This window comes from Tamandua tetradactyla, chromosome 2 (assembly GCF_023851605.1).
Source record: "Tamandua tetradactyla isolate mTamTet1 chromosome 2, mTamTet1.pri, whole genome shotgun sequence".
NCBI classification, from domain to species: domain Eukaryota; kingdom Metazoa; phylum Chordata; class Mammalia; order Pilosa; family Myrmecophagidae; genus Tamandua; species Tamandua tetradactyla.
The window spans coordinates 201,024,226-201,096,314 of NC_135328.1; the positions used below are offsets into that span (position 1 = coordinate 201,024,226).

A 72,089-nucleotide genomic window follows, 5' to 3' on the forward strand; every position below is an offset into this window, starting at 1 on the left:
TCCAGAAGCAGCCTGGAATGCCGCTCAGCACATTAGCTGTCAAGTTAACTGGCTCCCGATCACAAGTTCACGGCTCTGGGCTCGTTCTTTCTTTCGGGGAGGCAGAGGAGCAGCGCGTCTGGTGGCCAGAGCGGGAAGGAGGGAGGCTGGGGGCCCCAAGCAGTAAAACATCTCAAATGACTCCTCTTCCTTAAAGAGTCTTCAGTGATTCATTAGCATGGAGAAGAGGGTAATTAGTTGGCTAATTATGAAGAGGCAGAAAAAAAAAATCAAACTATCCGGTTACATAAAGGCAGTTCCTTGGAGAGCCCAGCCAGGGACACACAGAACCGTGTCCTCCCCAAGACCTTTCCAGCTATTGTTCTTGCTGCAGAGACGTGGGTTTTCTCGCCTGTGTGATAAAGGCCCTATCTGTTCTGGTGTGCACACCATTTGTCACCCTCAACAACTGCGCCAGGAATATTCGACCTGGGGGTGGGAGTGGGGGGGGAGCGGGCTGCAGAAACGGCTATTACATGAATCGGCATTCCTTTCCACCCACAGGCTTGAAAACTTCCTGGTTATAATTAGAACCATTTCGAAGTGTCCTGACACTTACAGGGGGGCTGCCTGGAGCTTGGGCTGAGCTGCTGAGGACAGAACCAGAAAGCCCGGTTCTAATCCCGGGCTCCACCACTGTGACCGTTAACTTGGGGTAACCGAGAGTCGTCCGGTTTCAAGTTCTTCGGCCGAGAAAGAAAGAACTGCCCCTCCCCCTGCCGGCCCCCCCTCCCCCCATAGCGTCCGGAGTCTCTACTTTCCTTTCTGCTGGGGGGGGGGGGGGGGGGGCGGGGGGCGGGGAGTTGTCAGGGCAGGGGACCGAAAGCTCTAGCCTGAATCCATAAAACGTTTGGATTATGATATATCTTCACATAAAAATGATACCTTTTTTGGAACGAAGGGACTTTAGAAGTCATTTAACTGTAACTCTTGGGGAGCCGCCCAAAACCACACACCTGGGCCCCACCCCAGAACGATTGAGTCAGGCTCCCCACCCCCATGGGTATTTTGAAAAAGGCTCTCAGGCCTTTCTTTCGTTGGTTCGTTCGTTTTGTTTTGTTAGATGAAGCTTTTATTTTGCGGTAAGTGTAGGAAAATGCGGTGGTAAGAAATGATAGAGAGGCCACCTCCCCCACCCTTACTACTTTTTCTCCAATGGGAGCATCCTACAAAACGGCAGTGTCTCAAGCGCGACATTGCGTGATACAGTCAGGGTGGGACTGTCCCCCTCAGCACAAGGATGCCCCCTGCGGCCCTTTTACAACCTCACCTACTTTCCTCTCACCCCTACCCCATCCTTAGCCCCTGACAACCACGGCTCTGTTGGCCATTTCTCTGGCTCTGTCATTTCAAGGAAGTTATATCAATGGAATCGCATGTTATATAACCTTTTGGGACTGCCTGTTTCACTCAGTATCATTTTCTGGAGACTGATCTACGCTGTTCCTTTTTATTGCTGAGTAGCATTCCATGGTATGGGTGCCTCATGATTTGCTTGACCATTGTGGTGGCTTAGAACCCCATACCCCAGAAAAACGTGTTCTTAAACTGTTGTTGTGAACCCTTGTAAATAGACTTTTGGATGAGGTTACTTCAGGGAAGGTGTGACCCGGCTGACTCAGGGTGGGTCTTAATCTTATTCCTTTTTTTTTTAATTCCCTGAGAAAGAGTTTATTTCTAGGCACGAAGCAGAAGAACAGATGCCCCGTTGGCCCCAAAATCTGTGTCCCCAAGTCTGGGCAGGGGGGTGGGTGGTCAAGGTTTTAATGATTTTTGAAGTCCTATAGGGAAAGCCAGAGGAAGCAACCAGTAACTAAAAGTCAGTGGAACTCAGAAGAGAAGTAGAAAAGCTGGAAGAGATTGCCCTGGGCACTGCCAGGTGACAGGAAAGCCAAGGGCCAAGGAAAACCAGCAGCTAGCCCTGGAATGCAGCCATCTTCCAGGAGGAGGCATCACCTTGATGATACCTTGATTTTGGACTTCTCTGAGCCTCAAAACTGTGACACAATAAATTGCTATTGTCTAAGCGAATGCACTGCATGATATTTGCTGTGGCAGCTGGGAAACTAAAGCAATTTTTAGTACCAGGAGTGGGGTGCTGCTATCACAAATACCAAAAAATACTAAAATATTTAAAAACCAAAATGCCAAAAAATCTGTTGAAGGATGTCTGGATTGCTTCTAGTTTTTTACTTTACCAATAAAGTTGCTGTAAGCCTTTGTGTACAGGTTTGGTGTGTAAACATAAGTTTTCATTTCTCTGGAATAAATGCCCAGGAGTATAATTGCTGGGTCATATGATAGTTCCATGTATAGTTTTTTTTAAGAACTGCAGACTGCTTCCTAAAGTGACCCAGAGTCACCCAGAGTGACTGTTTTACACTCCCACCAGTAATATATGAGAGATCCAGTTTTTCCTCACTCTCATGAGCATTTGGTGTTTTTTGTTTTACCCATCTGATAGAGGTGTGGTGTTATCTCATTTCCCTAAAGGCTAAAGATATTGAACATCTTTTCATGTGCTTAGTTACCAGGTGTCTATTCTCCATGAACCCCCAGGTGGTTTGGATGGGAAGTGATGGTCACACATGAGGCCTGGTACACTGCCCCACCACCCTGGGGCTGAGTTCTTGTTCAAGCTCCTTCTACAGTAAGGAGCAAGCTTTCTACCTCTGATAGTCCTGCTTGTCAGACAGACATTTCCTGTTTAGGTAAAATTGATGCCTTCGGATTGTACCTTTTGCTGAGTAACACAGGTCTTTATCTGCAATGTCTGTAGTTACTTAAACAATGTAATGTAATGGGTGTATCCAGCAAGGTGCTCTTGGCTGCTGCTGGTATCTGTAGGCATGGAGGAGGGGCCCTGTGAACTGGTTTCCAGGCCTCTGAGGAGGGGGAACTGGCTGACTAGTGCTAGAATCTGGAGATGGGGTGGGAGAAATGAAGCTGTTTTGCAACTGTTGGAAAATCTGCAAACTGAATTCATCTGTTGATATAGGAAAGAAGTGCTACTGCCAGGGTGAAGGAGTATAGCTAGGGTGACCCTCACAGGAATAAATTCAATTCCCAACTCCCATCTTGTGATCACTCCCCTATTACTCAGGGTCCAGTAAGAAGTTGGAAACCACATTATTAGCAATTACCAAGAGATGGAAACAGCCAAAATGTCCATCAACAGACAGTTGGCTAAACAAACTGTGACATTTACATAAGATGGAATATCATGCAGCTGTAAGACAGAATAAAGTTATGAAGTATGTAACAACATGAATGGACCTTAAGGACATTATGCTGAGTGTGATTAGCCAGAAACGAAAGGAAAAATACTGTATGGTCTCACTGATATGAACTGACATTAGTGAATAAGCTTGGAATATTTCCTTGGTAACAGAGACCATGATGAGATAGAAATAGGGTAAGATATTGGGTAATTGGAACTGAAGGGATACAGATTGTGCAACAGGACTGAATATAAAAACTCAGAAATGGACAGCACAATATTACCTAACTGTAATACAATTATGTTAAAACTCTGAATGACGCTGTATATGAGAATGATAGAGGGAGGAGGGCTGGGGCATAAATGAAATCACAAAGAAAGATAGATGATAAAGATTGAGATGGTGTAATCTAAGAATGCCTAAAGTGTATAATGATAGTGACTAAATGTACAAATTTAAAAAATGTTTTTGCATGAGGAAGAACAAAAGAATGTCATTACTGCAGTGTGCTGAAAATAGACGGTAATTAATATTTAAAAATTTCAACTAATGTGTGAGACTAAAGCAAAAAACGTTTATTTAGTACAAATCTATACTTTGACTAGTGCATCTCCTAATATAACTTATGTAGATAGTTGATTGAACATCTTAAGTACATGGAACTTTGTATAGGACATGAGATTTTGTTGGTTTGTCCAGGTGATGCCCTGACGAATCCCAGAGTGATTTGATCAGTGAGTGGAAAAGTATTTGCAAATTCCCCTTCAGGGAATGGTGAGAATGGGGGAAAACTCAACTTTCCCAAGTTGAATTCTTGATATTCTCACAAGCAGCGTGGACAACCAAAGCTATAGGCTGAGCCCCCAGTCTTGGGGTTTGTTCATATGAAACTTAACCCCACAGGGGATAGGTCAAGCCTACTTAAAATTAAGCCTAAGAGTCAGCCCCAAGAGAACCTCTTTTGTTGCTCAGATGTGGCCTCTCTCTCCAGCCAACACAGCAATCAGACTCACCACCCTCCCGCTGTCTACGTGGGACATGACTACCAGGGGTATGGACCTTCCTGGCAGCATGGGACAGAAATCCCAGAATGAGCTGAGATTCAGCATCAAGGGATTGGGAAAAACTCTAGAATGAGCTGAGACCCAGCATCAAGGGATTGAGAAAACCTTCTTGACCAAAAGGGGGAAGAGTGAAATGAGACAAAGTGTCAATGGCTGAGAGATTCCAAACAGAGTCGAGAGGTTATCCTGGAGGTTATTCTTATGCATTAAGTAGATATCACCTTGTTATCCAAGATGTAATGGAGAGGCTGGAGGGAACTGCCTGAAAATGTAGAGCTGTGTTCCAGTAGCCATGTTTCTTGATGATGATTGTATAATGATATAGCTTTCACAATGTGACTGTGTGATTGTGAAAACCTTGTGTCTGATGCTCCTTTTATCTATCTTGTCAACAGATGAGAGAAACATATGGAATAAAAATAAATAATAGGGGAAACAACAGCAACAACAAAAACTTAGTTGAGGCAGTGGCAGAAATGCATGCAGCAGAGGTGTGGCACATAATAAGTGCTCAGTAAACTCATACGTATATGCACACAGAGAGACTGATATACCATCCTTTGTATAAATGCTAGCATTTTTTAGCAGAGAGTGAATGTAGGTATTTTTCTGAATGCATGTGTATATCTATGTTTATTTCTTCTAATATCTTGGACCTATTAAAAAGGACTAATTCAAATTAAAGGACATGCAACAGAACACTGATTTTTGAATACTGAGGATTTTTTAAGACCCCTTTTTCAGTATTCTCCAGGAGAAATAATAAAGAAAGAGTAAACCTCAGAGAAAGGGAAGGAAGAAGAAAGGAGAAATGTTATTAAAATCAATGTATGCTCGATTTCTAAAACATAAGCCAGCTCTGTGTATTTTTTAATAAATAAAGTGGTTCTCACACCTTTCTAAAAAAAAAAAGAAGCTGGAAACCACACCAGTTATTTTTTAACGCAATTTTATTGAGATATTTTATATATTCACATACTATATAATCATCCAAAGAGTGCAATCAATAGTTCATAGTATCATCATGTGGCTGTGCATTTATCATCACAATCTATTTTTTAATACTCCAAAACAAAAGAATAAAAAATAAAAGTAAAAGTGAAAAAAAACATCCAGAACATCCCACAGCCCCTATTATTTATTTTATTTTTTGTCTTTATTTTGTTACTCATCTGTCCATACACTGGATAAAGGGAGTGTCAGTCACAAGGTTTTCACAATCATACAGTCATACTGTAAAAGCTGTATAGTTATACAATCATCTTTTAAAATCAAGCCTTCACGGAATTGGATTACAGTCGAACAGTTTCAAGTATTTCCTTCCAGAAAATTCAAAAACAGCAAAAACTGAAAAAGGGTATCTATACACTGCATGAGAATAACCTCCAGAATGACCTCTTGACTCTATTTGAAATCTCTCTGCCAAATGAAACTTTATTTTGTCTTATTTCTCTCTTCCCTCTTTTGGTCAAGAAGACCCTCTCAATCCAACAATGCCAGGGCCTGGCTCATCCTGGAAGTATTCTACATAGCTAGGGAGATTTACACCCCTGGGAATCATGTCCCACGTAGGCAGGGGAAGGTGGTGAGTTCACCTGTGGAGTTGGCTCAGAGAGAGAGGTCACGTCTGAGCAACAAAGGGCTCTCTGGGGGTGACTCTTGGGCATTATCATAAGTAGGTTCAGCTTCTCCTTTGCAGAAATAAGTTTCCTTAGGACAAGCCCCAGGATGAAGCGCCTGGCCTATCAAATTGGTCATATTGCTTGTGAGAATATCCACACCAATTATTTTAACAGATAGATTTAAATATCAAGAATTGTTAACTAGGTGTAAAGTTGTTAACTACGTAGCTGAAAGGATGACAAAAAAACTTTAAGATTTCACAGATAGCACCCTTAAAGCTGGAGAAGAAATTGCAATTATTACAACTTAGAGATTTAAAAGAAGGGCCATTTAGAGCTGAAGCTCAGACCTCTGAGGAGAGGGCACCACCAGCTGGAGCTGGAGCCTCTGAGCTCAGAGGAGGGGCCCATGGGCCTGGGACCCAGAGGGAGAAGGAGGTACAGTGAAACTGGTGCTGGTATCTCTGGTGTCTCAGAATGGGATGCGATGAAGCTGGTCCTGTAACTGTTAGGAAAACTGCAAAGTGGATTCAACTGCTGCTACAGGAAGGAACTGCTGCTGCGGGGGTGAAGAAGCATTGCCCGGTGACCCTCACAGGAACTGGGGGCCAACAGGAAGCAGCAGGCGCCTTCTTCCTTCTCCAGCCTTTCCCCTGATGGCCAGAGTCAAGCGTGGAGTCGGCTGGCGAAGCAGAAGCGCGGTGTGCAGAGTCTGAGCTCCGACCTCCCAGAGTGGAGCGAGGAAGGGCAAATCTTGAGGTGAGAGACAAAACCTCAGTGACTGGCATTGTAGCCAAGCATCCCCGCTCTGGAATCAGGTCTGGATGGAAATCCTGCCTCTTGCCAGCCATGTGGCTTTGGGCAGGTCACTTCCCCCTTCTCAGGCTTGGTTGCCGCAGAGGTAAAATGGAAATAATGATAATAACGCCCACGCTGAAGGACTGGTCATGGGAATTAAATGAGAATGTATGTAAAGCAGCTAACCTGTGCCTGGTACGTGAGTATTTAATAAATTCAACTTCGTAAGTCACATACTCATAATTAGTGTTTAAATGGGTGGTCCTGGGGCATCTGTTATAGCAGAAGGCAGTGGCTGAGAGGCCTGTGATAGAAGCTGTAATCCCCATTCCGCTTGCATGAGTCTCTCTGGGCCTGTTTCTTCAGCATGGAAGAGAGAGGTTAGAACATATGGACTCCAAGGCCTCTTTTTGGTGGATCAGACATGGTCCCTGCAACCCTGTGAACACAAGCTGTGTTTGTAGCAAACCTTAATTTGGATGGGTGGGGGTGGGACGGTAAAGGGCTCAGAACCGATTCAGTGCTCTGGGGACCAGTGGAGAAACAGCTGCAGAGAAAAGTTCAAGTGCCGATAAAAAAGAGAAAGGGAGGGAGGAAGGAAGAGACCCCTCTCCCTTTAGGAATCCTGGCAGAGCCCACTCCTCCACTGAATGGGGGAACAGCGGGTCCAGCTCAGTGGGTCACAAACTTGGCTGAGCTTCCTCATCACCTGGAGAGGTTGGAAGACCATAAATTCCTGGGCTCCATCCCAGAGTGGGATCTGGGGTCCTGCCTCCTTAACAAATGCCCCAGGGAGTATTTCTGAAGGTTGTTTTCCAGATCAGGTTTTGGGAACCTTGATACAATTTGGTAAAAGGCATCCCTGGCCATCAGAAACAAAGCCCCCTCCTGGCTGGGGTAGGGTGGGAGGGTAGATAACTGAGACCTCACATTGCCCTAATCACACTCACATTAATAAGAAAAGCCAATGTTTATGAAGCACCAGCTGCATGCCAGGAATTGGTTATTATCTCTACATCTCTATGTGATGAGTATGTATAGATATAGTTACTCCCCCCCAAGAGCCCTATGAGGGCTATTGTCATCCCCATTTTACAGATGAGGTGATTGAGGGTTAGGTGAGTGGCAGGGCTGCTTGCACCTGGGCTCCGAGGTGCTTTGAGGCTCACAGTCAGGGCCCCGCGCCCGGAGGCAGCAGAGGGCTCCAGGGGCTCCAGCAAGACGCAGTTACAAGCGCGGAGTGGGGAAAGGCTGCACAGAGGAGGTCGTCTTGGCTAGTTCCTGAATACGCTGCGATGACAGCCGCTTGCCACCGCCTTCTTCCCCTGTCCCTGCGACCTCTGCTTTGCCCATGTGAGGCTCGTGGCGGCCAGGGCCAGACGGCACCTTTGGATCCAGAGGAGCAAGTGCCCTTTGGGCAGTGGTCACTCTGCCCTCGGTCCGTGGGGAGAGCCGGGATCCCAGGGCTCTGCCCCAGGATGAGATAATTGTCACTCAGACCCCATCTGGGCTTGAGACGTGAGAAGAGGAAATGGGCTGACTCTGCCGCAGGCATGGTTTAGGGTTACACACGAGGGGCTTTCCGGGGTGGGTTTCAGAGAAAGAGAGAGGCCGGTCCATAGCAAATGCTGGCGCTCCAGACCCAGCTTGGCCCACATTCAAGCCAGTGCTCTGTGCTCTTGGACAAGTTACTCAACCCCTCTGGTCTTCATTCATCCTCCTGGTACACAGGGATGTGTGCAGCTCAACCGAGACCAGAAATGTGAAGCATTGAATGTGGGCATAGCAGATAAGAAATGCCTAATAAATGTCTGCTTTATTATTATTTAAAGAGCTTTAAGGGCACATTAAATACTCACTTCTCATTATTTTCAGCCTCAAATATTGGACTGTGGGCCAGACTGTGGGACATTAGTGATGATTTCTTCTTTTGTCCTACAAATGCTTATGGAGTGTCCACGGCTCAGTGTGCAGCCCTGGCGATACAGCTGGGACAAGGTGGCCACAGTCTCTGCCCACGTGCCCTGGGCTGGGCAGGGAGCTTACAGCATGTTCTCCAGGAACTTGGCCACAGAAGCACATACCTTTTGGCAGTGGGGGTGATAAATCACTTCCCAGGACTGAGCCCAGACCTCCGGGAAGGATAGGAGTTAGTGAAGCAGGATCAGGGGTGGGAATAGGAGGAGGGACCGGTGATCTAGGCTGCAGTTGCAAAGGCCCAGAAAGGAGAGGAAAAGTGTGGCTCATCCCCCAAACTGAAGGCAGTTGCATGTGGCTGCCTCTACAGAGAAGGAGCAGGGCATGAGGGGAGTAGAGGCTGGACAGATGGACCTGCTGGACTGGAAGTCCTCATCCTCGAGTCGTATGAACCTGCTGGGGACGGAGAGAAGCAGCCTGGTTGAAAAGCTCCATAGTTGCTTCTTCTCCATCAGCTCTTGGATATAAACAAGTCCATACCCGTTTCCCTGCTTCCTTTGCGTGTGCTTCAGTAATTCTTTGTGCTTTACCACTATTTTCTCTGGAGAGCTTCTCTGTTCAAATTATCCTTGGCACCCTTTGCTCTGTCCATTCCCCATTATTTAATTTAAAACCATTCATCTAATTAACATCTATTGGGGATGGTTTTGGTGTGGTTTTGTCTGGAAGGACCGGACTGCATCGGGCGACATGTTGAATTTTCTTCCAGCTCCAAGACTCCACGATGGGGCTCCCACATTTATTTTGGCCTGAGAATGTTTCAAGGAGGACATCAGAGACTGGGAATTTGGGAGCTTCTGGTGTCTCTGGTGCCGACCATTTCTGGCAATGGGACTGAGTCCTCTGCCTCGGCCATTTCTCCATCTGGAAGGGACCAGCCCTGGGTGCCTACCTGTCATAGGGAGCCATTAAGGGGGTGGGGGCAATGCATTTGTGCTGTGTTTGGTATTTAATTTTCCAGCTCCCTTCCTCAGACTCTGGAGCTCCTTTCCTTCTTTGCCCTTCTCTTTTTTTTCTCTACTCTCCTTTTGCATTTTTTGCGTTTCTCCACATCAGTAAGGAGAGGTGGCAGGAATCAGCACATTCTCCCTCTTTGTCTGGCTCTTTTGTTCTAGTCTCTCATCATGACTTTATTCTATTTGATCTTCTCTGGGACTTCACTAGGAGCCTGGGTTTCCAAAATCACCCTAAAGGCTGAACTCTGCTAGATTGTTTAATGAAAAGGGCCTAAAATGTAGAATCAGAGAGATATGTTTGCCTCTAGGACCCACCATGAATCTGTGTGTCTTTGGGAAACTGTTTTTCCTCTCTAAGCCCTAGATTCCTTATCTGTACAATGGAATGTAATAGTAATAATAATGCCTGGCAGTCATTGTACTCACTCTCTACCAGGCACTGTGAAAGCCTTCTACATATTGATCTTAATAAATTCTTACAACAAACCTGCTAGTATTATCATTCCCATTTTAAAGATACAAAAACTGAGGCTTTGAGATTATATAATTCACCCCTAGCCATAGAGTGGCAGAACCAGAATTTGACCAGGTCAACAAATACCAAAGCCCATATGATATTCAGCCCTGGGGTTGTTGTGAGCTTGAAGAAGGCACAAGTGGCTGAATGTGGCTTGACAGCTGTACAGTTAAATATCAATGAAAAGGATTTGGAAGACCGGAAGAAACAATCCCGAGTCATGAGTCTCTAGCATAGCAGTACTTGTGTCTCACAGCAGAGTACAGGGTGAGTTAACACAATATGGATGAAAGACCAGAAGATGGAAGAAGGGTAGTCTCAACGGTTGTACCCTGTGGATGTTTTGCTGAAAGCACTTTGGTCTTCCAGACTTTGACAGCAGGGATGTTCTCTGCAAGCTAATGCAAAGGTTGGATTTATTCCATTTCAGGGTTAGGCTAATGGCCATTAGTGAAAACATTCTGGGAATCAGATACTTGTACTTGTTCTTTTTAGGGCCTTGGGAAAGGGAAGGTAAGGAATAAAGATTCCATGGAAAACATTATTCCTGGTAGCTCACAATTCCCCAGGCTGTGGAGAGCCTGCCTGTAGATCAAGAAGGCAAGCGGATGTGACTTGAAGATACCCAGAAAGAAGCTCCATTGAGTAAAATGGATGATTGAAACCAAGTCATTTTTCTGACCACAATTCTCTTCAGGCCCATTGTGGTTCTTTCTTAAGACCCACCAATGCCTGGAGTCTTTTCCAGGTGGCATGCTCTGGGGCCAACCCAGAAGGGCTGGAGCTGCCTCTGGTTCCAGAGCTCTTCCTCCACAGAAGAGGAGCCATATGGAATCTCCCAGAAGGTGTTTGCTGGGAAGGAAGGAGAGAGAGAAAGCCCCTGAAGTTAATTAGCTTACTTAGAGGGAACAAGAAGTTCATCTTCTGGATGGATGAAGGATGGGGACCATAACAGGGGCTCTGGGCTGTGTGATCTTGAATAACCCTCTATTTCTCCTTGTCTCTAAAGACAGAATGATGGCCCTGGTCCTTGAGCTCCGTTTACCCCAACGGGATCTCTTAGGAGACAACCCATCTGATCTCTGATGGGGAAACTGGCCTGGGCTTGCTTTTGAGAAGCTCCATTTTGGGGACCCATTCACTATATCCAATACACTTAGTGAGATCCAATTGTCTTTCAAATGCCTATAACTGCAAATAATGTGTAAAGATCAGGGTGAGCGCCAAGCAATCAGGAGCCAGGAACCTGGTTGAGGGCTGGTCCAGGGGCCAAAACAGAAAAAAAAAAAAAAAAAAAGAGAGGGTGTGTGTGGGGTAGGAGTACTTGGCAAAAGCTTTTTAGAGGAGCTGAGAATAAGATCAGGAAGGATGGGCAGGAGCCAGTAGTATCTCAAACAACAACAACAACACATTCCTTTTAAAACTTCCAAAGTAAATATCACCTCTAGTATATACCCTGAATCAAGAGCACAGAAATATGCTCATTGAAATGGAGGTGTCCATTTGGTGCATCCCCTGGGGCTCAGGACTGGCAGCCACGGATCCTGTTCCCCAAGACCCTAGGGAAAGAAAGGGACTCGGTCACAGAGTCGACCCTGGAGCACTTTGCCTGCAGCTCAGAACCATCCCGGGGAGCTTTACAAAGGTGTAGATTCTGAGCTCCTGTGCAGACCTGTGGACTCAGTCTCAGGGGATGGGGCCCTGAAATCAGCAGCCAGGTGATTCTGATGCGGGGGCAGGGAGTCTGCATTTGGGGATTTCCTTTCTGGGCCGTTCAGTCCACATGAAGCATTTGGCCTGAATTTTCCATATTTCCCTACCAGCTTCTGCATCCTGGTGTGGCTCTTTGATTTGGCTCTTGGATGACAGGGTAGTTGCAGGAAACCCGGGTGACCCCACTCCCCGTGTTTGTGTGGGGTCCCCAACACTGCACATCAGCAGCTCTGGCCCGTGGGGAAGCTGGGCTGCCTGGACCCTTCCCAAACTCTTCTCCAAAGCAGGAATGATTTATCATTCACAGCCATGTTTTGTTCCAGTGGGGAGAGACCAGGACATGGATAAATGCAATTGTGAAAGCAATTTTTCTCGGATCGGGATCCTATAAGACAATTCCTCCGCATTCCAATTATTAGAATGAGTCGAGTTCCACTTCAAAGGGGGCTAATTTAATAAGAGAAAGAGCCGGGGCTCGAGGGGTTCTAATTAGATTTCTTGCTACATCCCCCTTGCATTTGTTCTGAAGACCAGCCAGGGCTGCTAGATTTGTTGTGTTTGGGCCCAGCATGGAGAAACTTGGGAGCCAGACCCGACTGTGGAAGGCCATCCATCTGACTCGAGCTAGACAGCTGAGATCCTGCTCCCAGCAGGAGAGGGCTCTGGCCACTGGGAAAGTCAACAGGATTTAGGTCAGCAGAGATTGGGGCGGGATAGAGGGAGGAGTTTTGGGGGCAGTAGAGGACTTTCTTGTTGCCAGCTTGGTGAGACAGGGTTTGGGATGGGTTAGGAGAGGGAGATCTGGTACTAAAACTGCCTGGTTTGAACAGAGAAGAAAGGATTTAACAAATGAGGATGAATGTTGAATCATTTTACTGATACTTCTTTTAGTCTCCAGTGTCTTGGAGCAGCTAGAAGGAAAAACCTAAAATTGTGGAACTGTAACCCATACCAAACTCTGAAATCTGTTCTATAAATAATTGTTGTGGTGAGCTTTGAAATTTATTTGAATATTTGAAATTGAAATTTGTTATCTTTTGTATATATGTTTTTTTCACAATACAAATATTTTAAAAATGAAAAAAAAAAAAAAAAGCACACAACAAAACAAAAAAACCCTGCCTGAATCCCAGCTCTTCCCCTTTGCAGCTTTGTGATCCTGGGTCTCGGTTCCTCATCCGTAAAATAGGGCTCATGGTGGAGGCCATCTCATAAGGCATTTGGGTGCATTCAATGTGCTAAAACACATAAAGCAACTAGAACAACACCTGGCGTAGAGTATTATTGTTATTATCCTCTAAAGCAAGGAAATCAAAAGATGTACAAGGCTTTCCAAGATGAGGGAAAGGCTTCCCAGGGTCAGAGCTGACTTAATTTTGCAGGAACCAAATGAGCTTAGAAGCCAGCTTGGAGGAAGAGTTCTTCTTTGTAGCGACGACAAGATCAAAGAGACACCAGCTCAGTCCTACCAGCTGTGTGACCTGGGGCAAACTGCTTTACCTCTCGGAGACTCAGAGGTTTCATCTATAAAGGAAGGATGATAATAATAGACTCAAACAAGAGAGATGCGACAATAAGGGATGAGGCATGCTAGAGCACTTGCCATGGGGCCAGGCTCATAGTGGGGTTTTAATACACACTATTATCCATTTCAAACAGCAAATATTTTCACATATTCACATCTGTAACTGGGATGCATCTTATAACTGATAGTGTTTTACAGTTGCTGTTGCCTGGGTAGACATCAAAAGCTTCAGTTTCCAAACTTGCAGAGTGGGAGCAAATCCAGAGGATGATTAAGAACCAAATGGACATGCAAGGAGAGTTGGGGAGATGGTGAATCAGAGATATTTAGCAACATTTCCCACATGGGAGGCCTAATTGAGCTGGTGCTACGTAATGGCAAGACTGGCATAAGAACCCTGCCCCCATGGCTTTTACTTCATTTGTGGGTTCTTGTAGAAAATGCTGCTTCTGAGGCCAGAGGACAATACAGTGTGGGAAAACATGAACTCCAAGAATTCCAAGTTGAAAAGGAATTCAGAAGAGGCAGGCTCTGACTGTAAAGTTCCGTCTAAGTCGAAAGAACCTCTTTCTCTAAGCATTAAATAAAAAAATCTAAGTGATAAGAAAGCATTAGGTCATATTTTTTCTGCAATGTTTTTCATTCATGATGCATTTTATGACTGATGTTGTCTCAGAGTTGACGGATTTTGATCCTTTTTTCCCATCTTCTCGCACAGACCTTATTGCAAGATTCCATCTTTACTGAATTCCTACTGAATATCTGCTGGCCCTGTGCTTAGTGCTTTACAAATTATTTCATTTATTTTGCCCAAACAAGGCTGAAAAGGAGGGATTTTCTTCCAATTTTGCAAATGAGCCAAGGCTAAGAGTAGGGAAATGAATAGCCCAAGACCACGGGGCCAGGACTCTATTCCAGATTTAGATGCATTGAGCATGTTGCTCCATCCTGCGTGGAGGTCTGTGGCCTGGCCTGGACTTCCCTTGAGGAGTTGCAGATCTGCTTTGTGCAACAGGACCACCCACTTATCCCTCTGTAGCCTGGGGAGGCTCAAGGCCAGTGTCACCAAGATCCCCAAGTTTTGAGTCATCGTTCCATTAAGTGACACATAATTAGCATGTATGTGTGCCAAGGAAGCAAGTGGGGAGCAGAGACAGGACTAAGGAGGGTTCCAGGAGAAATGGGTTCTTATCGCAGAGGCTCCACGCAATGGCTCTGTGAGTTGGGCAGATCATGAGCCCTCACTGGGCCTCTGTTTCCTCATCTGTACAACAAGTTAATCGAAGTACAAGGTTGGTAGAGCCTTTTCCAATCGTAATGCAAAATCTGTCTTTTATGTAGGTATTGGGGGCCGGGAGAACTCGACAATGGACCCAGTCCTCTAAGTCAGGCAGGAGCTACTGAGACCTCTGCTGGACACGGGGGAGTAATCGTCCTTTACACCTGGGGTCAAGGCCAGAAGGATAGAGAACAAAGATAGACACTTCTAGTAAGCTGGGGCATGAGAATCTAGAACCTCTGAAGGATCTACTGTGCTGGGTGGGACATATACATGCAGAAAAATTCTTTCTTTGGGCAGCTTGGTCTCTGAAAAAGCCTCTGTCCACTAGCACTTGTGCTCCATCATTAGGCATTTCACCTCACACCAATCCTGTGCAGGATAGAAAGCATGTCAGGACTGGAAGGGACCCTCCGAAGAGCTCCCATCTGCCCACCTTGGTTTGTGGAGGAAGAAATGGCTATGTAACTGCCTCAGTTGTGTCTTTCACTTCTTGAGTAAACCACAGAGTCCTGCAGAGAAGAAAGGACCTGCTTGCTTCCCTTGGAGTCCCCACTGGACTGTCAGATAGCCTGGGCATGATGAAACAACTATAACCTTTAACACGGTTCACTGGAGGCTTCCTATGTGCCAGGCGCTGTGCTAGATGCAACACGTTTTTCTCTCTCTTTGTTATAGCAATAGCAATAATAGCTACAGTTAATTGAGGGAGTGAATGACCCAGGCGCAGTGCCAAGTCCTTGACAAGCTTTATTTCATCTGCTGCAGATGGAGAACACAGGGTGGAGAGGTTAAAACTAGGCGTCTGTCCTTAGAGGACATGGATTCAAAACCTGGCTTTGTGTCTTTCTTATAACCTTGGGAAAGTCACTTGACCTATTTAAGCCTCAATTTCCTCATCTGTCAAGTGGAGATGATATAGTGTCCAATTCCTAGGTCTTACCAAGATTAAATAATGCATGTCTTTTATGCTTTGACTTGGCATCAGGCATACTCCGCAAATAATCAATCAACACTAGTAATTGTCAGTATTGATAATAATCTACCTGGCAGACTGAAGAGTTAAGCATTATCGTCTCCATTACAGAGATAAAGAAACCGAGGGCTGAAGAGGTAAAATGACTTTCTGAGGGTCATACAGTCAGTAGGTGGCCTGTCCAGGGTTCAAAGCAGGACTGCCTGCTACCCAGGCCTGTGCCCTTCAGTCAGTGTTCTCCTGGCTCCTCAGTGACCTGAGCTGCTGTCCTCTTCATATGACAAGTCTTGGGGGGAGGGCCTGAAAGTAGGACCCCAGCGAGGTTAGCTGGAGACCAGAACATGGTATAGCTGAGCTGTTAAGGGTGTGAGGTCTGGAGATGGCCTGCCAGCCTGCCACTTCTCAGCGGTGTGAGCTTGGGCAACTGACTTAAACAGGCTGGGCCTCAGCTTCCTTATTGGTAAAATGCGGATGAGGATAATAACAAAATGCACTAAGAAATGTCACACGCTGTATACCAAGAACTCAGAGCTGCAGCTTATTGGATGCAACTTCTTGGTGTCTTGGTTACCATGATCTCCCTGGGGCAGCTACTGCCGCACCCTTTAGGGAGCCGTCCCAGCCTCAGAGTAGCCCAGCAGGGTCTTCAGGGCCGGAGGACTTTTAGACAGTGGCGTAGCTGTTGTCACTCCATTTCTCTGAACACGGCAGGGGTCTAGTGAGGCTGGTTAACAGCCCCGGATGTCAGGTTCTGGCTGGACTTTCATGGCAATAAGGCTGGATCCTGGCAGGAGAAAGCATGGCTCCCAAGGCCCATCTGACAACATTGCGTTGAAGGACTGTATTGCAAAGGCTCAATCTTCGGAGAGCTTGACCCTTCCCCAGCTCTGCCCACAAGCTGTAAGGCGTGGGGCCACAGCCTCAGGTTCACCGGGGACTCTGTTCCCCGGGGAGGAAGCGGTGGTGGATTTCCCAGCTGGGACAGAAACAGAGTGGCTGCGGCAGATCAGTGCCTCGTATACTCAGTAACTGTCAGCAGTTATCATGATTTCTATTGGAGAGCCTGATTTTCTCTCTAACAGAATTTTCAGCTCCCCATGAAAAGTGGGACTTTGTTTGCCTTATTCACCTCTGTAATCTAGGGCTTAGCATGTAGTAGGTGCTCAGTAAATATTTTTTTGAGTGAACGGATGAAAGAATAAAAGTTTCTCCATCTCATTAGCTTTTCACCTGCAATATTTTAATGGCAGCATAATACTATATTGTCAAATTTGTTTCTAAACTTGTGGCTGGGGCTTGTTTTACAAAATTATTCCTGACTTCCCAGCTCTTCATCTCGGTCAATCGCCCCATCCCAGGAGTTGGGAGATGTTGGGTCCCCAAACTCTGGGGGGACCCAGAATCATTTCAGAGAAGCCAGAAGCTGGCCTGCAAGCTGTCTGTGCCCTCCTTGGCTCACAGAAACAACCGATCATCGATTTAAATCGTCTAGGTAGCACGCAGACGAGTAAAACCCCAACTGCTGCATTTTTGATGAAGTTGACATTATACAAACTCTCACGGCTTGCTTGGTCAGACCCGGCAGCAAGGGGCTGAATCAATAATGAAACACTGGGAGGAATAAAGCATTAAACAGGGAGTTCTGCAAGGCAAGCAGCAGGGGGTGGGGTGTGCGTGAGGGGGTAGTGTCAAGGCAGGTGGCCCAGCGTGGCTCATGGCCAGTGGTCCCTTTCCCCTAGCTGCCAGGCATGGCTGGACATGTCCTTGATTTCTATTAGTCTGGGAGGCAGTGTGACTTCCTGGAAAAACTCTAGGCTAGAGGCCCAGAAACATGGAAATAATATTCACTTTGTGACTGAAGGCAAAGTTGTTTTTGCCCATTGGCCTCAGTTGGGAATAAAGATCCTTGAACAAAGATGCCAAGTTTCTTCCCAGCTGCTGGATTCAATGCTTTTGGCACAAATTTAGGGGTATGCATGGACAGGCTATAAAGTCTGTTCAAAGTGACAAATGAGCAGGACTCCGGAAATCCATTGCTTGGTTCTGCTCTAGTTCTTTTTTCAAGCTGGAGAAAACAGTCTCCTTCTCCCTGTTCTGAGATTCTTGGCATTGAGGTCATTGGGAAAAGCCTCCATCAGACTTGTGCTTCATCCAAAGGATGTTTGAAGATAATCCTCTGTAGGGAAGGGGGACCCAAGGCCTAGATTTCACCTTTTACCCCAGGTCACAGCTTTGGCCTCTGCCCTAAGACCCTTAATTTTGGGGCAGGAATCTTACCCCCTTCCCAAAAAAGCAAGAGGCTGGGAAAAGGGAGGAAAGAGGTGCCAAATGGGAAGGAGTAAAGTGTGGATACAGCCATCAAGTAGGATTCTCTGCATTTTCCTCCTCATTGGCTTTCTAGAGTCTCTGTGTTCAAAACCTGGTCTATGGACCGGCAGCATCAGCAGGGCCTGGGAGTTCATTAGAAATGCAGACCTACTGGTACAGAGTCTGCAGTCTAACACTGGAACTGAAGAAGCACAGCTCCAGAGCCTCCTGCCTGCTGGGCAGGTGAGTGGAGGTGTGTTGCTGCTCACAGCAATTCTCTGGTGCAGTTGAATGATCATGCAGTTTCACTCCATCCAGCTGCAACAGTCCTCTTGGCTTCCCAGTTATGATTTCACTTTTTGGAGGGACACCTTTTCTCTGGGGTAGTTTATCTATGTTTATCTTTGAAACCAGATTGAGTCAAAGGGACACATAGAATTTCCTTCTATTGGCCGGAAGGCATTTCAAAGGACTTCCCCACTCCACTCTTTCTGTTGTGAAAGTAGAAATAATAAGTTCAACAAACATCCACTCAGTGCCTGCTATGAGCCAGGGCCAGGGCTTGGGCTTAGCACTTGGGGAAGGGCTCCCAGGCCTGAGAATGCTGCAATCCAAGGAAGCTCAGGAGGACATGAACCCCAGCCAGTAGGTATTAACTACAGAAAGAGATTCCTTAGACATTGGGCTTTCTTCCATTACCATAGTTAACTTAGAATTGCCTAGGAAAATTCAGAGCCTCTGTCAATAGGGCTGAATCCAAAAACACTTCCATGATAATTCTGATCCTCGACCTTGACCAGGTAAGAACCCCTGCTTTGTAATGTGGTCCATTATTTCTTTCCCTTTCAGGACCTGAGATGGGCTGGTCTGCAGGGATCAAAGCATCTGGTCATTCATTTTGCTGGAGGTTGTTGGCTGTGCACCAAATCCATCCTCTTCTCCACCTGAGCACATAGTTTGACTACGAGTCCCAGCCTCCCTTGAGGTTGGGAGTGGTCATGTGACTAAGCTCTTGCTAATGGGTGTGAATGGAAGTGATACGCACCTCTCAGGGCTGAGCTTTAAGAAAGTGGCTAGGTCTTCTCAATGGGCCTTGCCCATTCCCATCAGTGGGAACTGCAGTGATGCAACCACGCAGATGACAAGTTCCCAAGGGATGACAGAGTCGTAAGTGGGAATGAAAATGGGTCCCTGACAGATTTATCTATTTTTTTTTTCTTAAAGTCACTAGATTTGGGTGTTTTCTTTGGCTATAGCAGTATACCATTTCCTAACTAATACAGCATCCTCTACCCCACACACTCTGGCCCCGTGCATTTTTACCTTAAGGTTCAGAATTCAAGCTTTAGATTCATACTACCCCATTAATGTCCTTCTTTGGGTGTGGGTAGGGGTTTTGTTTTGTACACATAACCCTCAGTATATAATCACAATCCTTTGGATCTGAGTCTACTTTTGTTAGTTTCTTTTTTGAACAGTTCTATTTGTAAGGATTGGTATGTCTTAACTTTTGGTCTTCCTTAAAGGTCTTCCAAAGAACAAGGAAAAATTGTATTTATTTTTTTTAAATAGAAAAAATTTTTTTCAATTACCATATGAGTCCATTGACCCATTTTATAAATTTAAGATACATTGATGGGATCTCAGAGGTCTTAGCTTTGCCATCTCTTGAAACATTTTGCTAAATCCTCATCATAGAAATTATTTTATCATTACTTATCAACTATTTCCAACAAAAATAATAAGAAGAAGAAAGTGGAAGAATGATGGCATTTCCTAGAAGGATGGCATAATAATAAATCATAACTGTTGAATCATCCTTTAGTTTTCTTATTGTGCTGCTGGTGCAGCCAGAATAATGCACCCTCTCCTCCTCCCAAGATGCCCATTTCCTAATCCCTGGAGCCTCTGACTACATCACCTCACATGCAGATGTGATTAAGTTTAGGATTTTGAGATGGAAGATAATTCTGGATTATCCTGTGGCCCACTAAAATCACAAGGGTCCTCAAAAGAGTCAGAGAAGGAAATGTGACCATGAACATGGAGATCCAGACTGAAGCAGCATCAGAAAGACCGGATTGGTCAGTGTTGTTTCTGAAGATGGAGGAATGGAGCCAGAAGCCAAGAAATGGAACTGGCCTCTAGAAACTGGAAAAGGCAAAACAAGGATTCTCTCCTAGATGTACATCCTTCAAAAGGATGTAGGTCTGCCAACACCTGGATTTCAGTTCAGTGAGATTCATTTTTGCATTCTGACCTCTAAAACTTTAAGATAATGTATTTGTTTTGTTTTGGGTCAGTTGCTACAGCAGAAATAGGAAACTAAAACAGTTGTCCAAAACATTGCATTGTCAGAAGAAGACTGCAGATATCATCTTGTAGTCTGCTTTTCGCTTTTATTGAACACAAATGAGAAACCAGATTTTTTTCATTTTCTATCCATAATGACAAAGAGAAGAAAACTGACAGAGGAAAATGTTTTGTAATTGTTAGATGATTCAGGAGATGAATGCAGAGAGACAGATAGCATCTCTAATGAGGATGAAGTTAATTATATAAGTGAAATCTCAGACTATGAGTCTTTAGATGACAATGCACTAGATGAATTTTCCCAAACTCAGAAATCAATGAGTAAACCCTTATGTCTAAGGACAAAAAGGAAACGTAGTATTCTCATTCAATAGGAAAAACGTCATCATACAATATTTTTGGAACAAGAACCTGGGCCATCCTATTTTACTAAAAGGATATGTAATAGTATTCTTTTACCTTTTATGAGATTTGTGCACTAAAATTTACTGGATATAGTTTATAAGTAAACAAATTTGAGAGCAGGTGCTAACTAAGGTGATAGGAAGGAAATAGGTAATGAAGAAATGAAAGAAACGTTATTGGTGTTTATAAACTCCAATTGAACTTGGTGTTTATAAGTCTAAAAATACAATTCTTTTATAATTATGGAACAAAGAAGATGACCATCTTCAACAAAATTATGAGCCATCAGAGGGTTAAAAAATTTCTCTAAGTATTTCAGATTTACAAAATAGAGTACAGAAATCAGAAGTAATGCAAACTGGAATCTCTATAAGATGCAGATGTTTTCTGGTACAGATGTGAAAATTGAGGAGAAGTTAGTTGTATTCAGAGGATTTTACCCACGTCAGGTATTTTATACCATCAAAATCAGGAAAATATGGAATAAAAATTTAGGTTTGCTAGGTTTGAATTCTTATTAGAATAATTAATGAATTTGTTCTTTACTTTCCCTTTAGTCTTATTTCTGCATATTTTTAATAAAATGACAAAGTACTATTAAAAGTGTCCATTGGATCCAGATGGTAGTACCTATTTTTCCTTAAATACTTAAGACTAAAGCAGCTCCTCTCTATTCTTCTATCGTGATACTGCCACTGACATTATGGGACTTTTTGAGACAGACTACTTTGGAGTATACCCCACAGCAGTCATCATACTCAGAGCTGTCTGCTCAGGCTGAGGGCAAACCCACGGCAGAGCCCCTTTGTTCTAGTTTGCAAGCTGCCAGAATGCAATATACCAGAAATAGAACAGCTTTTAGAAAGGGGAATTTAATAAGTTGCTAGTTTACAATTCTAAGACTGTGGAAATGTCCATATTAAAGCAAGTCTATAGAAATGTCCGATCTAAGGCATCCAGGGAAGATACCTTGGTTCAAGAAAGCCGATAAGGTTCAGGGTTTCTCTCTCAACCGGAAAGGCACGTGGCAAACAGGGTGACATCTACTAGCTTTCTCTCCAGGCCTCCAGCTTCATGAAGCTCCCCCAGGGGCGTTCTCCTTCTTCATCTCCAAGGGTCGCTGGCTGGTGGACTCTGTTCTCGTGCCTCTGCTGCTCTCATCGTTCTCAAGCTTTCCCCAAAATGCTTCCTCTTTTAAAGGATTCCAGTAAAGTAATCAAGACTCACCTGGAATGGGTAGAGACATGTCTCCACCTAATCAAATTTAATACCCACATTTGATTGAGTCACATCTGCATGGAGATAACCCAGTCAAGTTTCCAACCCATCGCATTGAATAGGGATTAGAAGAAACGGTTGGTCCCACAGGATTGATTAGGATTAAAACATGGCTTTTCTAGGGTACAAAATCCTTTCAAACCAGCATACCCTTCTAGTTGACTTTCTTCAACTGACATTCCATTTATGTCAGATCTACTCTTTCAGATGACGCAGAAAGCCACGAGCAGAGTAAATTAGGCCTTCCTTCTCTCATTCCCTCCTCCTTTATTTTCATCTTTCATTCATTCTTTTAATCATTTGTTCAACAAAGATATGCTTAGCTCTTACCACCATGCTTGGTGTCAGGCAGCATTTCTAAAGCATGGTCTGAGGAAATCTGGGGAGTCCCTGATACACTTGCAGGGGGTCTATGAGGTCAAAATTACTTAAAAAATAATGCCAAGATGGTATTTGTCTTATTCTCTGTTGTGACATTTGTGTTGATGGTGAGTAGAACTGTTTGTGCCTCAATATGAGTCAAAGCAGTGTCACCCAGCCGTACTAGGAGTCATTCTTTCTCCACCTGCATGTACTCACAGTTAAAAAAAAGAATGCCAGTTTCATTTACAAATGTCCTTGATGAATCAATAAAAATTATTAACGGCATTAAATCTTGACCCTCGAGTACACATCTTTTTAGCATTCTGTGCTATAAACCGGGTAGTATCCATAAAATGCTTCTGCTGCACAAAGAAGTTTGACAGTGGTCTTGAGGTGAAGCATTTGTGAGGTTATTAGAGTTGCAAGCTGAACTAGCTGATTTGTTCATGGATTGTCATTGTTACTTGAAAGAATGACTAACAGGCAAACTGTGTTTATTCAGACCTAGGTCTCTGGTAGATATTTTCCTGAAAATGAATCAAATGAGCCTGTTGCTTCAAGGAAAACAACTGTTAGCATTCGTTTCCAAGAGCGAACTTTGAGCTTTCAAGTGAAATTTAGAATTCTGGAAAATTTGTATCTGCCACTGTGAGCCTGACAGCTTCTCAATACTTACAGACAGACGAAATCTGCGGTGGTATTAGCAAATGTGATTTTTTGGATATTGTGTTATGCAATGTGTCACCATTGGGAAGATCTTCATAATCCAGTGAACCATTTTCAAAATAACCAATGCATAATGTCACAACATCAAGCATGGATTAAAGATCCATTCAAAGTTCTGGACAGACTGATGGACTTCAATAAAGCAAAGTATGGAAAGTTCATGGCTATGAACTTTGCATTGCAAGTAACTCTTGATAACATGCCACTGTTAAGTTTTGGTGTAGCATTAAGAAAGAATATGCACAATTATCTGAAAAGGCTCTTAAAACACTTCCTTTTTTTCAATTACATATTGGGTAAGGCCAGATTTTCTTCATAAACTTCAACCAAAATAACATATGCAACAGATTGAATGCAGAAGCAGATATGGGAATCCAGCTGTTTTCTATGAAGCCAGACATTAAAGAGATTTGTAAAAATAAAGCAATGCATTATTCTTACTAATTTTTTTGTTTTGAAAAATACGTGGTTATTTTTAAAAATTATTTATGTTAACACGTAATGGGCTTATTAAAATTTTTTTTTGTATAATATAACGTATATACAAAGCAAAGAAATAAAAAAGCAATAGTTTTCAAAGCATTCTTCAACAAGTGGTTACAGGACAGATCCCAGAGTTTGTCGTGGGTTACCATACAATCCTCTCATATTTTCCCTTCTAGCTGCTCCAGAATACAGGAGGCTTGAAGGCTTAAATACTATTTTTATCATCACAATTGACTTTTTTTCCCTTCTTTTTTTGTGAACAATAACATATATATTAAAAAAGCTATAAATTTCAAAGCACAGCACCGCAATTAGTAGTAGAACATATATGTTCTACTTTGACAGGGGGTTCAATTTCACAATTTTAGGTTTTTCTTCTAGCTACCCTAAAATACTGGAGACTAGAAGAGATATCAATTTAATGATTCAACATTCATATTCATTTGTTGAGTCCTATCTTCTATGTATAATTCCACCATCATCTTTGATCTTCCCATCTCTCTTTTTGGGGTTGTTTGGGCTATGGCAATTCTAAATTTTTGATATTGGAAGGGTCTGTCACTAATATGGGGTAGGGAGATGGAACTCTCTGATGTGCTGGAGAGGCTGGGCTAGGTTTCAGGACTTCTCTGGACCAGGGACCCATCTGGAGGTTGTAGGTTTCTGGAAAGTTACTCTAGTGCCTGGAACCCTTGTGGAATCTTATATATTGCCCTAGGTGTTCTTTAGGATTGGCTGGAATGGTCCTGGTTAGGGGTTGGCAGGTTATGATAGGTAGCAAGGTCTACCTGAAGCTTGCATAAGAGCAACCTCCAGAGTAGCTTCTCTACTCTATTTGAACTCTCCCTGCCACTGATACTTTATTAATTATACTTCTTTGCCCCCTTTTGGTCAGGATGGAATTGTTGACCCCTCAGTGCCAGGTCTGGACTCATCACTGGGAGTCATCTCCCATGTCGCCAGGGAGACTTTTACCCCTGGATGTCATGTCCCACGTAGCGGGGAGGGCAATGATTTCATTTGCAAAGTTGGGCTTAGAGAGACTGAGGCCACATCTGAGCAACAACAGAGGTCCTCCAGAAGTAACTCTTAGGCATGCCTATAGGTCGTTTAAGCTTCTCTGCTACTTACATAAGCTTCACAAGAGTAAGCCTCAAGATCGAGGGCATGGCCTATTGATTGGGTATCCCTAAAGTTTGACACAGTATCAGGGGATCCCCTGATGGTAAGGTTTAATAGTTCCATATTAGTTCTCCCTTCCCTCAGGGGATTTTGCCAATAGTTTTTGATTATCTGCTTAATATATTCTAGGCTGTTTCCAGGCATTATAATAATCTATACAGGATTAAAGGACCTCTTATTCTGTGCTTCCTGTATTTCAGTTGTTCAAATGAGCTATACAGATAGGTTGAATTAGATTACGCACTACAGAAAATTTCAGTTCCAGATCAAATAAAATCTTTCTTCCATTGCTCTTAAAGAGTACAGCGGTTCTAAAACATAGATGCTTTCTTCCTCACCCCTATGTTGTGAATTACTTTAACCCCAACCTGTTCAGCTTCATTCTTATCTCTAAATATCAGGTTATATATATATATAACAGTCTCTCAAAATCCAGAAATAATAATCACCACCCTGGACTTAATACGTCTGCTCTAAAAGATTACAATCTTGGCCCCTGTTTTCTTATAAGCATTTTCTAAAGGTGACCTTACCATTGTTTTTTTTGTTTGTTTCTGGCTTATTTTGTCTCACTAAATGTCCCACATGTTCATTCACATCGTTGCATGCCTGACAACATTGTTCCTTTTTGTGGCAGCACAACCTTTGGTCATAAGTATACACCATCGTTTGCCAATCTACTTCTCCGTCAGTGCATCCTTCAGCCACCTGCATTTAGCGGGCATCATGTAGAGGGCCCAAAGTCCACAGTCCATCAACATTCTCAATTTTAGATAATTTCATTGTTCCCAAGCAACAGAAAACCAATAAGCACACCCTCACCAAATAGGAAATCTAAACCTCCTCTTAACTCTTGTCCCTCACCCCATTATTTACCTCTGCTGTTGCTGTGGTAGTGCTGATGGTTTCCTTTTGAACATAACTCATAGCATGCATTAGCAGTTTCCCCCCGTACCCTGGAATTAAACACCCTTTATACAAGAATCATATCTTTGAAGTAATTCTCATTCGTATTTCTAGTGTGAGTCAGTGGGACACATAGGTCTATTCAACCCTTTTCAAACTTGTTCATCTTCAATATGGTCTTTAATCTTTGTTATTTCTGTTCTTCTATTTGCTTTGAGGTTAGTTTGCTGTTTCTCAAGTTCCTCCAGGTTTGCTGTTAAGTCCTCGATTTTTGCTCCTTCTTGTTTTTTAGTATAGCCATCTAAGGCAATGAATTTCCCTCTTAGCACAGCCTTTGCTGCACCCCATAAGTTCTGATACGTTGTATTCTCATTTTCATTCATCTCCAGATAGCTACTGATTTCTCTAGCAATTTCTTCTTTGACCCACTGGTTGTTTAAGAGTGTGTTATTTAATCTCCATATATTTGGGAATGTTCTCATTCTTTGGTGGTTATTGAGATCCAGTTTCATCCCACTGTGATTAGAGAAAGTGCTTTGAATAATTTCAATATTTTAAAATGTATAAAGACCTGTTCTGTGCCCCAGCATATGATCTGTCCCAGAGAATGTTCCATGAGCACTAAAGAAGAGTATATAACCATGTGTTCTGGGGTGCAATGACCTATATATGTCTGTTAGATCTAATTCATTTATTGAGTTAATAAACTTCTCTTTCCTTGTTGATCTTCTGTCTAGTTGTTCTATCTATAGAGGAGAGTGGTGTATTGAAGTCTCCTACTATCATTGTTGAAGCATCTTTCACTCCCTTCAGTTTTGCCAATGCCTGTTTTATGTACTTTGGAGCTCCTTATTGGGAGCATAAACATTTATGATTGTTATATTTTCTTGGTAAATTGACCTTTTAATTAGCATGTAGTGTCTTTCTCTGTCTCTTATGATGTCTTTACATTTAAAGTCTATTTTGTCTGCTAATAGTATAGCTACTCCTGCTTTCTTTTGGTTACAACTTGCATGGAAAATCTTTACCATCCTTTCACTTTCAACCCATTTGTATCCTTGTGTCTAAGATGGGTCTCTTGTATGCAGCATATACCTGGGTTATGTTTCTTAATCCATTCTGCCAGTCTGTATCTTTTAATTGGTAAGTTTAGTCCATTAACATTCAAAGTTATTACTGAAAAGGCGTTTCTTGATCCTGCCATGTTATCTTTTTAATTTTATTTGTCAGATCTATATATTTTTTTCCTTCTTTCTATTTGCATTCTTTAAATTATCCTTAGTGGTACGCTTCAATTCTGTGCCCTTCTCCAGACCTCCCTCTCCTGTCTTTTTTTTTTTTTCAGCCAGTAAAACTCCTTTTAGTATTCCTTATAGGGCTGGTCTCTTGTTGACAAATTCTTTCAGGACTTCTTTGTCTGTGAAAACTTTAATCTCTCCCTCAATTTTGAAGGACAATTTGGCTGGGTACAGAATTCTTGACTGGGAGTCTTTCTCTTTCAGGATCTTGAATATATCATACCGCTGCCTTCTTGCCTCCAGGGTGCTAGTTGAGTAGTCTGAACTCAGTCTTATTTGATTTCCCTTGTATGTAGTTGTTTTTCTCTTGCACCTTTCAGGATTTTCTGCTTCTCGTCAACATTTAACAGACTGATTAGTATGTGCCTTGAGGAAGGCCTATTTGGATTTATTCTGTTTGGAGTTCATTGGGCTTTTTTGACTTGTATATTTATATCCTTTAAAAGGGTTGGAAGTTTTCCTCCATTATATCCTCAGCTATTCTTTCCTAGCCCTTTACTCCTCTCTTCTCCTTCTGGGATGCCAATGATTCTTATATTTGTGCACTTTGTTTTGTCTGTCATTTCCCTGAGTTCCCATTCAATTTTTTCCATCTTTTTTTTTTCCATTTGCTGTTTTGAGTCTTCAAAGTCAATTCCTGTCCTCTATATCACTTATTCTTTCTTCTGTCTTTTCAAATCTGGTGTTGCATGCCTCTAGCATGTTTTTTATTTGGTCAACAGACCCTTTAATCTCTGTGATTTCTGCTATTTTTCTATTTATTCTTTCAAATTCCTCTTTGTGCTCTTCTACTGTCTTCTTGATGTCCTTTATATCATTTGCTGTCCCACTTATTTTATTAGAGTTGTATGAACATCTTTGATTAGTTGTTCCAATATCTGTGTCTCCTCTGTTGTTTTATTTGGTCATTAGGCAGGGCGATATCTGTCTGCATTGTGATATGCTTAGTGATCATCTGCTGTCTTCATGGCATGTAAATATCATGAATGATTTACTTTGGGAGTTGATTTCTTTCAGTAGTCTAAGGCCTTGCGTTTGTGGGATGGTAGTACAGCAGGGAGCAGGGCATGGGGTGGAGCACTCAATATAGTAATTTGTTTCAGGGCAGGTATGGTTGCAGGTTGGGGATGTTACACTGGTGCTTGTGAATGTGGGTGCCCAGTGTCCAGGGTGCCCAGTGTCCAATATACCAGAAGCTGTGTGGGTGCACCGGTCTGGGGAGCATAACCCTGGTGTGCGCTGATCTAAGGCATGGGGCCCTTTGTGCGTGCGCATAGAGCTGTGGCAGCAGGTTGGTGTTAGGCCTTCGTGGATTGGGGGCAGATGTGACCTAGCTGTGCAGGTCAGCACTTTCTCAGAGCTGGGAGGTGAGGCTGAGGGCTGTGTGTATACACCATTCTAGGACTGCTGCAAAGTGCTGTTTGCAGAGCCAAATGGCATGATTGGGGGCCTGTGCACATGCGTGGGCCTGGGAGTGCCGTAAAGGGATGTGCTGAGCTCAGGGAGGGTGGGGTGAGGCTGTGTACATGCACTGGGGCTGGTAGGGTGGGGGTGCCTGGAGCGTGGGAAATGGGAGAGGGTGATGGGGTTCAGGTGCATGGGGTGTGGGGTGAGTCACTGGTCACGGGGCTACCCTGGTGAGGAGAGCGCACCCAAAGAACACGACCTGGCTTACTTCCAGGTCCTGTGCTCCAGTGCGTGCACTCTTGCGGGCTCCATGGCTCTGCAGCTACGCGCCAGGCTCCGGCTTTCTGCCTCTCAGTTTCTCGGCCTCTGCAACCCGGGCTGCTGCATGTGGTGCAGAAGGCTCTCCCAGGTCAGCAGTATTTCCGAATCGCCGACTCAGTTGCCCTCCTGTACCTTCTCCAGCCTTTCTGTAGAGCAGAGCTAATCTTGAGCCACTCTAGTCGGCCATCTTCCCAGAAGTCCTGGGCTTATTTTGAATGAATCCATAAATAAGTATTTTAAAGTTTTCTCACTTTTAATTTCTAATATGGTAAACGTCTATAGCAGGGTTTCTCAACCTCAGCACTATTGACATTTTGGGCTGACAGTTCTGTCATGGGACTGTTTTGTGCATTGTAGGATGTTTAGCAGCATCCCTGGTCTTTGCCCACTGGATGCCAGTATTGCCCCCTCTACAATAATTTGTGACAACCAAAATATCTCTAGACATAGCCAAATATCCCCTGGGTGTGTGTGGAATTACCCCTGGTGGAGGACCACTGATCTATTGGATATAACAGGTTTAACCACTATAAACAAAATCTCCTTGGGGTCCTCAACAATTTTTCATAGTGCAAAAGCGTCCTGAGACTGAAAGGTTTGAGCCCATTGATGTAGGGAACACTCATGGTCCCTACAATCTGAGGGGGGCAAACGTGAATGAGATAGCAGTAAAACTGCAACCTTGGCTAGTGTTTTAGAAGATGAGGTGTATGAGGCTACAAGGCCTCCTTCTCCTTTCTACCCACTCCCACACCCACTCTGTCACCCTGGCTTCTGTACTTGGGTCTGCTTTGCTCAAATGCACGGTCTCCCCCACCCTCTTCACTGGCCTGAGTCAAGGTTATTTGGTATAAACAAGGCATGGATAGTGGATTTGGAGTGGGAAGATAGCACTGTCTTTATTAACTCCCTCACCTTACATATGGGGAAACTGAGATACAGAGAGGGATGGTGCTGCATGGAAAGTCAGGAGTGACATGGGCTTAACGATCACCCCTGTTCTTGTAGCTGTCCTAGAGTCGAGACTGCTGCTAGAGTCCAGAGGCCCCCGAAGCAGGAAAGAGTTTGAAGTGCTCAAGAAACAGAAACAAAGGTTGGGATGTGGTGAAGGAGCCCAAAGCGGCACGAGATGAGGTCAGAGAGGTTGGTGGGATATGGGTAACTTAGAAACATGGGATGCAAAGTGTTTACAACATGGGAAACCACTGGAGGGTTTTAAGCATGGCTTGATTTACATTAACAACACTCTGGCTTCTGGGTGGAAAATGGATTATGGGTATTGGGTGTGGGGCTGGGTGGTATCAAAGGGGCAGAGGGAGGAAAGGGGAAGCAGAGGTGCTAGAGGGGAAGACCTTGCGGAGTCCAGGTGAGGAATGACGGGGAATCGGGCTAGGGTGGAGGCCATGGGGGTGGAGAGAAGTGGACTGGTTTGATTTACATTTTGGACATAATATTTCAGAGGACTCGGTGATGGATTGGGTGTGGACCAGGAGGGAAAAGAAGGAATTAAGATTTTGGGTTGAGCTACTAGAAGGTTTGAAGTCCTGTTTACTGAGATGGGAATGACAAAGGAAGGAGTACGATTGGTTGGGAAAAATTCAGAGTTCTGTGTTGAACATACTGAATTTGAAGAGCCTATTACACATCCCCTGGAATTGACAAGAATAGCAGTGGGTATGAGTCTGAAACTCAGAGGGAAGATCAAGACCAGAGGTACAATTTGGGGGTCATCGCCATACAGATGGCACAGAAAGCTAGAGGTCTGAATGAGAGAATAGAGAAAAAGGAAGATAACCTGGGCTTGAGTGCTGGGGTCTCTGAAGCTTTGTCAGAGAAGGAGAAGGAACCAACAATGAGTTAAGAAAAAGTCCAGGATGTCTGATATCATGGTGCCACCAGATAAAAAGTTTCTAGAAGGACTGGGAGATCAACTGTGTCGAGTGCTGCTGAGAGTTTGAGTAACATGAAAAATGCCCCAAGATTTCTTCCCAAAGCATCATTGGCCAGGTCCCAGTGACAAAAGTGTTATTTTGTGTTTGCTGGTTTTTTTTCTGGTTGCTAACAATAGAAATTTATATATATATATATATATTTTTTTTTTTCTTTAGAAAAAAGGGAGATGGACTTGACAATCCTGGGGTATCTGATAGAATCAAAAGAAGAGTCAACGTGGAAAGATGAGGGACCAGGATATCTCAGCACCAAGAGCCCATTCTCTACCTCCTCTCAGGCTCTATCATGAATGTTCATTCAATACTGTTTATTGAGAACCTGTTAGGGGCTGGGCAGTACTGTCTACACTGGGGAAGCAGGGGGAGAACCAGACAAGGTGCTTGCCCTCTGGGAGATAAAATCTTGGCCCAGTGACTCTCCTTGCTGTTTTTCTTCTTCTGAGTTTCAGTTACCCGGGACAAGAGAATGTGATTGGATCAGCTCGGGTTATGTGTGAATTTCTGAGAAAATCAGCTGCGGCTGGGGTGGGATGAAACAGAGTCACTGAGTTAAGGCTCTGAGTAATACCAGAGAAGGGGGAATTCTCTGACTGGGGAGCCCCTCAAAGAGGTGTGAACTACAATTTCCAATTCTCTGTTCATGTATAGTCCTGGGAGGGGATGATGCCATCTTCCAGAAATAGCTTATAAGGTAATTCACTTCTTCACAGTCAGGAGCCTCGCTGGGGACCAGAAGAGTAGGAAAACAGACTTCAGCTTTCCTGATGGAAAACAGGGAGGAGAGGGAAGAATGAGGTGGGTTCTTCATGAATTTAGGCATAGAGCTGGATTGGCCTAGAAACCCTGATGAAGATGTTTCCTTCTCCTGGAAATCTGCCAGGTTAGGGCTTACTAATAACTCTGGGAAAGCACAAATTCCCCAGGGCCCAGGGAGTTGAAGCTTCTTGGCATGCTGCTGGATCCCCATGCATGTGGGGAAGGAACAAGAAGGCATGAAGATGCTTATGGGAGAGGTCAGCATGTTTCAGTGAGGCCCGTCTTGCCCAATTATCCACAACAATTCTCTCAGGAAGAGGGTTGAGGTTGGCGGAACAGGGTAGAGGCTAATCTAGAGGGAAAAATATCCCAACTCTAAAACACTCCCCCCCCCCACTTTATTAACTTTGAAGCTTGAATGGATTCTACAGTAGATGACATCTTAGATTTGACAGCATATGGTAAATAATCACGTTAAAAAGAATTTTGAGGATGGTGCAATAGTGGCTCAGTGGCAGAATTCTCGCCTGCCATGCCAGAGACCCAGTTTGATTCCCGGAGCCTGCCCATGCCAAAAAAGAAGAAAAAAAGAATTTTTTTTCTTATGCACTACTTATGCACTCTTCATATCCTCTCAACCTTACTTTTTTCTTATTCCAGTGGCTACTGACAGCTCCCCACATGTGCATTCTGACAGAACTTTGCCTCATGCCTGTGCTTTGTATCTCTTGCCATCACCCTGGCTTTCTGACATCATATAGGGCAACCTGGCAGTGTAGGGAGTTGACATGGGTCAATCTGTTGAGTAATGGAAAATGGATCTTATGGATACATTCTTCTCTTTTCTTCCCATTTGAGAATTTGGAGCTGGATACTCCCCAGTGTGAACACTTCCCAGTGCCAGTGGTATGTGGGATGGTGATAACTCCTGGAATGCAGTGATATCACAATTATTCACCAATTAACTGGGATGAGATGAAGATGAAGTAAATTTAAAGTGTATGTTGGACTTTAGTATCAGTGTTAGGAGCCTTGATTAAAAATGTTAGGTCTAGGGCAGCCAACTTCCAACTCAAAGCATGTTTGTTGTTCTGTCCAAATTTTGCCAATGCAAGTCTCCATTAGAAATCTCCATGTGAGAACAGATTATTTTTTCCAAAGAAGTTATTAAGCTTTCTTAGGAACAGCCCTTACCAGTCTTTCATTTCCATATCATAAAACCAAACCATAGAATCATACCTCTGCCATGTTTTTTTAAAGCCGCTTTTAATTTTTGTCTATCCTAAACACCATTTAAAAAGTCAACTGTTTGCTGGGCATTATTAAGAATGAATTTGAAGACCAAAATTATTATTAGGTGCCTATCATTCTTATCTGCTTCTCCAACAATTTGAGGTATGAACTCATTGGTGAGTATTAGCAAACTCTTGCTGCATCTAATCATAATACAAATCAGAGCTACCACTTTTATATGATGCTAACTATGTGCAATGGACTGTTTTGTACATTTGTATGCTTTATCTCATGTAACCCCATAGGTAGGAGGTAGGCCCTATGTTACCACTCTTCTCTTTATAGTTGAGGAAAATGAGGCATAGAAAAGTCAAATAACTTGGTAGGTTCATCAGTGAATAAATGGCAGAACCAGGATTTTTACTCTTTTTTTTTTCTTCCTCATGCAAAAGCATTTTTTAATTTGTACATTTAGTCACTATCATTGTACACTCTAGGCATTCCTAGGTTATACCATCTCAGTCTTTATCATCTGTCTTTCCTTCTGGTTTCATATGTCCTAGGCCCATTTTTAAATTGGGTTGTCTTTTTGTTGTTGTGTTGTGGAAGTTCTTTATATATTCTGGATATTAAACTCTTATCAGAAATATGGTCTTTTCACTTTCTTGATAATGTCTTTTGACGTACAAAAGTTTTTAATTTTGATGAAGTCCATTTTTTGTTTGTTTGTCGTGCTTTTGGTATAAAATCTAAAAATCCATTGCCTACTACCAGGTCCTGAAACTATTTCTCTGTGCTTTTAGGTCATTGATCCATTTTGAATTAATTTGCCATATGGTGAGAGGTAGTGGTCCACATTCATTCTTTTACATGTGAATTTCCAGTTGTCACAGCACCATTTATTGAAAAGACTCTTCTTTCCCCATTGAATGGACTTGGGACCCTTATCTAACATCCTGCAGTCATAGATATGTGGATCTATCTCTGGGCTTTCAATTCCATTCCAATGGTTTATACATCTATCTTTATGCCAGTACTGCATTGTTTAATTACTGTAGCTTCAGAGTAAGTTTTGAAATTGGGCAGTGTGAGTCCTCCAACTTTGTTCTTTTTTTTCAAGATTTTGGCTGTTCAGGTCCATTCCAATTCCTTAACAATTTGATGATCAGCTTTTCCATTTCTGCAAAGAAAAAAAGGCTGCTGGAATTTTGATAGGGATTGCATTGAATTTTCAGATTGCTTTAGGCATATTGACATTTTAGCATTATTAAGTCTTCAAATCCATGAACATGGGATGTCTTTCTATTTATTTAGGGTTTTAATTTCTTTCAGCAATGTTTTGTAGTTTTCAGTGTATAAGTCTTTCTTCTCCTTGGTTAAATTTATTCCTGGGTATTTTATTCTTGTAGATGTCTTTGTAAATGAAGTTGAGTTTTAAAATTTTCTTCTCAAATTGTTCATTACAGGTGTTACAAGCTAAACTGACTTTTGAGTGTTTATTTTGTATTCTGTACCTTTGCTGAATTCATTTATTAGCTCTAATATTTGTTGTGGATTCTTAGGGTTTATATATATATATTTAGGATCATGCTATCTGCAAATAGGGATAATTTGACTTCTTTCTTTCCAATTTGGATACTTTTTATTTCCTTCTCTTGCCTTATTGCTTAGACTAGAACTTCCAATACAATACTGAATAACAGTGATGAAAGTAGCAACCTTTTCTTATTCCTGATGTTAGTGGGAGAGCATTTAGTCTTTCACCATTGAGAATGATATTTGCTATGGTTTTTTTTTTTCTTCTCATAAATGACCTTTACCATGTTGAGAAAGTTCTCTTTGGTCCTAGCTTTCAGGGTGTTTATTTATTATGAAAGGACGTTGGATTTTGTCAAATGCTTGTTCTGCACTAATTGAGATGATCATGTGTGTTTTTCCTTTATCATATTAATTTAGTATATTACATTGATTTTCTTATGTTGAACAATCCTTGCATTTTTGGAATAATTCCCACTTTTTCATGGTGCATAACCCTTTTAATACACTTAGTATATTCCATCCAATATACAGTTCAATTTGGTTTGCCAGTATTTTGTTGAGGATTTTCACATATTGTTAATAAGGAATATTGGTCTTAATTTTCTTTTCTTGTATTGTTTTTATCTGGTTTTGGTATCAGAGTAATGCTAGTCTCATAGAATGACTTAGGTAGCAATCCCTCCTCTTCTATGCTTTTGAAAAGTTTTGAGAAGCATTGGCATAAATCTTCTTTGAGTTTTTGGTGGAGCTCAGCAGTGAAACCCTCTGGTCCTGGACTTTTCTTTGTTGAGAGGTTTTTGATTACTGATTCAATCTCTTTGATGTGTTATAGGTCTATTGAGATTTTCTATTTCTTCTTGTGTCAGATTAGGTAATTGTATGTTTCTAGGAATATGTCCATTTCATCTGGATTTTCTAATTTATTGGCATATAATTTTTCATAGTATCCACTTATAATCCTTTTTATATCTGTAAGTTTGGTAGAAATGTACTCAGTTTCATTCTTGATTTTATTTATTTGGTCCTCTCTCTCTCTCTCTTTTTCTTTATCATTCTGGCTAAGGTTTTGTTGATTTTACTGATCTTTTCAAAAATTCAACTTTTGGTTTGTATATTCCCTCTGTTTTCTATTCTTATTTCATTTTTCTCTGCTCTAATCTTTACTATTTTCTTCCTTCTATTAACTTTGGTTTTAGTTTGCTCTTCTTGTTCTAATTTCTTCAGGTGTGAAGTTCGAATATATACTTGTGATTTTTTTCTTTTAATTGTAGGCATTAGAGCTATAAGTTTTCCTTTGAGCATTGCCTTCACTGCATCCCATAAATTTTGACATGCTGTGTTTTTGTTTTCCCCATTCATTTCAAGATATTTCCTAATTTCCCTTGTGATTTCTTTTCTTTTCCATTAATTAAGAATGTGTTGTTTAATTTCCACATGTGTACAATTTCCAGGTTTTCTTCCATTATTGGCTTTACTCCTTGTGGTCCAAGAAGATACTTTATAAAATTTCAGTATTTTTTAATTCATTGAGATTTTATTTGAGGTCTAACATATGATCTAACCTGAAAAATGTTCATTGTGCCCTTGAGAAGAATCTGTATTCTTTTCTTGTTGAGTGGAAGGCTCTGTATATGTCCATTAAGTCTGGTTGGTTAATAGTGTTGCTCAAGTCCTCTATTTCCTTATTGAGCTTCCATTTAGATGGTCTATCAATTATTGAAAGTGGTGTTTTGAAGACTTCAACCTTTACTGTAGAACTATTTATTTCTCCCTTCAATCCTATAAATTTTGCCTCATATTTTGGAGTTCTGTTGGGAGGTACATATTTGTTTATATTCTTTATATCTTCTTATTGGATTGAAACTTTTATGAATATACAATACCCTTCTTTGTCTCTTGTAATCTTTTTTTCGGCTTAAACTCTCTCTCTTTTTTTGACTCTGCTTTGTCTGACAATAAAATAGCCACTTTGGCTGTCTTTTGTTTACTGCTTGCATGATTATCTTTTTCAATCCTCTTACTTTCAATGTCTTTGTGTCTTCTACCTAAAGTGAGTCTCCTGTAGACAGCATATAGTTACAACATGCTTTTATATCTAATCTGCTAGTCTCTGCCTTTTAATAGGGTGGTTTAATCCACTGACATTTAAGATAATAACTGAGAAGGAAGTTTTTACTTCTGCTTTTTAGCAATTTTTTTTCTGTAAGTCTTCTATATTTTTTGTTCTTTATTTTCTCCATTACTGCCTTTTTGTGTAGCACAAAATTTTTTGCACTGTACCATTTTGATTCCCTTCTTCTTTCTTTTTCTCCATATTTTAGTTATTTTCTTAGTTGTTATCTTTGTAATGACAATTAACATCTTTAATAACAATCTAGTTTGACTAGTAATAACCAGGTTTCAGTAGAATACAAACTCTTTACTCCTATATATATATTTCCCTCCCCCTTAACTTTATTAATGTCTCAGATTACATCTTTCACACTGTATACCTATTAATATGGGTTTAAAATGTTATTTTACACATTTATCTGTGAAGTCACTTAAGGGGAAAAAAAAATTACAAACCAAAAGTATAATAATACATGATTTTGGGCAATGGTGGCACAGTGGCAGAGTTCTCGCCTGCCAATGCCAGAGACCCACACTTTATTCCCGGTGTCTGCCCATGCAAAAAAAAAAAAAAAAAAAAATCCACTGAGCTAATAATACATGATTTTACATTTACCTATGTAGTCACCTTTTTCTTTATTTCTTCTTATGACTTTGAGTTACTGTCTAGTGACCTTTTATTTCAGTCCAAAGGACTCTTTTTAGCATTTTTTGTAGGACAGGTCTTCTGGTAATCAACTATTTTGGCTTTTGTTTATATTTAAATATACTAGCTCTCCAACGTTTTTGAAAGATAGTTTTACTATAGAACTCTTGGTTTTCAGTTTTTGATCTGTAAGGACTTTAAATAAGCCATCCCACTGTCTCCTTGCCTCCATGCTTCTACTGAGAAATTCACTGTTAATCTTATTGGGAATTCCTTATGTGTGACAAGTAGTTTCTTTCTTGCTGCTTTCAAAATTCTCTTTGTCTTTTGAAAATTTCACTCTGTGTCTTGATGTAAATCTCTTAGAGACAATTCTACTTGGCATTTGTGGAGTGCCATGGATGTTTGTATTTATGTCTTCCATCAGAATTGGGAAATTTGCAGCCATTCCTTATCTCTTTTTAAAAAGTATGCTTATTGACAAATCTTCACACATATACAGCCCATACATGGTGTACAATCAATGGCTCACAGTATCATCATATAGTTGTGTATTCATCACCATGATCATTTTTTAGAACATTTGCATCACTCTAGAAAAAAAAAAAGAAATAAAGAAAAAGAAGAATCTCGTACATCCTATTCCCCTTGCCCCTTCCTCTCATTGATCACCAGTATTGCAATCCACCCCATTTATTTTACCCCGTAACCCCCTATTATTTAATTTATTTATTATCCATATATTTTTTTACTCATTTGTCCATACCCTGGATAAAAGGAGCATCAGACAAAAGATTTTCACAATCACATAGTCACATTGTAAAAGCTATATCTTTATACAATTGTCTTCAAGAATCAATGCTACTGGAACACAGCTCAACAGTTTCAGCTACTTCCCTCCAGCCACTCCAATATACCATTAACTAAAAAAGGTTATCTATATAACACATAAGAATAACCTCCAGGATAACCTCTTGACTATTTGAAATTTCTCAGCCACTGAAACTTTATTTTGTCTCATTTCTCTCTGTCTCATTTCTCCCTTTGGTCAAGAAGGCTCTCTCAATCCTTTGATGTTGGTCCCAGTTCATCCCAGTTCTGTCCCATGTGCCAGGGAGATTTATATCCTTGGGAGTCATGTCCCATGTAATGGGGGAGGGTGGTGAGTTCACCTGCTGAGTTAGTTTAGAGAGAGAGGACATACCTGAGCAACAAAAGAGGTTCTCTAGGGGGTGACTCTTAGGCATAATTTTAAGTGGGCTTAGCCTATCCTTCACAGGAATAAGTTTCATAGGGGCGAACCCCAAGATCAAGGGCTTGGCCTATTGATCTGCTTGCAAGCATATCAGAAATTCTACATATGGAAAAGTTGAATATTTCCTCTTTTCTCCCCAGTCCTCCAAAGGGACTTTGCAAATATTTCTGTATTCGATGTCAAATTACTCTCGGATATATCTGGGCATGACAGTAACCTGGACAAACCAACTAAATTTCATACCCTATTCAAGATTCCATGTAATAGTGGTGTTCAACTAAACTGACAATACAAGTTAAATTAGGGTAATGTGCTACCCAAAATATGATTTTTGCACCAATTAAACATCTCTCCCTTTGATCTCACACAGAAGTTGAGGTTTTGAAATATGATAATATCGTCCTTTGCCCTGTATTCTGATCTACCCTAACCCTATCTAGATCAGCTTCTTTCATTATCTGTAGTCAAAGTCTGATCCCTTTTTCAACTTTTTAAACAGTTCCATATGGAATACTGCTGTTTCATAGTGTCAGAGCTCTAACTCTGAGTCTCAGGTGTCACATAAATATCGAAGTTTCAGGGAATGACCAGTTTATATACAAACAGCTCAGTATTTCAGAATTTAGAAATAACGGTTACAGCTCCTGAATATATGTGATTGCTTTAAGAGCTCACAGTCTAGGACACTTTACAATAGGCCCCAACCTGCTAATCTATGCTCTCGACTTCAGTTCCCTGAGTTTTTATATTATACTTAGTCCATGTGAGTGATACATAATAATGTTTGTCTTTTTATTTCTGACATTTCATTCAACATACAGTCCTTAAGTTTCATTTACCTAGTTGCCTGTCTCACAACTTCTTTCCTTCCTGCAACCGGTTGCTCAGTAGTCCATTGTATGTATACACCATAGTTCCCCCTTCCGTTCCTCAGTTGTTGTACCCTTGAGCTGCCTCCACCCATTGTGAATTGCAAACACTATTGCCATAAACACCAGTGTGCAAATGTCCATTTGTGTCCCCATACTCAGTTCCTCCAGGTATATACTGAGCAACAGGGTTTCAGGATCATATGGCAACCCCCTCTAGCCTCCTGTGAAGCCACCACCACACTGCCCTCCAAGGGGCTGTACCTCTCAGTTTCCCTACCAACAGGGAATAGGTGCATCTCTTTCTCCACATTTTCTCTAGCACATTTTTCTCTCTGTTCATTTTTAAACAGTTTTATTCACACATCATATAATCCAACCTCAGTGATTAGACATGCCTTCGCCACCATAATCTATCTGAAGACATTTCCTTTTCTTCCACAAAGAATCCATACCCCTCCTCCACACCTCTCCTGTTGACATTTAGTTTTTGCATAATGCCTTTGTTACATTCAGTGGAAGCATATTACAATGTTACTGTTGACTATAGACCCTGGCTTGCATCCATTGTACTCCCTCCCCCCACCATATACCATTCACTTTCAACACCTTGCAATATTGACATTCATTTGTTTTCCCTCATGCAGAAACATTTTTTTAATTTATACATTCAATCACCATCATTGTCCACTGTAGGCATTCCTAAGTTATACTGTCTCAGTCTTTATCCTCTATCTTTCCCTCTGCTTTCATACATTTCAGCCCTTCTCCCTCAATCATGCTTGCGTTCAGTTTCATACAATAATAATAATATTATAAGCGTACTTATATTTATTGTGCTACAATCAGATAGTATTGTGCTATCAATTTCTGAATTTTTATAATCAGCTTTGTTACACAATGTGTATTCCTTCAGCACCAAATGCCCAATCTCTCCCCTCTTTCTATCTCCTGATAACCGGTGTTTGTAACTTCAACTCTCAAAGTTCACTCATTAATGTTAGTTCATATTAGTGAGACCAATCAGTATTTATCTTTTCATTTCTGGCTAATTTCACTCAGCATAATATCCTCAGGTTCATCCATGTTGTTATATGTTTCATGACTTTATTCTGTCTTGCAGCTGCTTAATATTTCATTATATGAATATACCACAGCTTGTTTAGCCACTCATCCATTGATGGACATTTGGGCTCTTTCTATCTCTTGACAATCGTAAATAAACATTGGTGTGCAAATGTCCGTTTGTGTCCTTGCCTTCAGTTCCTCTGAATATATACCTAGTAATGGGATTGCTGGATCATATGGCAATTCTATATTTAGCCTCCTGAGGAACTGCCAAACTGCCTTCTAGAGTGGTTGTACAATTTTACGTTTCCATACACAGTAGATCAGTGTGACTCTTTCTTTACCTCCCCTCCAGCACTTGTCATTTTCTGTTTTTTTTTTTTTTGTAATGGCCATTCTAGTAGGTGTCAGATGATATCTCATTGTGGTTTTGATTTGCATTTCCTTCATAGCCATTATTACATCTTTTCACATGCCTTTTAGCCATTTGTATTTCCTCTTCTGAGAAATGTTTATTCATGTCTTTTGCCTATTTTTTTTCTTTTGCCTATTTTTTTAATTGAGTTGTTTGTCTTTTTGTTGTTGAGATGAAGAATCTCTTTATATGTTCTGGGTACTAACGCTTATCTTATATGTGGTTTCCAAATATCATCTCTCTGTAGGCTGCCTTTTTACTTTCCTGACAAAGTTCTTTGATGCACAAAAATGTTTAATTTTGAGGAGGTCCCATTTATCTATTTTTTTTTTCCTCAGTGCTTGTGCTTTGGGTGTAAGGTCTAGGAATCCACCTCCTAATACAAGTTTTATTACAAGGTATTTCCCTACATTTTCTTCTAAAAGTTTTATGGTCTTAGTTCTAATGGTTAGGTCTTTGATCCATTTTGAGTTAATTTTTGTATAGTGTTTGAGGTATGAATACTTTTTCATTCTTTTGCATATGAATATCCGGTTCTTGTGGATAAATAAACACACCATTTATTGAAGAGGCTGCCCTGTCCCAGGTGGGTTGGCTTTTGACTACCTTATCAAGGATCAATTGTCCATAGATAAGACTATTTCTGAACACTTTATTTGATTCCATTGGTCAGTATATCTGTCTTTATGCCAGTATCATGCTGTTTTGGCCACTGTACCTTTGTAATATGCTTTAAAGTCAGGTAGTGTGAGACCTTCCACTTCATTTTTCTTTCTCAAGATATTTTTACTTATTGGGGATACCCTGCCCTTCCAAATAAATTTGATTATTGGTTTTTCTATTTCTGCAAAGTATGGTTTTGGGATTTTAATTGGCATTGCATTGAATCTATAAATTAATTTAGATAGAATTGACATCTTAACTATATTTAGTCTTCCAATCTATGAACATGGTATGCCCTTCCATTTAATTAGGTCTTCTCTGATTTATTTTAGCAATTTTTTGTAGTTTTCCGTGTATAGGTGTTCTAGTTTGTAAGCTGTTGGAATGTGATACACCAGAAAGGGAAGGACTTTTAAAAAGGGGAATTTGTTAAGTTGTAAGTTTACAGTTCTAAGGCCATCAAAATGTCCAAATTAAGGCAAGGCTATAAAAATGCCCCAATGAGGGCATCCAGGGAAAGACACTTTGGTTCAAGAAGGCTGATGATGTTCGAGGTTTCTCACTCAGCTGGAAAGGCACATGGTGACATCTGCTAGCTTTCTCTGCAGGCTTCTTCAGTGGCTTCCTTGGGGGTGTTTTCTTTCTTTATCTCCAACTGTCCCTGTTTGGGCTCTGTTGGCTCTTTCCAAAATGGTTCCGTCTTAAAGGGCTCCAATAAGCAACTCCACTTTGAATGGGTGGAAACCATCTAATCAAAAGTTACCACCCACAATTGGGTGGGTCACCATCTCCACAGAAACAATAAAAAAGATCCCACCCAGCTATACTGAATGAGGATTAAAGGACATGGCTTTTCTGGGATACACAAAAGATTCAAACTGGCAAAATAGGTCTTTTGTATTCTTAGTCAAATTTATTCCTAATCATTTCAGCTTTTTGGTTGCTATTGTAAATGAAATTTTTTTTCTTGAGTTCCTCCTCAGATTGCTCATCACTAGTGTATAAAAACACTACTGAATTTTGGGTGTTGATCTTTGTGCTGGTTTGAAATGATGTATGTACCCCAGAAAAGCTATGTTTTAATCCTAATCCCATTTGGTAAAGGCAATCATTTCTTCTAATCCCTATTCAGTACTGTATGTTTGAAACTGTAATCAGATCATCTCCCTGGAGATGTGATTTAATCAAGAGTGGTTGTTAAGCTGGATTAGGTAGAGGTGTGTCTCCACCCATTTGGGTGGGTCTTGATTAGTTTCTGAAGTCCTATAAGAGAGGAAACATTTTGGAGAATAAGAGATTTGGAGAGAGCAGAGAATACTGCAGCACCATGAAGCAGAGAGTCCATGAGCCAGCGACCTTTGGAGATGAAGAAGGAAAATGCTTCTCGGGGAGCTTCATGAAACCGGAAGCCAGGAGAGATAACGCTGTGTCCGCCATATGCCCTTCCAGCTGAGAAAGAAGCCCTGACTATGTTAGCCATGTGCCTTCTCACTTGAGAGAGAGATCCTGAAATTCATTGGCCTTCTTGAACCAAGGTATCTTTCCCTGGGTGCCTTTGATTGGACATTGCTATAGACTTGTTTTAAATGGGACATTTTCTCGGCTTTAGAACTGTAAACTAGCAACTTATTAAATTCCCCCTTTTAAAAGCCATTGTGTTTCTGGTATATTGCATTTCAGCAGCTAGCAAACTAGAATAATCTTGCACTCTGCACTTTGCTGTACTCATTTATTAGCTCTAGTAGCTTTGCTGTAGATTTTTCAGGATTTTTGACATATAGTATCATATCATCTGCAAACAGTTAGAGTTTTACTTCTTCCTTTCCAATTTGGATGTCTTTTATTTCTTTCTCTTATCTGATTTCCCTGGCTAGAACTTTCAACACAATGTTGAATAATAATGGTAACAGTGGGCATCCTTGTCTTGTTCCTGATCTTAGAGGGAAAGCTTTCAGTCTTTTCCTATTGAGGATCATGTCAGCTGTGGGTTTTTCATATATTCCCTTTATCATGTTGAGGAAGTTCCTTTCTATTCCTACCCTTTGAGGAGTTTTCATCAAGAAAAGATGTTGAATTTTGTGAAATGCCTTTTCTACTTCAATCACGATGATCATGTGTTTTTTCTGCTTTTATTTGTTGATATAGTTTATCACATTAATTGATTTTCATATGTTGAACCAGGCTTGAATACCTGGTATAAGTCCCACTTGGTCATGGTGTATAATTCTTTTAATGTGCTGCTGGATTCAATTTGCAAGTATTTTGTTGAAGATTTTTGCATCTGTATTCATTAGAGAGATTGGTCTGTAATTTTCTTTTCTTGTAGTATTTCTCTCTGGCTTTGATATTAGGAAGATGTTATCTTCATAGAATGAGTTAGATTGCTTTCCCTCCTCTTCAGTTTTTTTTTTTGAAGAATTTGAGCAGGATTCTTTCTTGAATGCTTGGTAGAATTCAAATGGGAAGCCATTTGGTCCTGGACTTTTCTTTTTTGGGAACTTCTTGATGACCTCTTTATTTGTGATTGGTTTGTTGAGGTCATCTACTTCTTCTCAAGTCAATGTTGGTTGTTCATGCCTTTCTAGGAAGTTGTCCATTTAATCTACATTGTCTGGTTTATTAGCGTATAGATGCTTATAGTATCCTTTCATCACCTCCTTTATTTCTGCGGGGTTAGTGGTTATGTCTCCTCTTCCATTTCTGATTTTATTTATTTGCATCTATTATTGATTTTTTTTCTTTTTGGTCAACCTAGCTAAGGGTCCATTGATTTGATTAATTTTCTTAATGAACCAACTTCTAGTTTTGTTGATTTTCTTGATTGTTTTCATATTCTCAGTTTCATTTATTTCTGCTCAAATCTTTCTTTCTTTCCTGTTATTTGCTTTGGAATTAGTTTGCTGTTCTCTAGTTCTCCCAAGTGAACAGCTAATTCCTTGACTTTTGTACTTCCTTCTTTTTAAATATAGGCGTTTAAGACAATAAATTTTCCTCTTAGCACTGCCTTTGCTGTATCCCTTAAATTTTGATATGTTGTGTTTGCATTTTCATATGCCTCAAGATATTTACTAATTTTTCTTCTAATTTCTTCCTTGTACCACTGGTTGTTTAAGAGTGTGTTGTTTAACATGGATGGACCTTAAGGACATTATGATGAGTGAGATAAGCCAGAAACAAAAGGACAAATACTGTATGGTCTCACTGATATGAACTAACATTAATGAATGAACTTGGAGAATTTCAGTTAAAAACAGAGGTCATTAGGAGATAGAAATAGGGTAGAGATTGGATGATGGAAGCTGAAGGGATACAAATTGTGCAACAGGACTGATTGTAAAAATTCAGAAATGGATAGCACAATACTACCTGATTGTAGCAAAATAATGTAAGTGCACTGAATGAAGCCAATTTGAGAATGATAGAGGGCAGAGGGCTGAGGCACATATGAATCTAGAAGGAAAGATAGACGATGAAGACTGAGATGGTATAATCTAGGAATGCCTAGAGTGTACAATGATAGTGACTAAATGTACAAATTAAAAAACGTTTTTGCCTGAGGAAGAACAAAGGAAACCAGAAGGAAAGATAGACGATAAAGACTGAGATGGTATAATTGAGGAATTCCCAGAGTGTACAATGATAGTGACTAAATGTACAAATTAAAAAATGTTTTTGCATGAGGAACAAAAAGGTGTTGAAAATAGATGGTCATTCATAGTTTAAAACTTTAACTTCTGTGTGAGACTAAAGCAAGAAATTTTTATTTGGTATAAAATTTATATTTTGACTAGTGCATTTCCTAATTTAACTTATATGAACAGTTTAATTGAACACCATAAGTACATAGAACCTTGAATAAGGCAAGAGATTTTGTAGGTTTGTCTAGGTTAGTGTGATGCCCCAATAAATCCCAGAGTGATTTGAACAGTGAATAAAGAAGTATTTGCAAAGTCACCTTGGGGGAATGGGAAAATTCGACTTCCCCATTTGGAGAATTTCTGATATTCTCGCAAGCAGCGGGGACAACCAAATCAATTGGCTGAACCCTCAGTCTTGGGCTATGAAACTTACCACTGCAAAGGATAGGCTAAGTCTACTTAAAATTAGGCCTAAGAGTCACCCCCAGAGAACCTCTTTTGTTGCTCAGATGTGGCCTCTCTCTCTCAGCCAACATGGTAAACAAACTCACTGCCCTCTCCCTGCCTACGTGGGACATGACTCCCAGGGGTTTAAACCTCCCTGAAAACATGGGACAGTAATCCTAGAATGAGCTGGGACTCAGCACCAAGAATTGAGAAAACCTTCTCGACCAAAAAGGGGAAGAGAGAAATGAGGCAAAATAAAGTGTCAGTAGCTGAGAGATTCCAAACAGAGTCGAGAGGTTATCCTAGAGGTTATTCTTACACATTATGTAGATATCCCCTTTTTAGTTTAAGATGTATTAGAGAGGCTAGAGGAAAGTGCCCATAGAGCTGTACTGCTGTGTCCCAGTAGCCATGTTTCTTGAAGATGAATGTATAATATAGCTTTCATAATGTGACTGTGTGATTGTGAAAACCTTGTGTCTGATGCTCTTTTTAGCTACGGTATGCACAGATGAGTAAAGAATAAGGACAAAAAATAAATAATAGGGGAATAAAAGTTAAAATAAATTGGGTAGATTGAAAAAAAAAAGGAGTGTGTTGTTTAGCCTCCATATATTTGTGAATTTTCTGGCTCTCTGCCTGTTATTATTTCCAACTTCATTCCATTATGATCCAAGGAAGTGTTTTGTATGATTTCAACCTTTTAAAATTTACTGAGACCTGCTTTGTGACCCAGCATATATTATGGTAGAGGTGTCCATTTTGCCCTTCAGTGTCGTCAGTGTTTGTCTCATGTTCTTTGGAGCATTCTGGCACTGTGTATGAATATTTTTGATTGTTGTGACTTCTTGTTAAATTGTTCCTTTTATTAATACATGTGTCCTTCTTTTTCTCTTTTGTTTTACATTTGAAGTCTAATTTGACGGATATTAGTATAGCTACTCCTGCTCTTTTCTGGTTGTTTGCATTAAATATTTTTTCCTAACCTTTTACTTTCACCCTATTTTTGTCCTTGGGTCTAAAATGAGTCTCCTGTAGGCAGTATATAGATGGGTCCTGTTTTTAAGTCCATTTTGCCAGTCTATGGCTTTTGATTGAGGAATTTAATCCATTAACATTTAATGTTATGATATAAAGGCAGTACTTTCTTCTAGCATTTTGTGTTTTGGATTTTATATGTCATATGTATTTTTTTCTCTTTTTACTTTTACTGACAGTCTTCATTTCTACACTTTTTTCCAGACCTCTCTCTACTGCCTTTTCCTATCTGCCTGTAGTGCTCCCTTTAGTATTTCTTGCAGAGCCAATCTCTTAGTCACAAATTATCTCAGTGATTATCTGAAAATATTCTAATCTCTCCTTCATTTTTTAAACATTTTTATTGTATATATGTTATATATTTAAAGCAAAGAAATAAAAAAGCAATATTTTCAAAACACTCTTCAACAAGTAGTTACAGGACAGATCCCAGAATTTGTCATGGGTTACCATACAATCCTCTCATATTTTACCTTCTAGCTGCTCAAGAATATAGGAGGCTAGCGGGCTTAAATACTTTTTTTATCATCACAATCACATTTTTTCCCTTTTTTTTGTGAAAAATTAACATATATACAAAAAAGCTATAAACTTCAAAGCATAGCACCACAATCAGTTGTAGAACATATTTCAGAGTTTGACATGGGTTACAGTTTCACAATTTTAGGTTTTTACTTCTAGATTCTCTAAAATACTGGAGACTAAAAGAGATATCAATTTATTCATTCAGCATTAATATTCATTTGTTAAATTCCATCTTCTATGTATGATTCCACCACCACATTGATCTTTCCATACCTCTCTTTAGGGCTGTTTAGGCTACGGTGATTCTAAATTTTTCATATTGGAAGGGTCTATCACTAATATGGGGTAGGGAGATGGAACTATCTGATTTTCTGGAGAAGCTGGGCTAGGTATCAGGACTTACCTGGACCAGGGATCCATCTGGAGGTTGGAGGTTTCTGGAAAGTTACTCTAGTGCCTAGAACCCTTGTGGAATCTTATGTATTGCCCTAGGATTCCAGACAATGCCTTTAGAATTGTCTGGAATGGTCCTGGTTGGGGGTTGGCAGGTTATGATAGGTAGCAAGGTCTACCTGAAGCTTGCATAAGAACAACCTCCACAATAGCCTCTTGACTCTATTTGAACTCTCTCTGTTACTGATACTTTATTAATTACACTTCTTTTTCCCCTTTTGGTCAAGATGGAATTCTTGATCCCCTGGTGCCAGGTCTGGATTCATCCCAGGGAGTCACCTCCCATGTCGTCAGGGATACTTTCACCCCTGGATGTCACGTCCACTTAGTGGGGAGGGCAATGATTTCATTTGCAAAATTGGGCTTAGAGAGACTGAAGCCACATCTGAGCAATAACAAAGGTCCTCCAGAAGTAACTCTTAGGCATGCCTACCTACTTAAACTTCTCTGCTACCTACTTAAACTTCACAGGAGTGAGCCTCCTGATCGAGGGCATGGCCTATTGATTTAGGTGTCTCTAAACTTGGAGAAAGTATCAGGGGATTCCCTGATGGTAAGGTTTAATAGTTCCATATTTTTCTCCCATCCATCAGGGGACTTTGCCAATACTTTTTGATTATCCGCTTAATATACTCTAGAATGTATCCTGTATTCAATACAGGATTAAAGAACCTCTTTCTTATTCTGTGCTCCCTGTGTTTCAGTTGTTCAAATGAGCTATGCATATAGGTTGAGTTAGATTATGCACTACAGGAAATCTCTGTTCCATATCAAATAAACCTTTCTTCCATTGGTCTTAAAGAGTATGTGTGGTTCTGAAATATGGGTGCTGTCTTCTTTACCCCTATGTTCTGAATTACTTTAACCCCAAACTGTTCGGCTTCATTCTTATCTCTAAACATCAGATTATATATGTAAAACAAGCCTCTCAAAATCCAGAAATAATAATAATAATTAAGACTCTGGTTTTAATGCGCCTGCTCTAAAAACTTACAATCCAGACCCCCATTTTCTTATAAGCATTTTCTAAAGGTGACTGTACCATTCTTGTTCTTTTGTTTCTGGCATATTTCATCTCACCAAATGTCCCGCATGTTCATTTACATCATTGCATGCCTCTCAACTTTGTTCCTTTTTGTAGCAGCATAACCTTCACTCATAAGTATACACCATCATTCACCAATCTACTTCTCTGTCAGTGCATCCTTCAGCCACCTGCAGTCATCAGGCATCATGTAGAGGGCACAAAGTCCACAGTTCATCAACATTTTAAATTTTAGATAATTTCATTGTTCCCAAGAGAAAGAAAACCAACAAACACACCCTTGCCAAATAGGAAATCTAAACCTCCTCTTAACTCTTATCTCTCCCCCCATTATTTACCTCTGCTGTTGCTGGGGTAGTGCTAATGGTTTCCTTTTGAACATAGTTCATAGGATGCAATAGCAGTTTTCCCCTGTAACCTGGACTTAAACACTCTTTATACAAGTATCATAATCTTTGAAGTAATTCTTGTGAGAACTAATTTATATTTCTAGTGTTAATCAGTGGGACACATAGGTCTAAACAACCCCTTTCAATCTTGTTCACCTTCAATACGGCAATATTACTTACAGACACATTAAAAGAACCACCTTCACTCCTATCCCCTTACTTTGGAGTTCAACCTCATTAGCTAACGGTTCACCCATCTCTAGCTTCTTGAACCTCTAAGTCCTCTAGACTCTGTTTTATAAGCCTCTGATTATACCTTTATGCTGGTCATAAAAGTGGAATTATACAGTATCTGTCCTTTTGTGTCTGGCTATTTTCACTCAGCATTATGTCTTCAAGGATCATCCATCTTGTCATGCACTTCAGGACATCATTTTGTCTTACTGCTGCATAATATTCCATAATATTTATACCACATTTTGTTGATCCACTAGTCTGTTGATGAGCATTTGGTTTGCTTCCATCTTTTGGTGATTGTGAATAATGCTGCTATGAACATCGGTGTGCAAATGGCTGTGTCGTTGCTTTCAGCTCTTCTGGGTATATACCAAGTAGTGCTATTGCTGGGCAGCTTGATATTTAGTTTCCTAAGGAACTGCCAGTCTTCCATCATTGTTGCACCATTATACATTCCCACCAGCAATGCATAAGTGTCCCAGTTTCTCCACATCCCCTCCAACATTTATAGTTTCCTGTTTATTTAATAGCAGCCATTCTTATAGGTGTAAGGTGATATCTCATTGTACTCTTGAGTTGCATTTCCCTTACAAGCAGTGAAGATGAGCATCTCTTCATGTGCTTTTGAGCCATCTGTATTTGCTCTTCAGAAAAATGCTTATTTATATCTTAAGTTCATTTTATAATTGGATTGTTTGTTCTTTTGTTATTGAGTTGTACGATTTCTTTGTATATACAGGAAATCAATATGTCTGATATGTGATTTCCAAATATTTTTACCCATTGAGTTGGCTGTCTCTACACCTTTTTGACATATTCTTTTGAGGTGAAGAAGCATTTGATTTTGAGGAGTTCCCATTTATCTATTTTTTCCTTCTTCGCTTGTGCTTTGGATATAAAGTTTAGGAAGCTACCTCCTATTACTAGGTCTTGAAGATGTTTCCCTACATTTTCTTCTAGAAGCTTTATGGTGCTAGTTCTTATATTTAGGTGTTTGATCCACTTTGAGTTAATTTTTGTGTAGGGTATAAGATAGGAGTCCTCTTTCATTCTCTTGGCTATTGATATCCAGTTCTGTGCCCAATTATTGAAAAGACTGTTTTGTCTCATTCAGAGGATTTGGGGGCCTTGTCAAAAATCAATTGACCATAGATTTGGTGGTTTATTTCTGCACTCTCAATTTGATTCCATTGGTCGCTGCTTCTGTCTTTGTGCCAGTATCATGCTGTTTTGACCACTGTGCCTTTGTAATAGGTTTTAAAGTCCGGAAGTGTTAATCCTCCCACTTCAGTCTTCTTTTTTAGGATGCTTATAGCTATTTGGGGTCTCTTTCCCTTCCAGATAAAGTTGGTAATTAGCTTTTCCAAATCTTCAAAGTAAGCTGTTGATATTTTGATTGGTACTGTGTTGAATCTGTAGATCAACTAGGGGAGAATTGACATCCTAACTATATTTAGCCTTCCTATCAATGAGCAGGGAATGTCTTTCCACCTATTTAGATCTCCTTTGATTTCTTTTAGCAGTGTTATGTGGTTTTCTGTGTACAAGTCCTTTACATCCCTAGTTAAGTTCATTCCTAAATATTTGATTTTTTTAGTTGCTAATTTGAATGGAATTTTTTCCTTAACTGACTCCTCAGCTAGGTCATTGCTTGTGTATAGAAATGTTACTGATTTTTGCACATTAATTTTATATGCAGCTGCCTTGCTGAATTTGTTTATTAGCTCAAGTAACTTTGCTGTAGATTTTACAGGATCTTCCAGGTACAGTATCTATGCTGGTTTGAAAGGATGTGTGTCCCCTAGAAAAGACATGTTTTAATCTAAATCCCATTTTGCAAAGGCAGAATAATCCATATTAATACTGCATGTTTCAAACTGTAATGAGATCATCTCCCTGGAGATGTGATTAAATCAAGAGTGGTTGTTAAGCTGGATCAGGTGACCACATGTCTGCACCCATTTGGGTGGGCCTTGATAAGTTTTCTGGAGTCATATAAAAGAGGAAACATTTTGGAGAATGAAGGAGATTTGGAGAGAGCTGAGAATCCTGCAGCACCACGAAGCAGAGGGTCCATCAGCCAGTGTTTTGGAGATGAAGTAAAATGCCTCCTGGGGAGCTTCATGAAACAGGAAGCCAGGAGAAGAAGCTAGCAGATGATGCCATGTTCACCATGTGCCCTTCCAGATGAGAGGGGAACCCTGACTGTGTTCACCATGTGCCTTTCCAAATGAGAGAGAAACTCTGAACTTCATCAGCCTTCTTGAATCAAGGTATCTTTCCCTGGATACCTTAGATTGGACATTTCTATACTCATTTTAATTGGGACATTTTCCTGGCCTTAGAACTCTAAACCAGCAACTCATTAAATTCCCCCTTTTAAAAGCCATTCTGTTTCTGGTATATGGCATTCTGGCAGCTAGCAAACTTGAACAGTATCATATCTTCTGCATATAATGAGATCTTTATTCTTTCCTTTCCAATTTGGATGCCTTTTATTTCTTTGTCCTACCTGATTGCTCTAGCTAGAACTTCTAGCAGAATGTCGAATAATAGTGGTGACAGTGGGCATCCTTGTCTTGTACCTGATCTTAGGGGGAAGGCTTTTAGTCTCTCTCCATTGAGTACAATGCTGGCTATCGTTTTTTCATATATTCCTTTTATCATATCAAGGTAGTTACCTTTGATTCCTATTGTTTGGAGTGTTTTTATTAGAAAAGTATACTGAGTTTTGTTGAATGCTTTTTCAGTATCAATCAAGATGATCATGTGTTTTTTCCCTTTTGATTTATTAATGTGTTGTATTACATTAATTGATTTTCTTGTGTTGAGCCATCCTTGCATTCCTGGTATAAACCCCACTTGGTCATGGTATATAATTCTTTTAATGTACTGTTGGATACGATTTGCTAATATTTTATTGAGAATTTTTTTCATATGTTCATTAGGGAGATTGGCCTGTAGTTTTCCTTTCTTATAGCATCGTTACCCAGTTTTGGTATTAAAATGATATTAGCTTCATAAAATGAGTTAGGTAGAATTCCTTTTTCCTCAATATTTTGGAAAACTTTTAGCAGGATTGGTGTTAGTTCTTTCTGGAATGTTTGATAAAATTCCCCTGTGAAGCCATCTGGCCCTGGGCTTTCCTTTGTAGGAAGATTTTTGATGACTGATTGAATCTCTTTATTTGTGATTGGTTTGTTGAGATCTTCTATTTCTTCCCGAGTCAGCACAGCTTGTGTGTGTGTGTCTTCAGGAATTTGTGCATTACATCTAAGTTGTCTAATTTGTTGGCATATAGTTGTTCATAGTATCCTCTTATGATTTCTTTTATTTCTTCAGGGGCTGTGGAAATGCACCCCTTCTCATTTCTGATTTTGCTTATTTGCATCCTCTCTCTTTTTTATTTTGTCAGTCTTGGTAGTGGCCTATCAATTTTACTGATTTTCTCAAAGAACCAACTTTTGGTTTCATTGATTCTTTCTATTGTTCTTTTGTTCTCCCATTCATTTATATCTGCTTTAATCTTTGTTATTTCTCTTCTCCTATTTACATTTGGGTTAGTTTGTTGTTCTTTCTCAAGTTCCTCTAGGTTTGCTATTAAGTCCTCGATTTTTGCTCTTTCCTGTTTTTTAATATAGGCATTTAAGGCAACAAATTTCCCTCACAGCACAGCCTTTGCCACATTCCATAAGTTCTGATAAGTTGTATTCTCATTTTTATTCATATCCAGATAGCTACTGATTTCTCTAGCAATTTTCTTTGACCCACTGGTTGTTTAAGAGTGTGTTATTTAATCTCCATATGTTTGTGAATGTTCTCATTCTTTGGTGGTTATTGAAATCTAGCTTTATCCCATTGTGATCAGAGAAAGTGCTTTGGATAATTTCAATATTTTTAAACTTATAAAGACCTGTTTTGTGCCCCAGCATATGACCTATCCTGGAGACTGTTCTGTGAGCACTAGAGAAGAATGTATAACCTTGTGTTCTGGAGTGCAATAATCTATATATGTCTGTTAGGTCTAATTCATTTATCAAGTTATTTAACTTCTCTTTTCTTGTTGATCTTCTCTCTGGTTATTCTATCTATAGAGGAGAGTGGTGCATTGAAATCTCCTACTATTATCGTTGAAACATCTATTGCTCCCTTCAGTTTTGCCAATGTCTGTCTCATGTACTTTGGAGCTCCTTGATTGGAAGCATAAACATTTATGATTGTCTTATTTTCTTGGTGAATTGACCCTTTAATTAGCATATAGTGTCCTTCTTTGTCTCTTATGATGTCTTTACATTTAAAGTCTATTTTGTCTGATTTTAGTATAGCTACTCCTGCTTTCGTTTGGTTACAACTTGCGTGGAAAATCTTTTTCCATCCTTTCACTTTCAATCCATTTGTATCCCTATGTCTAAGATAAGTCTCTTGAAAGCAGCATATAGCTGGATTATGTTTCTTTTTTTCTTTTCTTTTTTTTTTTCACATGGGCAGGCACTGGGAATAGAACCCGGGTCCTCTGGCATGGCAGGCAAGCATTCTTGCCTGCTGAGCCACTGTGGCCCACCCTGGATTATGTTTCTTAATCCATTCTGCCAGTCTGTATCTTTTAATTGGTAAGTTTAGTCCATTAACATTCAAAGTTATTACTGAAAAGGCATTTCTCGATCCCACCATGTTATCTTTTTTATTTTGTCAGATCTATATATTCTTTTCCCTCTTTCTTTTTGTATTCTTTAAATTATCCTTAGTGGTACTCTTCAATTCTGTGCCCTCCTCCATACCTCCCTTTCTTGTCTTTTTTTTTTTTTTCAGCTGGCAGAACTCTTTAGTATTTCTCGTAGAGCCAGTCTTGTTGACAAATTCTTTCAGGACTTCTTTGTCTGTGAAAACTTTAATCTCTCCTCATTTTTAAAAATTTATTTACTAATTAAAAAAAATTTAACAAATGAACTAAAACATCAACATATATAATCAGTAATTCACAATATCATCACTTAGTTGCATATTCATCATTTCTTAGAACATTTGCATCAATTCAGAAAAAGAAATAAAAAACAACAGAAAAAAGAAATAAAATGAAAACAGAAAAAGAAGAAAAGATTATACATACCATACCCCTTACTCCTTGCTTTCATTAGCATTTCATACTAAATTTATTTTAACATTTATTCCCCCTATTATTTATTTTTATTCTATATGTTCTACTCATCTGTTGACAATGTAGATAAAAGGAGCGTCAGTAACAAGGTTTTCACAATCACACAGTTGCATTGTGAAAGCTGTATCATTATTCAATCATCCTCAAGAAACATGGCTATGGAACACAGCTCTACATTTTCAGGCAGTTCCCTCCAGTCTCTACATTATATCTTGAATAACAATGTGATATCTACTTAATGGGTAAGAATATCCTCCAGGAAAACCTCACGACTCTGTTTGGAATCTCTCAGCCATTGACACTTTGTCTCCTTTCACTCTTCCCCCTTTTGGTTGAGAAGGTTTTCTCAATCCCTTGATGCTGAGTCTCAGCTCATTCTAGGGTTTTTCTCAATCCCTTGATGCTGAGTCTCAGCTCATTCTAGGATTTCTGTCCCACGTTTCCGGGAAGGTCCACACCCCTGGGAGTCATGTCCCATGTAGATGGGGGAGGGTGGTGAGATTGCTTGTTGTGTTGGCTGGAGAGAGAGGCCACATCTGAGCAACAAAAGAGACTCTCTTGTCTCCCTCAGTTTTGAAGGATAATTTGGCTGGGTACAGAATTCTTGGTTGGAAGTTTTTCTCTTTTAGGATCTTGAATATATCATACTAACGCCTTCTTGCCTCTAGGGCACTAGTTGAGTAGTCTGAACTCAGTCATATTTGATTTCTTGAACATAGCAGATTGTTTTTTTCTTGCCACTTTCAGGATTTTCTGCTTCTCTTCAACATTTGACAGACTGATTAGTATGTGTCTTGGGGAAGACCTATTCGGATTTATTCTTTTTTGGAGTTCGTTGAACTTCTTTGACTTGTATATTTATGTCCTTTATGAGGGTTGGGAAGTTTTCCCCCATTATATCCTCAGCTACTCTTCCTAGCCCTTTACTCCTCTCTTTTCCTTCTGAGACACCTATGATTCTTATATTTGTGCACTTTGTTTTGTCTGTCATTTCCCTGAGTTCCCACTCAATTTTTTCCATCTTTTTTGCCATTTGCTGTTTTGAGTTCTTGAAGTCAATGATCCCATCCTCTATATCAGTTATCCTTTCTTCTGTCTCTTCAAATTTGGTGTTGTGTGACTTTACTATGTTTTTGGTCAACACAGTTTTTAATCTGTATGATATCTGCTTTTTTTCTATTTATTCTTTCAAATTCCTCTTTATGCTCTTCTACTGTCTTCTCGATGTTTTTTATGTCATTTGCTATCCTGATTATTTTATTAGAGTTGTATGAACATCTTTGATTAGTTGTTCCAATGTCTGTGTCTCCTCTGGTGTTTAATTTGGTCATTAGGCAGAGCTATATCTGTCTGCATTGTGATATGCTTAGTGATCATCTGTTGTCTTCATGGCATATAAATATCTTGATTGATATACTTTGGGAGTTGATTAGTCTAAGGCTTTGTGTTTGTAGGATGGTTGTACAGCAGGGAGCAGGGCACGGGGTGGAGCACTCAGTATGGTGATTTGGTTCAGGGCAGAATAGGTGCAGGTTAGGGATGTTACACTGATGCTTGTGAATGTGGGCACCCAGTGGCCAGGGAGGAGGTAGCTGTGCAGGTGTACCGATCTGGAGGGCATAACCCTGGTGTGCACATGTGTAGAGCTGTGGCAGCAGGTCAGCGTTATGTCTCTGTGGATTGGGAACAGATGTGACCCAGCTGTGTAGATCGGCACTTTCTCAGAGCTGGGAAGTGAGGCTGAGGTCTGTGCAATGCACTGTTTTTGGACTGCTGTAAAGTGTGTCTCCCAGAGCTGAATTACATGATTGGGGGCCCGTGCACATGTGTGGGCTTGGAAGTGTTGTAAACAGATATGGATTCACAGAGCTCAGAGGGGGCGGAGTGAGGCTCTGTGATACTATGGGCAGGGGGGCAGGAGTAGCCTACATATGGAGGTTAGTGCCCATGGCCTTTATGTGCTGACAACAACCTGAAGGGAACAGTGAGGGGGAGGTAGTGCTTGGGAGGGGTGCAGGAGAGGTGGGTTGTGCTGCTCTTGGGGTGGGGGTGTGGGGCAGGTACGTGCACTGGAGGCTGGTGGAGTGGGGACACCTGGAGCAGGGGGAATGGGAGAGGGTGACAGGGTTCAGTTGTGTGGGGTGTGCGGTAAATCGCCGGTCATGGGGCTGTGCTGGTGAGGGTAGCACGCCCTTGGAATGTGGCCTGGTTTACTTCCTAGTCCTGTGCTCCCATCTGCACACTCCTGCAGGCTCTGTGACTCTCTACCCCTTGCCAGCCTCTGGCTTTCTGCCTCTCAGTTCCTTGGCCTCTTTAACCAGGGCTGCCCCATGTTGTGCAGAAAGCTCTCCCAGGTCTTCTGCACTCCCAAATTGCCACCTAAGTTGCCCTCCTGTCCCTTCTCTAACTTTTCCATGGAGCAGGGCTAATCTCAAGCTCCTATAGTTGGGCATCTTCCCAGAAGAATCCCCCCACCCTTTTTTTTTTGCATGGGCAGGCACTGGGAATTGAACCCAGGTCTCCAGCAGGGTCAGTGAGAACTCTGCCTGCTGAGCCACCATGGCCCACCTCTCCCCCTCATTTTTGAAGGACAATTTTGCTGGATATAGAATTATTCTTGGTTGGCAGTTTTTCTCCTTTAGAATCTTAAATATATCATTCCATTGTCTTCTTGCCTCCCTGGTTTCTGCTGAGAAATCCACACATAGTCTTATTGGGCTTTCCTTGTATGTGATAGATTGCTTTTCTCTTACTGCTTTCAAAAGTCTCTGTCTTTGACATCTGACAATCTGATTAGTAAGTGTCTTGGAGTATGGTTATTTGGATCTATTCTGTTTGGCATACATTGCATTTCTTGGATCTGTAATTTTATGTCTTTCATAAGAGATCGGAAATTTTCAGTAATTATTTCTTCCATTAGTGTTTCACCTCATTTTCCCTTCTCTTCTCCTTCTGGGACACCCACAATATTTATATTCAGGCACTTCATGTTGTCATTCAATTCCCTGAGACCTTGTTTGTATTCTTTTCCCTATGTTTTCTTTCATGTGTCAGATTTCAGACGTCCAGTCCTCTTGTTCACTAATTCATTCTTCTGCCTCTTCAAATATATTGTTGGTTTCCACTGTTTTTTTAATCTCTTCTATTGTGCCTTTCATTCCCATAAATTCTGTGGTTTGTTTTTTAAAACTTTCAAGTTCTTTTTGTTCACCCAATGTCTTTATATCCTCCCTCAATTTGTTGATTTGATTTTTGATGAGATTTTCCATGATTGAAATCCTGAATTAGTTGTTTCAACTCCTGTATCTCATTTGAAGTGTTGGTTTGCTCCTTTGGCCCATATCTTCGATTTTCCTAGTATGACTAGTTATTTTTTGCTGGTGTCTGGGTATTTGATTTCTTTAATTAGTTTATTCTGGAGTTCATTTTCACTCTTTCACCTAAGATTTTCTTGCTGGATGGCTTTGTTCTCTATCTGTTCTTTGATATTCAGTTCAACTTATTCTAGACCTCTGGCATAGGTTTTGTTTAACTAATCAGAAATTTTCAGTTCTTGTTTTTCTGTTTCTCACCTTGTGTATATAGAGCCTTTTTTTTTTTTTAGGAGGGTCTCTCAGGTACTGTAGATTCCAGTCAGATTTTCCAAGACCAAACAGGCTCATGTCTTAGGAGTAAAGAGTAGTCAGCATCAGTTTTTCCTGAGGGTGAGACCCAGCAGGTTGTCAGACTTTCCTACGAAACCTCTAGACTCTGTGCTTTTCATATCCTGCCCAGCATGTGGTGCTTGTCTTCCTGTGGCTTCCCACCAACATAAAGTGATGTGGTGCCTTTAATTTCAGCAGACTCCTGGCAGGGTCCTGTGTGGTTGAGACAGAGCTAAGGCAGGAGGTGGGCTTTAATTGTTTCAGTTTTCTAGTCCCTGGGGACTGAATTCCTTGAAGGAGGGATTCCACTTCAGCTGTGCCCCACCTTTCTTTTGTGGAAGATATACCCTTTATAGATTAAAACCTTTCACTTGACTAGTTATTTTGTCTCTCAGACAAGCTTAATTCTGTCCTTGCTTGGGGCAGTGCTAGAGCCTAAGAGTGCTTCAAGTTCTATCTAATGATCTGTTAAGAAATAGGAAAAAAGCAAACAAAAACCTCTTTTCACACCTGGACTCCTGCTCCTTGGGTTTGTCAATCAAGAGCTTAAGGTGGTGTGTGGTTCTATGTATCTTCAGACTCTGTGTTGCCCTTTTTGTTGGGGTCCAAACCTTTTCCAGTATTTTGTGCTGCTCAACTCAAAAGATCTCTGTTTTGTTTTGTTTCTGTGTTCCATAAGCCCTGCCCCTTCTGCCAGGGCAAAATCTCCTAGTTCCTTTAGTGCTTATTCCAGGTTTACCTGTGTTCGGGGCCTGTTTTCAGTAGTCAGAATTTGTTAATTAATTCCTCAATTGGAGCTTGGTTGAGCTATAAGCCCTTGTTGTGAGTAAAGTCTTTTTCCTTTCCTCTCTGGGAACCAGCCTGCCGCTCCCATCAGGGAGGGCTGCCTGCCGCCATGTTTTGGGGGACTTACAGTTCTGTGTGGGATTTCAGCCATTCTCCCTGGTCCAGGCTGGTGTATGCTGTGTGTCTGGTCACTGAAGAAGTGAAGTTGTTCTGTACCATTCCTCACTATTTACTAGTTGCTCAGAAGGACAAACTAAATTCCACACCTCACTATGTTGCCATCTTGCCCTATCTCTCCATCATTCTTTCTTTCTTTCGTTTTTTTTCATGCTGTATGGTGGGGTCATATTTCATTATTTTCCTATGTGAATATCCTGTATTGCAGCACCATTTGTTGAATTTGCTTGCTTATTTTTTGGGAAGTACATGGACCAGGAATTGGACCCAGGTCTCCACATGGCAGGTGAAACTTCTACCACTAAACTACCCTTGTACCCCTTGCAGCCATTATTTCTTTAAATACCTTTTTCTGTGCCTTTCTCTCTCTCTTGTCCTTCTGGGACTCCAATGATCTATAGTTGGTCTTCTTGGTGGTATCGCATAGGTCCTTCAAGTGCTGTTCATTATTTTTCATTATTTTTTCTTTCTGCTGCTCACACTGGATAATTTTAATTGTCTTGTATTCAAGCTTACTGATCCTTTCTTCTGCCTGTTCAAATCTGCTTTTGAATTGTTTAATGAATTTTTCATTTCAATTACTGTACTTTGCAGCCCCCAAATTGGCTTGATTCTTTTCTATAATTTCCATATTTTAATTATGTTTAGATAATTTTTCTTAATTTCCTTTAGTTCTTTGTATATTGATTCCTTTAGCTCATCAAGCATATTTAAGACAGATGATTTAAGGTCTTTAATAGCTTCAATGAATGAGTTTTTGGGGATGGTTTCTGGTCATTTTTTTTTCTTATGAATGGGCCATTCTTTCCTGTTTCTTTGTGTGCTTTGTAATCTTTGTTGAGAACTGGGTATTCTGAGTATTATGTTGTTGTAACTCTGGAAATCTAGTTCTCCCACTCCCCTGGGATTGTTAAGTTTTATTGTTGTTATTGTTGTTGCTGAGGGCTGGAGTCAATAATTTGTGACTTTTCCAAACTATTTGTGCTCCCAAATGAGAAATGAAGAGACAAGAGGAAAAAAAGAAGGTTCTACCTCTTTTAAGACTCCTCTGCTGCTTTTTCCTGAGGTGTTTGGAACAACAGCCATCTTCAGAGATGGCCCCCAGGTGATCTGAAGTAGTTGATCATAAGCAGCAATGAGTGATCAGATTTTGGAGGATAGGTTCTTACAGCCCACTATAGCCCCTACAGGCTGCACCAGGAACCCAGACTGCAGCCCCACTGCTGCCTGCAGTGCGGTTGGAGGATGGGGAAGGTAGCTGCTGCACAGAGGGTGAAATTAGCTGATATTTACCACAACTTACCAGCCTCTTCCTCCACCTCTTTCCTGGATACTGCAGTGTTTCACAGGTCTCCAGAATTTCAAAATAGTTAATTCAGATACTTACTGCCAACAATTTCAAATAGTTGTTTAAAATTTTAAATATTTTTCTATGGAGGAAGAGACACATTAAGGTAAAAGTGCCTTGCCCATAAAATCACGATGTGGCTCCAGGTAAACACTTCCCTGCCCCTTAGGCCATATGATCCAACAGATTTGATGGGGCTAGAGGTATCTGTGGTATATAGGGGCACCAGGTTGCATATCTAGTGAGTACCACTAGGACAGGCAGAGCCCAGACCCCTGAGGCTCTGTGTCAAGGCCATGCCTTCCTTGGCACAGAGCTCTTCATTTGAAAAGCAGCTTCTGGTGGGATACTAGGCCCTAATAGAAACTGAGCACTTGACTGTGGGACACAAGTGACCATGTGGCCAGAGCTGCCTGCCCATCATGAGCCATGCATTGTCGGATCCTCCAAGTCAAAGTGGTGGTTATAAGATGAGAATAGTTTATTTACAGGGTGAGAAAGCATGTCCAGGAGGCACATGTAAATTACATGAACAAAAACGACTGCTGAACCACATGTGACCCAGATCTCTTGAACTGACACCTCTTCCTCAGCTCAGGACCGACTGATGGAGAAGCAAAGACCTTGGCCTGGTTCACGGGTAGGCTAAAGCAATGTATGCTGCTGGCCAGACATGGACTGTTGCTGTCTTACCTACTCAGAGGTGGCCCTAAAAGACAGTGGAAATGGGAAGTCCTCTTAGGTAGGCAGAGTTGGGAGAAATACACTTTATAGTCCACTCTGATGGAGAGAAGAGTGATCCAGTGTATGGAAATACATGAACTCCTGGACATAGGTAATGGCTTGGTCCTGCTCCCTGGGGAAACCAGAAACCAGAACTGGGGAACCAGAAAGTAGGATTTCATTTCTTCCAGACCCTCATTTAACCATTACACCAATCTTATAAGGTGGGTATAGTGGGTTAACTAGTATCCCCCTAAAATTCATATCCACTTGGAACCTCAGAATCTGACCTCATTTGGAAATAGGGTCTTTGCAGATGCTATTACTTAAGACGAGGTTGTGATGCACCCCAGAAAAGCATGTTCTTAAATTTAATCCATTCCTGTGGGTGTGAATCCATTATAGGTTGGACCTTTTCCTGGGGCTATTTCAGCGAAGGTATGGCCCAACTCAATCAGAATGGGTCTTAATTCTATTACTGGAGTCCTTTATAAGTGGAGTGAAATTCAGACAGAGAAAGTCACCATGGAAACAGCCAGAAGCTGAACATCAATGGAACCTGGGAGAGACCAGGAGACCCTGCCATGTGCCTTGCCATATGAAAAACTGAGGGCCAAGGATCACCAGCAGCCAGCCCCAGGACATGAAAGTTTTGGGGAAGAAAGAATTGCCTAGATCATGCCTTGATTTGCACTTTCTCAGCCTCAAAACCTGAAGTAAAGGAATTTCCATTGCTTAAGTTACACCATTACCTGATATTTGCTTGAACAGCCTAGGAAACCAAAACAGAGGTTATACTGGATTCAGGTGGGTCCTCAATCCAATGACTGCTGTCCTTATAAGGAAAGGAAAGGACACACGGATATATAGAGAGAGGAGAAGACCACGTGACAATGGAGGCAGAAATCGGAATGATGCTGTTATAAGCCAAGGAGCGCCTGGAGCCACCAGAAGCTGGAAGAGACAAGGAAGGCATCTTCTCTAGAAGGTTTAGAGGGAGCTTGGCTCTTTTGACACCTTAATTTCAGACTTCTGGCCCCAGAACTGTGAGATAGAAATTTTCAGTTGTTTTAAGCCATGCAACTGGTGGAAATTTGTTCTTGCCGCCCTAGGAAAGTAAGACAGTGGGTGTTTTTGTTATCCCTGTTTTTACAGATAAAGAAATTGAGATACAGAGAGGTTTGGGAACATCCTCAAGGGCTTACAGCTAATAACTGGCGCTACTGGGATTTGAACTCAGGCAGTTAGCTTCAGCTGACATGCTATGGGCCTTTGGACAAGTCTCGTCTGTTCTCTAAGTCTCTGTTTCCTCTTCAGAAACGTAGCACTTGGACTGTATCTTCCTGAATGCCTCATCTTGCTCGAAGTTACTTGATTCTTCTGGGCCTCCCAGAGGTTCGGCATTGGCGAGGCGCAAGGGGAGACAGATATGAATAAGCCATAGTTCCCCATGTATTACTCCAGCCCCTTCTGCAAACGACAGCCATAAAGGCCACATTCTTCACCTACCTGAGCAATTATGGGTTTGGAGGTTTTTAAATAATGATTTCAGCATGTGCTTTGTATAAACAAAGGTTGGGGCAGGGGGAGAGAAGGGGAGTGCGGGCCTGGCTCATTTGTGCAGCTAAATATAGCAACGTGAAAGTCCTATAATGATGAGGCAGAAACTTAAAACAAATTTCTTGGAAAATTCCCTCCCCATCCCACAGTGCCCAGGTATTTCCCCCCCTTTTTGCCTCATGCAGATGGAGCAAGGGAAATTGGGGTGAGGGGCGTGTATCACAACACACACTTCCTTCCTGGCGCTGAGAAGGAGGGGCTGAGACCGAACCAGGAACAAAACGTCTGTTCAGGAGCCTGATTCAGGCTGACATGGGCCTTTGAGCTCCCTGAGTGGCATTTATGGCCACAGATATGGAAAAGAAAATAAATCTCCCAGTCCTGGCATCTTGCTTTAATTAATAGCATAATCAAGTTTCTGGCCTTGTGGAATGGAAGGTTTTCAACACTCAAGGCCCCTCTGGCAGCAGGGCAAGACGGGGGCCCCCTGGCCGGGCAGCTCCCAAAGCAGTGGGCTGGCTGGACAAGGCCAAGAGATCAGTGATGACGTGCTCAGAGGTCTGGGGCAGAGCAGGTGGGGTTGGGGGTTGGGGGTCTGGCTCCCGAGGCAGAGGAGGCAGAGCTTCAGGGAAGAGGGAAACATACAGATTTTCATCATCCTGGTGTTTATTGTGCACTTACTATACCCTGGGCTTTTACCTCTGTCTCTCATTCACTCCCTACAGGAGACATGGACAGGTTGTACTTCCCATGTTTCAGATCAGGAAACTGAGATCCAGAGCAAGGGAATGATTTGCCCAGATTGCACAGCTAGTAGGTGGTAGAGCTGGGATCTGAACCCTGGGCTGTCCGAATCAAGAGAAAAGGAAAGGAGAAGAAACAGGTGTCCCCCGGGACTGGGGTCTCCTGCCTCCCATTTCCTCCTATGGCCTGGGCCAGGATGGTAGCCCTTTCAATCAGGATTGCTGACCCTCTCTGCTGTAGCTGAGTTAAATGTCCAATGAGGGTTTGGGGGTTAAGGAGCCACGGCCAGAGTTTAAAAGTGGATTTGAAGGGAGAGAAGTGGTAGATGTTGAGGAAAGCAAAGGATGAGGACCAGGAGCCAACCAGCCTGGCTGTTGGCTCCCACACAGGTCTCCGGCCTTCTCTGGGTGCTTGATGGGCACCCAGAGGTCTCTTCCAGCATACACTCTCCATAATTCCCCGATCCAGGACCAGAAAGAAAGAGGTAGGCTTTCTGGGAACTCGTGGTCCTCTGGGTGCTGAGCCAGGCAGGGGACCAGGCCCTGATTCCTTCCATTCTGTCCCCTACATGAGGAGCTGCTTTGGACAGCCCTCCTTGGCTCACATTTTTGGCTCTCTCTGGCGACTCCAATGAGTAAATAAACACAGGAAATCATCAACTGTCAATCTGGCCCTGATCTACCTTTATCTCCCCTCCCCTACTCATACACATGCCACTCCAGCTAAGCCAGTCCACAAGTTCTGCGTCTACTGCCTGAAGAGGTCATTCCCCCATTACCGACACCGGAGTCCTCCCTCACCCTTCACTGGCTGGCTCAATGCCACCTTCTCCAAGTGCTTCCCTGAGCCTCAGCCAGAAGTAATTTTCCCACTTCTGGGAAAGCACTTACAGTACTTTATCTCTTAATACTGGGATACTTTCACCTTGTGATAAAGTTAGTCATTCAAAAATGCTTAAGAGTGCTTGCTCTGTGCCTTATTATTTTGTCCAAGTTTCACTTCTTCTCTAGGTTCCTGAGAGAACTATGATGATAGTTATGAGGATAATTATAATATTTTCCATTTACTGAGTACTTAGTGTCAGGCAAGTCAGCAATTGTATGTGGACTATTTCTTGTAATTCTCACAAAACCCTATGATTTTGGTGTTGTCATCCTTCATATTTTATGGATGAAGAAACTGAGGCAAACAGAGGTTAAGCTAATTGTCCCAAGTCACCAGCAAGTAAGTAGTAAATCCAGAACTTGAACCTTGGCCATCTGATACCAGCACCCAAGCTCTGATCTACTAGTTTCAGTCATGGGAGGGCCTGGCATGTGTCCAGCCCATGGCCACAGATTCTCAAATGTTGTTCGAATGTAAACTCCCCGCAGGGTCCAATGCTGGACTTTGTACTTGTTTCCAAAGTTTGTTGATCAAATGAATGAAAGAATAACTGACCAAATGAAGTCATGGTAAGTTATGGATTTTTTTCGGTCATCTACTGCTATGTAGCAAACCACCTGCACACCTAGTGGCATGAAACAACTGTTTATTATTATTTTTCAAGGTTATGAAGATTGATGGGGCTCAGCTGGGTGGTTCTTCTTGAGGTCGTTCATGAAGTTGCAGTCAGACAGCAACTGGAGCTGAAGCCATCCAAAGTCTCACAAAGACTGGATGTCTAAAATGGGTTCTTGGCTCACTTGTCTGACACCTCATCTGGATGGCTGGAATGGTAGGAGGCTGGTTGAGTGCCTCTCTCAGCATGTGCCTCTCCACACAGCTAGCTTAGACTCCCTCGTAGCATGGTGGACTCATGCTAGTAGGAATTTTTACATGGTATCTGTCTTCACACAGGGCAAGTGTTCCAAGATGTCCAGGGGAAGACTCAGAAATCACATGATCTAACCTCAGATGTCACAAGACCTAGCCTCAGAAGTCACAGGCATCATTAAGTTGCATTGGCCTGAGTCCTGGGAGGTGTGGCACATTGGTTCTGGGGGGGCATCTTTAGAGACTAACTATAAGGGGAGTAACATTGAATCGTAAAGGTCTTGAGGATTTTGGTCACACTGGCATGGCTGTGAATCAAGGTCTACTCAGGAACCAGGGGTCCAGTGTTCATGTGGAGATGAACTTCTGCATGGAGACAGCGGACACTTCTTTGGCTCATGATGTCTCAGGCTTCTTCACACTTCCCTAAAGAACTGAAGTTTGCCCAGATTTGGGTCCTAGAAATTTTGTTTCCTGGTCCTTCCAGAGCCAAATCCTCAAAATCCAACTCAAGTGAAAATGAGCAAGTCTTTATTGAGCATCTACTATGTGCCCTGTCTTGTGTAATGATAAAAACTGATACAATTTTTTTTCGTATTGTGGTAACACATATATATAACAAAAAATTTCCCATTTTAATCACTTTCAAGCATTTAAGTCAGTGGCATTAATTACATTCACAGTGTTGTGCTGCCCTCACTATCTCCTAGCTAATACTTTTGAGTGCTTGTGCCTAACCTTCTAAGTGTTTATACATATGTTGTATTTAATTCTCATAACAATCTATGTGGTAGGTACTTTGATTATCCCAATTTTACAGGTAAGCAAAATGAGTCACAGAGAGATAAATAACTTTTCTAAGTTTGCATAATTAGGAAATAAAGTCAGGATTTGAACTCAGGCCTATCTAACTTCAGAATCCATGCTCTTAACCCCGATGCCATCTTGAGCCCTTGCTCTGTAAGAAAAACCTGAGCAAGAGGACATTGTTTCTGCCTCCAAGAAACCTTAAGTCAAATAAAGAAAAATACATTTTGTTAAACTATTGTTTAGGACACAATTCTGTTACTTTTTTGGCTAATGGCAAATGTCTGCCCTTGTGTTAATGATAGGATGTGAATGTCATTTCACAAGAATTTCTCCTAACTTATCTATCAGATCCAGGAGAAAACGTATGAAGTGAGAGGGCATAATCAAAAAGCCTTTACCTGATTGCACAAAAGTGGGTCACCATTTGTAGCAGTTAGCTTCTGCTGCGTAACAAATTACACAAAAAATGTGGTGGCTTAAAACAGGCATGCTTAAAACAGGATCCCCTCAGGATTCTGGGGGTTGGCAATTTGGACTGGGATCAGTTGGGCCATTCTACTGGGCATGGCTGAGCTCACTCATGTGTCTTCAGTTAGCTGATGGTTGACCACCTCACTCACATGTCTGGTATGCTGCTGGGTGGGGTAACAGAGTGAACTGAGCTTTGTCTTTCACCATCAAACAGGCTAGTGAGAGCTTGTTCACATGGGGATGGGTCACTGGGCTCCCAAAAGCAGCCAAAGAAGGCAAGCCCTAATGCACTTGTTTGCATCACCTTTTCTAGTGTTCCATTGGCCTAAGAAAGGCACATGACCGAGCCCAGACTCAGAGTAGAGAAATAGACTCAACTTCTTGATAGCAGGAGTGGCAGAGTCACATTGAGAAAAGACATGAGCATAGGGATGGAAGGAATGAGTGGCTACTTTTGCAAAATATTATACTGGTTTTCCTGAAGTCAAAAGACACTTTACTACCATTGGCTGTTTTTTCAAGACCAACAATATCTGTTTTGCAATTAGTCAAAAGCAGACGATCAGATCCCTTCTGTTAGAGAGAACAAAGACAAGGCTTTTAATGCCACCTCCCTAAAGTCCTCAGATCTTAGAACATAAATGTGCGCAAGGGATGCTTTCTTCTCAGAACATATTGGGGGGGGGGGTTTGAAGGAGTGTCTTGAGAAATCTGCTGATAAAGACAGGATCAGAATGAGCAAAGTGTTACAATTGTGACAGTATTGCAAGAAACGTACCATATTATGTTCATGGGTTGCTTTCCTTAAAGACCTTGATCTTTTAGGACTATGTAACTTTAATATTTATCTAATAATTTTAATAACAGTTTTTATTTCCTTTTCTAAACAATAATGGAGTATAAAAGCCTTAGACTATTATCAAGTTTCCGTCGCTCACCTGCTGGCTGCATGCCTTAATTGCCAACAAGGTCCCTAAGAGGAAATATGAAGCTTCTTTGTCAATAACGTGGAATCAATAGTGACAGCCATGTCATACACAATAACCAGAGAACAAAGTGAGATGGTCCATAACCCCGGATGAGCATGTGCAGGGTTCCCCCTTTGCCAGTGGGAACGCACTGGTAATTGACCACGGTGAAAGTCATGAGCGAGATGTGGAGGTGGCCTCTCCCGTGGGGGTGCTGAGCGCCAAGCCATCTCCACTGCTGTGCTTTCTTACTCACGCACCCCAGTTTCTCCGGGGTCAAGACTTCAGCCCAGCAGATCAGAAAGTAGAAAATAAGTTCACTTCAGTAGTGAACCAACAGAGTACCAGAGAGTCGTTACACAGCAGGCTTTCTGAGCTGGAAGCAATTTTGGGGAGCAAAAGACCAACCCCTTATTTCATGGATAGGGAAAACGAAGCCCAGAAAGAAGTGACTTGTACAAGGTGATCCAGCAACTGGGTGACAGGATAGGAACTTGAATACATATTTCTTGACTCTTGGGCTAATCTCTGGACTGCCTGAAGGAACAAAAAAATTGGGGAAGGGAAGGGAGAAAAGAAGGTAGTAGGGCAAAAGAGAAAAAAGTAGAGGAAGGGGGAAAAAAGAACAGTGAGAATAAAGGAAGGTACAGTGCCTTAGGGCAGTGGGTCCTAGATGCCCTCCGAAGATCAGTTACAGCAGTGTCATCTGGTGAGATTTAGGGAAATAAGGTACTTCCTAAAACAGAATGTTGAGCAGAAAAAAAAAAAAAAAGGCAAGGTTAAAAATAATATTAAGCAATTTTATAATAAAATAAAATAAAACAGGGTACCAACATCTTCCTCATGTGTTTGTTGTAAGAATTGAGAGAGAGGAAAGTTGTAGAAGTGATTGTAAACCGGAAAGCCCTATAAAAAGCATCTGGCTGTGTGACTCCAGGCAGGCACTTCTCTTCTCTGGGCCTGTTCTTCAACTGTAAAATGAGATAGTTGAGCCAAAGGAGCAACGATATTTTATGAGTAGCTGGTGCTGGGCAAGAATGGAAATTGTTGGGATTAAAGAGAAAGAAAGCATGGTGTTTTCATTTAAGAAGCCCCCTCAATCCATTTTCCCCACCATATCCATCTAATTAAGCAAACTGCGGTGGATGATTGATACAATTATCCTGAAAATGTGAGCGACAAATCCCCTTGGCCTTAGTTGTCCAGAAGCACTGGACATGAATGAGCCGGGCAAGTCCCAACCCGCCACACCCACTGTGCCCAGCCCGCAGCGCCAGGCCAAGGCCCCTGAGGCCATGCGAGCACCTCCTGCCTGGCCCCTGAGCAGCCTCAGGCCAGCTGGGCCAGACTGGTTGTGCATACTCCATTTCTGGCTCATCAGCGACTCATTTTCAGAAGTCACCCCCTGGGGAACTTGTTAAAAGGCCGTTGGCATCCCCAGGAGGGGGCCTCAATTTGCTTTTATGAATGAACCGCTCCCAGGAAATCAATGAACATGTCACTCAGGTCAAGTAAACAAATGTACTTTCTCCTCGGAGGCTGGTGCAGGGGCCCCTGGAGCAGGGGGGCCCAACCTCCCCAAGGGCATGGGGGTCCAAGAAGCCACTTTGTCTGGACTGAGCCCCAGTTTCAGCTCAGCACCCCAGGCAAAGTTGGCTCCCTTCTTTCCTCTGTCTCCCCACCTCACATGCCTCTTGTCCCCAATCCTGATTTCCAGGGACCTGTCTCGAAAGACTCAGGGGTAGAAACAGCTTCACCAGTATTCTGTGGCTTGGGAAAATCCCCTGGAAAAATCTGTCTCAACTTCCATATTTCCATCCTCATTCACTGATTCAGGGGGCATTTATCAATGTCCTCACATAGTGCTGAGGCAGGCGCATAGGTCCTCTCCTTCAGCCATGCCCCCTGCACTAGAATTCACCAGAGAAGATTTTTTAACACACAAATCCCCAAACCACAAACATGGGACAGAGGACATCTACTCATAAACGTCCATATCCTCTCTTACATTTTACGGTAGGCAGTGTTGTTCCTAACAAATTTTATTTTTCGGAAACTGATCTTTCATTTCCGAATATATAAAAGGTAGACCAGAAAACAACCCTGCAAACTTTACTTCTTTCTTACACAATACTCAAAGTGCTGTTTGTAGGTCCATAGGGGTTCCTACGACATTGAAAATTCTTCCCAAATTGACATTTGACAGAGGATTCGAATCCAGATATTGAGCCCGTTTTAGGAATGTGAAGCAGCAGGCACTCCACAGAGAGATTTCCACTCATCAGAAGTTTTAATGTTCTCCCAAGGGAAGGAAGCTTCACATCCACACTGCCATCAAAAGACAGAGATTTCTCACCATCAGCCACACTCAACACTCCTAAATGCGACGTGAACATTCAAAAGGAAACCATTTTTCCAGATTCTTGAGGTCTCTTGGGCACACAATTAGTACTTCAGAGGTAAATTATTGATAATACGAATTGATTAAAATAAAGTTCTTCTGCAATATAAGTTAGTTTTAAAGCTAAGAAATCTATGCATTTTTTCTCAAGGCATATCAAAATTAAGTTTAAAAAAATAATTGATTCTGGACAACCAGACTTTTTCTGATAAACCATCAAGGATTTATCGCCTCAAAGCAATATAAGTCAGGGAGAGAGAATCCTGATGATCTTAGAGTCCTTGGTTTCAACTGTCCTAAGACATGATTATATCCCTATTGAATGCCATGAGACACCCATATATATTAACTTAAAAATTTGTTCTGTTTGGTTAAGCAAGTTTAAGTCAGGTTCCTGTAGTTACTTGCCACTAAAAAAACTCTAAGTAGCACAGACCTGAAAGGATTCTGAAATCTTCTCTTCATACCAGTTGGCTGCTTTTGGCTGCAAGTTAAAACTAAAAGGTTTCACACTCTGAGAACATTCTTTACCTTACTTGAGAAGGAGTCTGGAGGCTGGTTATATGAGGTACAGTGATATCATCAAACATCCAAGTGCTTTTCATCCTTGTTCTGCCAACCTTGGAGTAATGGCTTTTGTCCTTAGCTGGTCATCTTATGGTGTCAAGGTGACTGTCACAGCTATAGTCATCACGTCCTCACACACCCTCCATGGACCGGAAGGACAATTTCTCTGCCACAATTTTTTTTTTAACCAAAAGGAAATCTTTCCCAGAATTCCCTCAGTGGACTTCCTTTCAAGTCTCATAGGCCAGAGTTGGGTCACATGACCATCTCTAGCTGCAAGGGAGGCTGGGAAAGTGATCAGCTGACATGTTCAGCTCTATAGTACAGGCAGGTTGCCAAAAGATAAGTAGGAGGGATGACTGCCAGGCTTATTGATAACCACTGCCAGGTAAGAGGAAGATAGGCGCTGGACAAATGACAGTATTCATGAACAATATTAGAGGAAAATATTCATCCCTACCCCCGCCAAAAAAAAAAAAACATGGTTGCCTAGGCTTGCCTAGTGGCTGTGCACTTGAAATGACACCCAGAGGCTAAATCTACTACATAGACTTGAGTGGACTGAACAAAACCAGTTTTTGATCAGCCCCTGAGCTGGGAACACGGAAACTCTTTCTGATAATGATGACAGAGAGGAGGGAGGGCAGATCGCAGCACCCCAGGAAGGCTCCCGGGAGTGGTCCAGTTGGTGCGGTTTAGCTTATCATAGACTCAGATAAGAGCGAACGAAAGACATGTTACGTTGCCTGAACCTGCTTCCCACCTTTATCAACCTTAGTTGCCAGGGTGCCTGGAATGAACTGTCGGCACCTCAGGATGTCTCAGCAGACCCCTCTTTGAAGAGCACTACTTGAATGGATTGATCCTTGCAATTCTGTAGGGATAGCTTTATTTTGAGGAGCTGCGAGTGCTTATTCATCTATTAAAGCATTGGAACTCTATCCCAGTTTGATGAAAGGGAAACTGAGGTCTACTGTGGTTGCTAATTGAATTCCTGGGGTGTCTCAGCTTTGTGCTGATAACCTTCACATGTTACTTTGTTTAACCCTTACCAATAATCTTACGAACCAATACTGATCCCAACTCCATTTTCTATTTGACGTAACAGGCTCAGAGAGATGCAGTAACTTTCCCAAGGCCACAGAACAGAGTGGCAGAGATGGATTCAAACCCTGTCTTCTCTGTCTCTGATGCTTTACCGGTCTCCTAGTTAAATGACTTGCCCAAGGTCTCACTGTAAATTAGTGGAAACCTGAACTTGCTCCTGGTCCATGTTCTCTAACATTCTATCAGGCCTCTGCCATTGTTTGCCAAGATGCCAGGTGGGAATTGAGCAAGGGGCAGAGAGGAGGGAAGGCTGCTATGCCAAAAAAGTAGCTCCTCCCTGCTCTCCCCTTCAGACTGTCTGTCTAGATGGTAGGAGGCAGCACGTGGCGCTCTAGCTGCCTCCCCATTCTTGCTCAGCTGACCCAGGGGAAGGGCTCCCACCGCAAACACCCCACTGTTTACTTGCCCCGTTGATGGAGAAAGGCGTCAGGCGGCCTGGAGGGGAGGCACGACCCTAGGAGCCATCACCTGGAATACATTACAGCAGCTGTGACTAATTAAACTTTGATTTCCTCAAATTTCAATCTTCATGGAAATTCCTTCTGAGCTCGATGGTATTCAAGGCTGTGGTAGAAAGTAAATACCAGATGAGCCATGGGGGCCTCCAGGTGCCCCATTCTCCATCACACTCACTCCCTTTCTCTCTGCCTCCTTCTGTGTTTTGTCTTGAGGCCTCATAGGAGAATCCCTTAGAGGATCTCCAAACCGCAGCCCCAGAAGCTGATTTGGAGTTTCCACATAGGTGCAAAAATGCTCCTTCCATCCTCCCAGGGTGGGAAGTAAAGATGTGGCAGGAGGGAGATTTCTGTCCCCCACCTCCATGGTGTATCTGCAGGCCTGAACACAGCCGCCTGGGTGGCCTGTGTCCTTGGGTTCCTACCCATGGCTTGCCCTGGGGTCATTTCAGGATGCCC

General features: G+C 41.6%; 2 long non-coding RNA genes across 3 annotated transcripts in view; both read right to left on the reverse strand.

The window, feature by feature from the left end:
- The window catches only part of LOC143664110 (uncharacterized), a 20,814-nt gene extending 20,094 nt beyond the window's left edge, over positions 1 to 720 (reverse strand). Inside the window, exon 1 of the long non-coding RNA XR_013166320.1 lies at positions 599 to 720. This is a non-coding gene — a long non-coding RNA (uncharacterized LOC143664110). The remainder of the gene's footprint in view (positions 1 to 598) is intronic.
- Positions 721 to 10,593: 9,873 nt separating this feature from the next.
- LOC143674720 (uncharacterized) lies at positions 10,594 to 47,459 on the reverse strand. 2 transcript variants are annotated; one of them, XR_013171188.1, is made up of 3 exons: positions 47,239 to 47,459; positions 11,637 to 11,753; positions 10,594 to 11,046 (listed from the first exon to the last, which is right to left on the reverse strand). It is a non-coding gene; the product is annotated as an uncharacterized LOC143674720 (long non-coding RNA). The 2 variants fall into 2 exon arrangements; XR_013171189.1 differs by lacking the exon at positions 11,637 to 11,753.
- Positions 47,460 to 72,089: the final 24,630 nt, after the last annotated feature.